This window comes from Oncorhynchus masou, unplaced genomic scaffold, assembly GCF_036934945.1.
Source record: "Oncorhynchus masou masou isolate Uvic2021 unplaced genomic scaffold, UVic_Omas_1.1 unplaced_scaffold_2788, whole genome shotgun sequence".
NCBI classification, from domain to species: Eukaryota; Metazoa; Chordata; class Actinopteri; order Salmoniformes; family Salmonidae; genus Oncorhynchus; species Oncorhynchus masou.
Window position 1 is genome coordinate 1 of NW_027009216.1, and position 50,604 is coordinate 50,604.

At 44.3% G+C, this 50,604-nt stretch overlaps 1 pseudogene; it reads right to left on the reverse strand.

Moving 5' to 3' along the window:
* Positions 1-22,878: 22,878 nt before the first annotated feature.
* On the reverse strand, positions 22,879-28,569 carry LOC135533901 (tropomodulin-3-like; annotated as a pseudogene).
* Positions 28,570-50,604: the final 22,035 nt, after the last annotated feature.

A 50,604-nucleotide genomic window follows, 5' to 3' on the forward strand; every position in this document is an offset into this window, starting at 1 on the left:
TTAAACATTTTTATTTCAACTTTATTTAACCAGGTAGGCCAGTTGAGAACAAGTTCTCTTTAACAACTGCGACCTGGCCAAGATAAAGCAAAGCAATGCGACAAAACAACAACAAACGTACAGTCAATAACACAAAAGAAAAGAAAAATAGAACAAAATTTGATTTGATTTGATTTGAAATGTAGAAGATTAGAGAAATCAAATCAAATCAAATTGTATTTGTCACATACACATGGTTAGCAGATGTTAATGCGAGTGTAGCGAAATGCTTGTGCTTCTAGTTCCGACAATGCAGTAATAACCAACAAGTAATCTAACTAACAATTCCAAAACTACTGTCTTATACACAAGTGTAAGGGGATAAAGAATATGTACATAAAGATTTATGAACGAGTGATGGTACAGAGCAGCATAGGCAAGATACAATAGATGGTATCGAGTACAGTATATACATATGAGATGAGTATGTAAACAAAGTGGCATAGTTAAAGTGGCTAGTGATACATGTATTACATAAGGATGCAGTAGATGATATAGAGTACAGTATATACGTATACATATGAGATGAATAATGTCGGGTATGTAAACATTATATTAGGTAGCATTGTTTAAAGTGGCTAGTGATATATTTTACATAATTTCCCATCAAATTTCCCCACAATTCCCATTATTAAAGTGGCTGGAGTAGGCAATAAATAGGCCCTAGAGGCGAAGATAATTACAATTTAGCATTAATACTGGAGTGATGCAGTTGAAGTCGGAAGTTTACATACACCTTAGCCAAATACATTTTAACTCAGTTTTTCACAATTACTGACATTTAATCCTATTAAGAAATTCCCTGTCTTAGGTCACTTAGGATCACCACTTGATTTTAAGAATGTGAAATGTCAGATTAATAGTAGAGAGAATGATTTATTTAATATTTTATTTCTTTCATCACATTCCCAGTGGGTCAGAAGTTCACATACACTCAATTAGTATTTGGTAGCTTTGCCTTTAAATTGTTTAACTTGGGTCAAACGTTTCGGGTAGCCTTCCACAAGCTACCCACAATAAGTTGGGTGAATTTTGACCCATTCCTCCTGACAGAGCTGGTGTAACTGAGTCAGGTTTGTAGGCCTCCTTGCTCACACACGCTTTTTCAGTTCTGCCCACAAAAATTTCGATTGGAATTGAGGTCAGGGCTTTGTGATGGCCACTCCAATACCTTGACTTTGTTGTCCTTAAGCCATTTTGCCACAAATTTGGAAGTATGCTTTGGGTCATTGTCCATTTGGAAGACCCATTTGAGACCAAGCTTTAACTTTTACTGATGTCTTGAGATGTTGCTTCAATATATAAACACAATTTTCCTTCCTCATGATGCCATCCATTTTGTGAAGTGCACCAGTCCCTCCTGCAGCAAAGCACCCCCACAACATGATGCTGCCACCCCCGTGCTTCACGGTTGGGATGGTGTTCTTCAGCTTGCAAGCCTCCCCCTTTTTCCTCCAAACATAACGATGGTCATTATGGCCAAACAGTTCTATTTTTGTTTCATCAGACCAGAGGACATATCTCCAAAAAGTATGATCTTTGTCCCCATGTGCAGTTGCAAACCGTAGTCTGGCTTATTTATGGCGGTTTTGGAGCAGTGGCTTCTGTCCTTGCTGAGCAGCCTTTCAGGTTATGTCGATATAGACTCGTTTTACTGTGGATATAGATACTTTTGTACCTGTTTCTCCTAGCATCTTCACAAGGTCCTTTGATGTTGTTCCTGAATTGATTTGGTACTTTTCGCACCAAAGTACATTCATCTCTAGGGAGACAGAACACGGCCCCTGCTCCTGAGTGTATGATGGCGTTGGTCCCATGGTGTGTTTATACTTGCGCATCTATTGTTTGTAGCAGATGAATGGTTCCTTCAGGCGTTTGAAATTGCTCCAAGGATGAACCAGACTTATGGAGGTCTACAATTTGTTTTCTGAGGTCCTAACTGATTTCTTTTGAGTTTCCCATGATGTCAAGCAAAGAGGCACTGAGTTTGAAGGTAGGCCTTGAAATACATCCACAAGTCCACCTCCAATTGACTCAGAAGCTTCTAAAGCCATGACATAATTTTCTGAATTTTCCAATCTGTTTAAAAGGCACAGTCAACTTAATGTATGTAAACTTCTGACCCACTGGAATTGTGATACAGTGAATTCTAAGTGAAATAATTTGTCTGCAAACAATTGTTGGAAAAAATGACTTGTGTCATGAACAAAGTAGATGCACCCCCATAGAGACTGCCAGTGGTCCGGACAGCAGGCCCTCCGATTTGACACACTGAACTCTATCTGAGAAGTAGTTGGTGAACCAGGCGAGGCAGTCATTTGAGAAGATGGAGAGGAAAGCACTCTTGAAGAGCAACCAGGCATCCTCTACTGACAGGATGAGGTCAATATCCTTCCATGATACCCGGGCCAGGTCGATTAGAAAGGCCTGCTCGCTGAAGTGTTTTAGGGAGCGTTTGACAGCGATGTGGGCTGGTCATTTTGACCATGGACCCAGTACTCACGCAGGCAATGAGAAAGTGAACACTAAGATCCTGGTTGAAGACAGCAGAGGTGTATTTAGAGGGCAGGTATGGGGGAGAGAGAGAGATTTAGCAAATTGGCTTTTTACCAAGTGACCATACGACAGACCACATATTCACACTGCACACCCTAATTGACAAACAAAACAACCAGAACAAAGGCAAAGTCTTCTCATGCTGTCAAAAAACTATTTTGACATGTGTGTCTGCTACACAAAGTGATGGAAAGAGGTGTTGGGGGAAAACATACATTATAAAATCCATGTACACAAACAGCAAGTGTGAGGTTAAAATTGGCAAAAAAACACACTTCTTTCCACAGGGCCGTGGGGTGAGACAGGGATGCAGCTTAAGCCCCACCCTCTTCAACATATATATCAATGAATTGGTGAGGGCACTAGAACAGTCTGCAGCACCCAGGCCTCACCCTACTGGAATCTGAAGTTAAATGTCTGCTGTTTGCTGATGATCTGGTGCTTCTGTCCCCAACCAAGGAGGGCTTACAGCAGCACTGAGATATTCTGCACAAATTCTGCCAGACCTGGACCCTGACAGTAAATCTCAGTAAGACAAAAATACGGGTGTTTCCCAAAAGGTCCAGTTGCCAGAACCACAAATTCCATCTAGACACCGTTGTCAGAGCACACAAAAAACTATACATACCTCGACCTAAACATCAGCACCACAGGCAACTTCCACAAAGCCTTACCAATTAGGATCTGGCTAAAATTACTTGAATGAGTTATAGAACCCATTGCCCTTTTATGGTTGTGAGGTCTGGGGTCCGCTCACCAACCAAGAATTCACAAAATGGGACAAACACCTCCAAAAATATCCTCCATGTACAACGTAGAACACCAAATAATGCATGCAGAGCAGAATTAGACCAATACCTGCTAATGATCAAAATCCAGAAAAGAGCCATTCAATTCTACAACCACCTAAAGGAAGTGATTCCCTAAACCTTCCATAACAAAGCCATCACCTACAGAGATGAGCTTGGAGAAGAGTCCCCTAAGCAAGCTGGTCCTGGGGCTCTGTTCACTAACACAAACAGACCCCCAGAACAGCAACACAATTACACCCAACTAAATCATGAGAAAACAAAAACTTGACACATTGGAAAGAATTAACAAAAAAACAGAGCAAACTAGAATGCTATTTGGCCCTAAACAGAGAGTACACAGTGGCAGAATACCTGACCAAGCTTTGACTATGTATAGATTCAGTGAGCATTTGCTACTGATAAAGGTCGCTGTAGGCAGACATGGCTCTCAAGAGAAGACAGGCTATGTGCTCCCTGCCCACAAAATGAGGTGGAAACTGAGCTCCACTTCCTAACCTCCTGCCAAATGTATGACCATATTAGAGACATGTATTTCCCTCCGATTACACAGATCCACAAAGAATTTGAAAATAAATACAATTTTGATAAACTATTGTGGTAAACCGTGGGGTGTTGGGTTGAGCGTGCAGAGATTAAACACAGAGACAGGGAGGTTAAAGTCAGAAAATGCAACTTTACTTGGCAATAAAATAAACATAACAACGACATCACGTAGGTTTGGCTCGGCCGTTCTGCTCAGCTTCTGCTCTGTGTTGGTGTCTCTCTGTTCTTTCTCACGGTGTGCCACAGTGCTCCTTTTTTCCACGTCTGGTTGGTACTTCCCTAATTACCTGTACTTGGAGCCATCTGTGTCGGGGTGCCCAGCCTCTCCCCGGCAGAGGGAGCCATCTGTGTCGGGGTGCCCAGCCTCCCCGGCAGAGGGAGCCATCCGTGTCGGGGGTGCCCAGCTTCTGGGCACCCCGACACAGAGAGAGAGAGAGAGAGGAGAGGAAAGAGAGAAAGGGAGGGGGAAGAGAACAAACTACCTGTGTGCTGCCAGGTGGGAGGGAGAGGAAAAGAGAGAGAGAGAGAGAGAGAGAGAGAGAGAGAGAGAGAGAGAGAGAGAGAGAAAACAAACTCCCTGTCTGCTGCCAGAAGAGAGAGGGGGAGTTGTACGGACATGCTCTATCACTCACATTGTGCTCTTAACTAACATGTCGACCAAGGGTGACTTTAAAATACACACACACACACACACACACACACACACACACACATGCACACATGCTTCACACCCGGAAACCAAACACTCTGCTGCCACGCCTGTGCGTGTTACATCATGCCTGTTCACCTTGACCCTGGATTCAGTCTGGTTGGTTTGTTTATTCTCAACATGTTCACAGCCCACACAGAGTCCTTATGTCCCACCCTCTAACCCAGCCCGTGATCCTGACAAAACCACACACACTCAGTAATGATGGTCACATTTAATAACACAAACATCTATGTGTTTAATGAATAAGGAAATCATAAGAAGGAATAGAACGCATCAATAGGAATATTAAATGAATAGAAAAATACTTAACTAATGTCACGTTGTGAGAAATGTACTGGACTGGTGTATTTGAGAAGACCATTGAACTGAGTCCAGAGCAGCTATTTCCTCAAGGAAGTAGAAGCTGTCCCTAACCACTGATCTAGGGTCAGAGTTCCTAACCACTGATCTAGTGTCAGATCGGTCCCTAACCACTGATCTAGGGTCAGAGGTCACTGGATCTAGGGTCAGATCAGAGCTGTCCCAACCACTGATCCAGGGTCAGAGCTGTCCCTAACCACTGATCTAGCAGAGCTGTCCCTAGCCACTGATCTAGGGTCAGAGCTGTCCCTAACCACTGCTAGGGTCAGAGCTGTTTTCCTAACCACTGATCTAGGGTCAGGTCCCTAACCACTGATCTAGGGTCAGAGCTGTTCCTAACCACTGATCTAGTGTCAGATCTGTCCCTAACCACTGATCTAGGGTCAGAGCCGTCCCTAGCCACTGATCTAGGGTCGGAGCTGTCCCTAACCACTGATCTAGGGTCAGATCTGTTCCTAACCACTGATCTAGGGTCAGATCTGTTCCTAACCACTGATCTAGGGTCAGATCTGTCCCTAACCACTGATCTAGGGGTCAGAGCTGTTCCTAACCACTGATCTAGGGTCAGATCTGTCCCTAACCACTGATCTAGGAGTCAGAGCTGTTCCTAACCACTGATCTAGTGTCAGATCTGTCCCTAACCACTGATCAGGGTCAGATCTGTCCTAACCACTGATCTAGGGTCAGGCTGTTCCTAACCACTGATCTAGGGTCAGATCTGTCCTAACCACTGATCTAGGGTCAGAGCTGTAACCACTGATCTAGTGTCAGATCTGTCCCTAACCACTGATCTAGGGTCAGAGCCGTCCCTAGCCACTGATCTAGGGTCAGAGCTGTCCCTAACCACTGATGTAGGGTCAGATCTGTTCCTAACCACTGATCTAGGGTCAGGTCTGTTCCTAACCACTGATCTCGGGTCAGATCTGTCCCAGCCACTGATCCAGGGTCAGAGCTGTCCCTAACCACTGATCTAGGGTCAGAGCTGTCCCTAGCCACTGGTCTAGGGTCAGTTCTACAGTTTTCCATCCCCTAATGGTTAGGACTGGAGAGTGAAGTCATCTGGTCCTAGATCTGTGATTAGGGCGACTTCTACCACTGCAGTAAACCCTATCAGGCCTGATCTGGCAAAGCTTCTCATTAGAACTGATTTCAGACGACAGAACTATAAATCTCATAATCTCATCTGAACTCCAGCTTGCCTGACCTCACTTCACAGGCAAAAACTGATCCAAGTCTTACTGGCTTCAGCTGCGTTCACTTACTGCCTGTGAGAAGGGCTTCTCTGCATATCTCTATATCTCTAGGCATATATCTCTGATATCTCTAGGCCCATATCTCCATATCTCTGATATCTCTAGGCCCATATTTCTATATCTCTGATATCTCTAGGCCTATATCTCTATATATGTCTGATATCTCTAGGCCCATATCTCTATAATTCTGATATCTCTAGGCCCATATCTCTATATCTCTAGGCCCATATCTCTATATTTCTGATATCTCTAGGCCTATATCTCTATATTTCTGATATCTCTTGGCCCACATCTCTATATCTCTGATATCTCTAGGCCTATATCTCTATATATGTCTGATATCTCTAGGCCCATATCTCTATAATTCTGATATCTCTAGGCCCATATCTCTATATCTCTAGGCCCATATCTCTATATTTCTGATATCTCTAGGCCTATATCTCTATATTTCTGATATCTCTTGGCCCACATCTCTATATCTCTGATATCTCTAGGCCTATATCTCTATATATGTCTGATATCTCTAGGCCCATATCTCTATAATTCTGATATCTCTAGGCCCATATCTCTATATCTCTAGGCCCATATCTCTATATTTCTGATATCTCTAGGCCTATATCTCTATATTTCTGATATCTCTTGGCCCACATCTCTATATCTCTGACATCTCTAGGCCCATATCTCTGATATCTCTAGGCCTATATCTATGATATCTCTAGGCCCATATCTCTATATCTCTGATATCTCTAGGCCCATATCTCTATATCTCTGATATCTCTAGGCCCATATATCTCTGACATCTGTCTTTGTGATATTCTAATGTTTGATTATGATGTTGGGTATGATACTGGGTGGACAATAACTTGTCCATTTCTATTATCAGTTTCTATTATATTCTGTGGATCGTCGAGAGAGCTTGTCTGGTAACCATGGTTACACCACAACTGCTGCTTCAGTGTTCTCTATTACAGTACAGACCTCTGCTGTGATAACACCCCATACATGAGAGAGAGAGAGGGAGAGAGAGAGAGAGGGAGAGAGAGAGAGAGAGGGAGAGAGAGAGAGAGAGAGAGAGAGAGAGAGAGAGGGAGAGAGAGATGGAAACTGTTCTCATGATCTGTTCTCCATTCTTCTCTCTCCCTCTTTCTTTCTCTCTCTGTCTTCTCGGGGAGTGGAAACTCATGACTCATTCATTTCCCCTCTGGCCAGAGTCCCACAGAGGTCCACTACGGCAACCAGATCCAACACTACACACACACATGATGAAAGTGGGATCCAACCCCCCCTCACACACTAGGGCAGTGAGATCCAACACTCCACTCTGCCACAGTTAACCCAGAGAGGAATGTAGTCACTCATGACATCATCCTGCAAGCATGTGCAAACAATCACAGAAACTGGATCTAATTAGAGGACGTCTCTCTCACACACACACACACACACACACACACACACACACACACACACACACACACACACACACACACACACTCTCTCTCTCCTGTAGAATCCTTCCAACTGCACTGAACAAAAATATAAATGCAACATAAATCATCCCAGAAAATTTCCATTTACAAAAACCCTATTTCTCTCAAATGTTGTGCACAAATTTGTTTCCATCCATGTTAGTGAGCATCGTGTGGCATATCAAGATGCTGATTAAAGAGCATGATCATCACATCCCTGGGTCGCTCCTCTTTCAGTTCGCTGCAGCTAGCGACTGGAACGAGCTGCAACAAACACTTAAACTGGACAGTTTTATCTCCATCTCTTCATTCAAAGACTCAATCATGGACACTTACTGACAGTTGTGGCTGCTTCGTGTGATGTATTGTTGTCTCTACCTTTGTGCTGTGGTCTGTGCCCAATAATGTTGGTACCATGTTTTGTTCTGCTACCATGTTGTGTTGTCATGTGTTGCTGCCTTGCTATGTTGTTGTCTTTAGGTCCCTCTTTATGTAGTGTTGTGTTATCTGTCTTGTTGTGATGTGTGTTTTGTCCTATATTTATATTTTATTTATGTTTGATCACAGCCCCCGTCCCCACAGGAGGCCTTTTGGTAGGCCGTCATTGTAAATCAGAATTTGTTCTTAACTGACTTGCCTAGTTAAATAAAGGTTACATTTTACATTTTAAATTAAAAAGTCTATCTGCCCGGTAGAGTTGAAACCGGGATTTATCAGAGAAGAGCACACTTCTCCAGCGTGCCAGTGGCCATCAAAGGTGAGTATTTACCCACTGATGGTTTGCGGCTGTCGGGTTATGGTGTGGGCAGGCATAAGCTACGAATAAATGTGCCTTTTATTGGTGGCAATTTGAATGCGCAGAAATAACCTGAAACAGAATCTGAGGTTCGTTGTTGTGCCGTTCATTCACCTCCATCACCTTACGTTTCAGCAAGATAACGCACGGCCTCATGTCGCAAGGATCTGGACACAATTCCTGGAAGCTGAAAATGTCCCAGTTCTTCCATGGCCTGCATTCTCACCAGACATGTCACCCATTGAGCATGTTTGGGATGCTCTGGATCAACGTATAGAACAACGTGTTCCAGTTCCCAGCCAATATCCAGCAACTTCACACAGCCATTGAAGAGGAGTGGGACAACGTTCCACAGGCCACAATCAGCAGCCTGATCAACTCTATGTGAAGGAGATGTGTCACGCTGCATGAGGCAAATGGTGGTCACACCAGATACTGACTGGTTTTCTTTATCTAAGGTATCTGTGACCAACAGATGCATATCTGTATTCCCAGTCATGTCAAATCCATAGATTAGAGCCTAATGCATTTTTCAATTGACAGATGTTCCTTATATGAAATGTAACTCAGTAAAACCTTTGAAAATACTTCATGTTGCGTTTATATTTTTGTTCAGTGTATATAACGACCTGCCCGTATCACTATCGCTAAGGGAATGCCCTTTGAACCCAAGGTGAATTCCCAAAGGGAATCACACAACTGTGATCTGGATTCACTTCCACTAGAACAGAGTACATTACAACTCTGTACTTGTTGAACAGCCAGTGTGATGTCCTGCGTTGTTTTTGGGTTCTGATAAATGCATGATGTTGAGACAGATTGCTCTTCTTGGAACAAAGACATTCATTACAACACCATATAAAAGTTCACCTGGGGAACAATAAAAAAAAATAGTTATTGAATTGAATTCAGTAGCACTATAAAGATACTGCACATGAACCACATGGATGAAACGTGAAGACAACAGAGAGGGACAAGTATGTAAAAACATTTATTGGTTGAGGACGTATTATAGTTGACATGGCCTTTCTACCAGGCCTGGTGGTTAATATTAACAGTACAGCTCCCTACTTCCGCTACTCTTTCGTCCAGACATGGAGCTTCACCATTCAACAAAAAAAAAAACAATTCAAAATAATCTTTACATTTACTTGATAGACACAGGTGGGTGTGTGACGGTGTGGAATGTGTGGGAGGGTTAAACATTATGAGATAGTCAACTATAACAATATACATGATTAAGATCAGATTATGGACAGAGCAGAGCACAGAGCCAGGTTACTATAGCCTGGGTTACACCCTATGGGCCCTGGTCAACAGGAAGCACACCATATAAGGAACAGGGAACCATTTGGGATTCAGACATTATAGTTAAGCAGACAGCATCACTCCAAACAACCTTAGTCAGCCAATCACATCGCTCTATCCCACCCACAGAATCAAGGCTGACTAACTGGCTGGTTCACCAGATGTGATTAAGAAACTAAACATGAGCATCGTATTGGTCCAGACAAACCACATGATCTCAACACGAGGACTTCCTACTCCAGATTACCACATTAACAACACATAGGACCAGTTTCCGGGACACAGATTCAGCAGTTTTGGTCCAGTAGGATTCATGAGTCCAGGAGGCCAGCCTGTAATTAAGCAATAAGGCACAGGGGGGTGTGGTATTTGTAAGTCGCTCTGGATAAGAGCGTCTGCCAAATGACTTAAATGTAATGTAAATGGTATAGTGCCAATATACCACAGCTAAGGGTTGTTCTTAGGCACGACGCAGCGTGGAGTGCCTGGACACAGCCCTTTACATTTGCCATATAAACCCCCAAGGTGCCTTATTTCTATTAGAAACTGGTTACCAACGTAATTAGAGCAGTAAAATTTTTATATTTTGTCATACCCGTGGTATACGGTCTGATGTACCACGGCTGTCAGCCAATCAGCATTCAGGGCTTGAACCACCCAGATTGTAATTCTCTATAAACGGTGAGTGTCAACATCAGGCTGTATGTTGTCTGTTTTACAGCAGGCTGGTGTTCTCAGGAGAATCCTGCTGAGTTTAACACAGCGTGTTGTTTTCCTACATAGTGAGTAGCATGCCAGGGCTAGGAGACCACTCAGTGTGTGGTGTGTTGCTCTCTCCTGCGTCTCTCTCATTACCATGACATTCCTTCACACAGACACTGCTCCACTGATGGCCATCTTTGCTTGTTCCATCGCCATAAGCAACAACAGCCCAGCAGAGAGGAGGAACACAGTGCACATCAAAATGACGGCATTGTACACGACACTGTGCACATCAAATAAAAAAAACAAGTGTAATGAACCCAGATGTTTTCTGTCTAATCCAACCTACTCTCTGACAGGATGTGTGTAATCTAAAGAGAATATAGTGACGTGGAGTTGCATCTCCTCCAGTATGTATGTAAGCGCTGCATATTAGTCTTTGGCATGGTTCAGTATCGGAGAAGCCCATTGGTTGAGCTGACGTTCACGCCAGACCAATAACAGGAGAGCAGAAGATCAGGTCAATGCTTCATCGTCGTGGATTTAAAAACCTCGTATTTACTTGGTTAAATAACATCCACATACGTTTCCCAGTGACACAGAGGGAAATAGAATAAACCCATTAAATCGGAGTCTGAATCGATTTAAAAAGAGATTGTTGAGATTGAAAGAGATCCACCGTATTATAAATGTTAAGACTTTAATTCTTTAAGACTTTAAATTCTTTACGACAGTATTAAGACATCTATAAACGTTCTTCAGGGCTTGAGACTTTTCAGAGAGAGGCAGCTGTTCTCATACACTCCTCAGAGTCCACTACAGCTGCACCAACCCACCACACCCACCCCGGGAGGTTAAACAGACAGCCCTACCAGAACAACCCACCCCCCAGGAGGTCAAACAGACGGCCCTACCAGGACAACCCACCCCAGGAGGTTAAACAGACAGCCCTACCAGGACAACCCACCCCAGGAGGTTAAACAGACGGCCCTACCAGGACAACCCACCCCAGGAGGTCAAACAGACGGCCCTACCAGGACAACCCACCCCAGGAGGTCAAACAGACGGCCCTACCAGGACAACCCACCCCAGGAGGTTAAACAGACAGCCCTACCAGGACAACCCACCCCAGGAGGTTAACAGACGGCCCTACCAGGACAACCCACCCCAGGAGGTTAAACAGACAGCCCTACCAGGACAACCCACCCCAGGAGGTTAACAGACGGCCCTACCAGGACAACCCACCACACCCACCCCAGGAGGTTAACAGACAGCCCTACCAGGACAACCCACCCCAGGAGGTTAACAGACAGCCCTACCAGGACAACCCACCCCAGGAGGTTAAACAGACAGCCCTACCAGGACAACCCACCACACCCACCCCAGGAGGTTAAACAGACAGCCCTACCAGGACAACCCACCACACCCACCCCAGGAGGTTAAACAGACAGCCCTACCAGGACAACCCACCCCAGGAGGTTAAACAGACAGCCCTACCAGGACAACCCACCACACCCACCCCAGGAGGTTAAACAGACAGCCCTACCAGGACAACCCACCCCAGGAGGTTAAACAGACAGCCCTACCAGGACAACCCACCCCAGGAGGTTAACAGACAGCCCTACCAGGACAACCCACCCCAGGAGGTTAACAGACAGCCCTACCAGGACAACCCACACACCCACCCCAGGAGGTTAAACAGACAGCCCTACCAGGACAACCCACCCCAGGAGGTTAAACAGACAGCCCTACCAGGACAACCCACCCCAGGAGGTTAACAGACAGCCCTACCAGGACAACCCACCACACCCACCCCAGGAGGTTAAACAGACGGCCCTACCAGGACAACCCACCCCAGGAGGTTAACAGACAGCCCTACCAGGACAACCCACCCCAGGAGGTTAACAGACAGCCCTACCAGGACAACCCACCCCAGGAGGTTAAACAGACAGCCCTACCAGAACAACCCACCCCAGGAGGTTAAACAGACGGCCCTACCAGGACAACCCACCCCAGGAGGTTAAACAGACGGCCCTACCAGGACAACCCACCCCAGGAGGTTAAACAGACGGCCCTACCAGGACAACCCACCCCAGGAGGTTAAACAGACGGCCCTACCAGGACAACCCACCCCAGGAGGTTAACAGACAGCCCTACCAGGACATCCACCTCTCTCTTCCCCCTGTGAGGTTAAGCACAGCTTTCAGAACCAAGAGATACAGCAGTCTAGCTAGGACTGTCCCGTACCACTGTAGGGGTTGGAGGTCAGCCCTAGGACAACCCACCCCAGGGTTAGAGGTCAGAGGTTAGGATAGAATGTTTAAAACCATGGTAACTTACCAGGACATTACCCCAGGTACTGTTCATGTTGCTCTAAACACAGTAAAAAAAACAGAGGCAATCATTCAGAGAAAAATAAAACAACCTCCAAATGAACTGAAAAAACTAAACAATAAGATGTACAGCTGTAGTTCTAACAATAGTATAATAAACAATAATAACAACAACAACATGTGTGTATAGATATGTAGGTACTACCAGGGCTAACCCAGTTATTTCTCTTCTCCTCAGATAGATGATGATGATAGCTGCGTCTCCAAATGGAACCCTATTCTCTATAGACAGCACGATCAACAGCCCCTAGGGCTCTGATCAAAAGTACCAGGCCCTACGTAGGGAACAAGGGTGCCATTTGGGACAACCTTTGATCCCTGTCTGGTTGAGACGGCCCTACTCAGGGTTTTGGCACAAGACTTAACGTCACGGTGAGATGAGACCCACCCCGGATTGGCTGAAAATGTATTCCATACCAGGACGAGACCCACCACGACGGGACAGGAGGGAACATGACAGGCTCCAGGACAACCCACTGGTCCCCCTCCAGGAGCCTCAGCGGACTGGGAGAAGACAGGAAGAGGACAAGGAGAAGAGGACAAGGAGAATTGTACAGTGAGATAAATTTGACAGCCCTCAAAACCCACAGCAAACAACGTGGTGATCAAACAATCCCAAAACAGTCCTGTGCCGGTCAGAAAGACAGAAGAGTCCAACCTTATGGCTTTACAGTGACAACCCACCCCAGGACGTCAGAGTCCAACCCCAGGACAACCCACAGTGCAAACAGACAGCCCACGTCAGGACAACCCTATGACTTTACAGTGCATACAAGCCCACGTCAGAACCCACCCTTATGACTTTACAGTGCCTACCAGGACAACGTCAGACACCAACCCTATGACTTTACAGTGCATACAAGCCCACCCCAGGAGGTTAAACCCTAGCTTTACCAGTGCAACCCACCACACCCACGTCAGAGTCCAGCCCCTACCATGACTTTACAGTGCATACAGAGCCCACGTCAGGACAGCCCTCATGGGTTAAACAGTGCCTACAAGCCCACGTCACACCCACCTATGACTTTACAGTGCATACAAGCCCGTCAGGAGGTTCAAACCAGCCTTACCAGGATAGTCAACCCACCCCACCCAGCTAACGGAGGTCAAACCAGCCTTACGCTAACAGGATAGTCAAACCAGCCACACGCAACAGGATAGTCAAACCAGCCCTACGCAAACGGATAGTCAAACCAGCCTTACGCTAAGGATAGTCAAACCAGCCTTACGCTAACGGATAGTCAAACCAGCCGGCGCTAACAGGATAGTCAAACCAGCCCCTTACGCTAACGGATAGTCAAACCAGCCTTACGCAACCCACCCCAGGAGGTCAAACCAGCCGGCGCTAACGGATAGTCAAACCAGGGAGGTTAACGGATAGTCAAACCAGCCTTACGCTAACGGATAGTCAAACCAGCCTTAGGACAACCCACCCCAGGAGGTCAAACCAGCCCTACGCTAAGGATAGTCAAACCAGCCTTACGCTAACGGATAGTCAAACCAGCCTTACGCTAACGGATAATCAAACCAGCCTTACCAGGCTAACGGATAGTCAAACCAGCCTTAAACCTTATGCTAACGGATAGTCAAACCAGCCTTACGCAAACAGGATAGTCAAACCAGCCTTACCATAACGGATAGTCAAACCAGCCTCCCACGCTAACGGATAGTCAAACCAGCCTTATGCTAACGGATAGTCAAACCAGCCTTACCCTAACGGATAGTCAAACCAGCCTTACGCTAACGGATAGTCCACCCGCCCCCCACCCTAACGGATAGTCAAACCCGCCTTACGCTAACGGATAGTCAAACCAGCCTTACGCTAACGGATAGTCAAACCAGCCTTATGCTAATGAAGGATAGAAATCACATTTAGATTAAGGTAATACATAGGTAATACGATCCCGGATCCGGGATGGGGAGTTCCAAGAGGTTAATTAACAGAACATGCAAGTCGAGGACACATCGACGTGAGGTTAAACTGAATTCTGATGTGCACTTTAACATGTTAGAATAATTGTCCACATTTACTTTTCCTCGGGTCATCAAAGACGAGTAACGAACAGCTAAATCACTAGCCTATGTCAATATACTATAGTAGAAAAGTTTACCTATTCTATTGGTCAGGTTGTTGAGAAATAAATAGCCCTATTTACAAAACAGACTCAGGACAGTTGTGTGACGATAGATCCCAGATTCATACACCCACCAGTAAAGGCCTGGGATACATAAAACACACCATGTTAAACAGCAAATGAGTCTGATGCAACAGATCAGACGTTCAGCTTAAAATGTTGATCAATTATTATTTCTTCACATTATAAGGCGCAGCAATGCGCACAAGGCACCAGACCACACAAGGCACCCCAGGCCGCACAAGGAGCAGGCCGCACCAGGCAACAGGCCGCACAAGGTTAACAGACAGGCCGCACAAGGCACCCAGGCCCCACAAGGTAAAACAGGCCCCACAAGGCACCCCAGGCCGCACAAGGCAGCAGGCCCACAAGGCAACCCAGGCCGCAGGCACACAAACAGCAGGCCGCACCAGGCAGCAGGCCGCACAAGGTTAAACAGCAGCCGCACAAGGCAGCAGGCCGCACAGGAGGCAGCAGGCCGCACAGGACAACAGGCCGCACAAGGCAGCAGGCCGCACAAGGCAGCAGGCCAAGGCAGCAGGCCGCACAAGGCTATGTGCAAAAGTTTGTTCCATAATGTAATTAGCGGGAAAACACCTGTCAAAATCACACAGCACATCGGTTTCACGTGACAGAGATTAAAATATCAGTTAGAAATGTACACCCAAAGGTTAAAAGACCTAATATGCTACAACTACCCCGGGTCAGCTAATATGACCAGGATTATCAACACCTACCACACGGTAGCTAATATGACCAGGATTATCAACAACTACCAGGAGGTTAATATGACCAGGATTATCAACACCTACCCGCAAGGAAGCACAGCTAATATGACCAGGATTATCAACAACTACCACGGGTCATTAATATGACCAGGATTATCAACAACTACTGTAGGGTCGCTATATGACCAGGATTATCAACAACTACCATGGGTCGCTAATATGACCAGGATTATCAACAACTACCACAGAACATAAAGGACCAGGATTATCAACAGAGGACACGTCAAAACTGAAAATGCTTCTCAGACCTGTACTCAGTAGGTCAGACAGGACAGAGGGAGGAAACCTGTACTCCACTAGGTCAGATAGGACAGTAGGAAGGAGAGACCTGTACTCTTCTGGGTCAGACAGGACAGAGGGAGGAGAGACCTGTACTCCAGTAGGTCAGACAGGACAGAGGGGGAGGACCTGCTCCACTAGGTCAGACAGGACAGAGGGGATTTGGGGGACCTCACAGTCCCAGTAGGTCAGACAGGACAGAGGGAGGAGAGACCTGTAACTCCACTAGGTCAGACAGGACAGAGGAGGAGAGACCTGTACTCCACTAGGTCAGACAGGACAGAGGGGGAGGAGAGACCTGTACACCAGTAGGTCAGACAGGACAGGGGAGGAGAGACCTGTACTCCACTAGGTCAGACAGGACAGGGGAGGAAGACCTGTAGAAACTCCAGTAGGTCAGACAGGACAGGGGAGGAGAGACCTGTACTCCACTAGGTCAGACAGGACAGAGGGAGGAGGCCCTGGGCTTCAGACAGGACAGAGGGGAGAGGCCCTGGGCTTCAGACAGGACAGAGGGGGAGAGGCCCTGGGCTTCAGACAGGACAGAGGGGAGTCCAAGGCCCTGGGCTTCCAGACAGGACAGGAGAGAGAGGGAACAATGTCAAATGACAGGAAAGAAAGGAGAAAGAGCTCTTTCAACAGGACTAGAAGAAAAGACCATCTTCAAGAAGAAGCTAAATGTCATCCTCACCAAAGGCCTGGTATAAAACAACATGAACCAAGTCCACCCACCCTCTACGTCACCATGGAAACCACTGGAAATGTGTCTTTGAGATACAAGCCCAATTATGATATAACACTGTTATAGTAACCCTGTCAGTCTGACTGTAGTATAATATGGCTGTGTTACAGTCAGTCTGACTGTAGTAATAATATACTGTGTTATAGTCAGTCTGACGTCAGATCCAATATACTGTGTTACAGTCAGACTGACGTCAGATAATATACTGTGTTATAGTCAGTCTGACTGTAGTATAATATACTGTGTTATAGTAACCCTGTCAGTCTGACTGTAGTATAATATACTGTGTTATAGTAACCCTGTCAGTCTGACTGTAGTATAATATACTGTGTTATAGTCAGACTGACTGTAGTATAATATACTGTGTTACAGTCAGACTGACTGTAGTATAACGTACTGTGTTATAGTCAGTCTGACTGTAGTATAATGTACTGTGTTATAGTCAGTCTGACTGTAGTATAATATACTGTGTTACAGTCAGACTGACTGTAGTATAATATACTGTGTTACAGTCAGACTGACTGTAGTATAATATACTGTGTTACAGTCAGACTGACTGTAGTATAATATACTGTGTTACAGTCAGACTGACTGTAGTATAATATACTGTGTTACAGTCAGACTGACTGTAGCTAAATACTGTAGTCAAAGTCAGACTGACTGTAGTATAATATACTGTGTTATAGTCGGTCTGACTGTGGTATAATATACTGTGTTATAGTAACCTGTCAGACTGACTGTAGTATAATATACTGTGTTACAGTCAGACTGACTGTAGTATAATATACTGTGTTATAGTAACCCTGTCAGTCTGACTGTAGTATAATATCCTGTGTTATAGTCAGTCTGACTGTAGTATAATATACTGTGTTACAGTCAGACTAACGGATAGTATAACCATATGCTGAGTTATAGTAACCCTGTCAGTCTGACTGTAGTATAATATACTGTGTTACAGTCAGACTGACTGTAGTATAATATACTGTGTTAGTCAGTCTGACTGTAGTATAATATACTGTGTTACAGTCAGACTGACTGTAGTATAATATACTGTGTTATAGTCAGACTGACTGTAGTATAATATACTGTGTTACAGTCAGACTGACTGTAGTATAATATACTGTGTTACAGTCAGACTGACTGTACGTATAATATACTGTGTTACAGTCAGACTGACTGTAGTATAATATACTGTGTTACAGTCAGACTGACTGTAGTACCATATACTGTGTTACAGTCAGACTGACTGTGGGAGTATAATATACTGTGTTATAGTCAGACTGACTGTAGTATAATATACTGTGTTATAGTCAGACTGACTGTAGTATAATATACTGTGTTATAGTAACCCTGTCAGACTGACTTATATAATATACTGTGTTACAGTCAGTCTGACTGGCAGCAGGCCCCAATATACTGTGTTACAGTCAGTCTGATTGTAGTATAACATACTGTGTTACAGTCAGTCTGACTGTAGTATAATAGCACTGAGTTATAGTCAGTCTGACTGTAGTATAATATACTGTGTTACAAGTAACCCTGTCAGACTGACTGTAGTATAATATACTGTGTTACAGTCAGTCTGACTGTAGTATAATATACTGTGTTACAGTCAGTCTGACTGTAGTATAATATACTGAGTTATAGTCAGTCTGACTGTAGTATAATATACTGTGTTATAGTAACCCTGTCAGACTGACTGTAGTATAATATGCTGTGTTACAGTCAGTCTGACAAAAGTATAATATACTGTGTTACAGTCAGACTGACTGTAGTATAATATACTGTGTTACAGTCAGTCTGACTGTAGTATAATATACTGTGTTACAGTCAGACTGACTGTAGTATAATATACCTGTGTTACAGTCAGACTGACTGGGTATAATATACTGTGTTACAGTCAGACTGACTGTAGTATAATATACTGTGTTACAGTCAGACTGACTGTAGTATAATATACTGTGTTACAGTCAGACTGACTGGGTATAATATACTGTGTTACAGTCAGACTGACTGTAGTATAATATACTGTGTTACAGTCAGACTGACTGTAGTATAATATACTGTGTTACAGTCAGACTGACTGTGGTATAATATACTGTGTTATCAGTCAGTCTGACTGTAGTATAATATACTGTGATTATAGTCAGAGGACACGCTGACTGTAGTATAATATACTGTGTTACAGTCGGACTGACTGTAGTATAATATACTGTGTTATAGTCAGTCTGACTGTAGTATAATATACTGTGTTACAGTCAGACTGACTGTGGTATAATATACTGTGTTATAGTAACCCTGTCAGTCTGATTGTAGTATAATATACTGTGTTACAGTCAGACTGACTGTGGTATAATATACTGTGTTATAGTCAGACTGACTGTGGTATAATATACTGTGTTACAGTCAGTCTGACTGTGGTATAATATACTGTGTTACAGTCAGACTGACTGTAGTATAATATACTGTGTTACAGTCAGACTGACTGTAGTATAATATACTGTGTTACAGTCAGACTGACTGTAGTATAATATACTGTGTTACAGTCAGACTGACTGTAGTATAATATACTGTGTTATAGTAACCCTGTCAGTCTGACTGTAGTATAATATACTGTGTTATAGTCAGTCTGACTGTAGTATAATATACTGTGTTACAGTCAGACTGGAGAGTATAATATACTGTGTTACAGTCAGACTGACTGTAGTATAATATACTGTGTTATAGTAACCCTGTCAGTCTGATTGTAGTATAATATACTGTGTTATAGTCAGTCTGACTGTAGTATAATATACTGTGTTATAGTCAGACTGACTGTAGTATAATATACTGAGTTATAGTCAGTCTGACTGTAGTATAACATACTGAGTTACAGTCAGACTGACTGTAGTATAATATACTGTGTTACAGTCAGACTGACTGTAGTATAATATACTGTGTTACAGTCAGACTGACTGTAGTATAATATACTGTGTTACAGTCAGACTGACTGTAGTATAATATACTGTGTTACAGTCAGTCTGATTGTAGTATAATATACTGTGTTACAGTCAGTCTGCCTGTAGTATAATATACTGAGTTATAGTCAGTCTGACTGTAGTATAATATACTGTGTTATAGTAACCCTGTCAGACTGACTGTAGTATAATATACTGTGTTACAGTCAGTCTGACTGTAGTATAATATACTGTGTTACAGTCAGTCTGACTGTAGTATAATATACTGTGTTACAGTCAGACTGACTGTAGTATAATATACTGTGTTACAGTCAGACTGACTGTAGTATAATATACTGTGTTACAGTCAGTCTGACTGTAGTATAATATACTGTGTTACAGTCAGACTGACTGTAGTATAATATACTGTGTTACAGTCAGACTGACTGTAGTATAATATACTGTGTTACAGTCAGACTGACTGTAGTATAATATACTGTGTTACAGTCAGACTGACTGTAGTATAATATACTGTGTTACAGTCAGACTGACTGTAGTATAATATACTGTGTTACAGTCAGTCTGACTGTAGTATAATATACTGTGTTATAGTCAGACTGACTGTAGTATAATATACTGTGTTACAGTCAGTCTGATTGTAGTATAACATACTGTGTTACAGTCAGACTGACTGTAGTATAATATACTGTGTTACAGTCAGACTGACTGTAGTATAATATACTGTGTTACAGTCAGACTGACTGTAGTATAATATACTGTGTTACAGTCAGACTGACTGTAGTATAATATACTGTGTTACAGTCAGACTGACTGTAGTATAATATACTGTGTTACAGTCAGACTGACTGTAGTATAATATACTGTGTTACAGTCAGTCTGACTGTAGTATAATATACTGTGTTATAGTCAGACTGACTGTAGTATAATATACTGTGTTACAGTCAGTCTGATTGTAGTATAACATACTGTGTTACAGTCAGACTGACTGTAGTATAATATACTGTGTTACAGTCAGACTGACTGTAGTATAATATACTGTGTTACAGTCAGTCTGATTGTAGTATAATATACTGTGTTACAGTCAGTCTGACTGTAGTATAATATACTGTGTTATAGTCAGTCTGACTGTAGTATAATATACTGTGTTATAGTAACCCTGTCAGACTGACTGTAGTATAATATACTGTGTTACAGTCAGTCTGACTGTAGTATAATATACTGTGTTACAGTCAGTCTGACTGTAGTATAATATACTGTGTTACAGTCAGACTGACTGTAGTATAATATACTGTGTTACAGTCAGTCTGACTGTAGTATAATATACTGAGTTACAGTCAGACTGACTGTAGTATAATATACTGTGTTACAGTCAGACTGACTGTAGTATAATGTACTGTGTTACAGTCAGACTGACTGTAGTATAATATACTGTGTTACAGTCAGACTGACTGTAGTATAATATACTGTGTTACAGTCAGACTGACTGTAGTATAATATACTGTGTTACAGTCAGACTGACTGTAGTATAATATACTGTGTTACAGTCAGACTGACTGTAGTATAATATACTGTGTTACAGTCAGACTGACTGTAGTATAATATACTGTGTTACAGTCAGACTGACTGTAGTATAATATACTGTGTTACAGTCAGACTGACTGTGGTATAATATACTGTGTTACAGTCAGTCTGACTGTAGTATAATATACTGTGTTATAGTCAGACTGACTGTAGTATAATATACTGTGTTACAGTCAGACTGACTGTAGTATAATATACTGTGTTATAGTCAGTCTGACTGTAGTATAATATACTGTGTTACAGTCAGTCTGACTGTAGTATAATATACTGTGTTACAGTCAGTCTGACTGTAGTATAATATACTGTGTTACAGTCGGACTGACTGTAGTATAATATACTGTGTTATAGTCAGTCTGACTGTAGTATAATATACTGTGTTACAGTCAGACTGACTGTGGTATAATATACTGTGTTATAGTAACCCTGTCAGACTGACTGTAGTATAATATACTGTGTTACAGTCAGACTGACTGTGGTATAATATACTGTGTTATAGTCAGACTGACTGTGGTATAATATACTGTGTTACAGTCAGTCTGACTGTGGTATAATATACTGTGTTACAGTCAGACTGACTGTAGTATAATATACTGTGTTACAGTCAGACTGACTGTGGTATAATATACTGTGTTATAGTCAGACTGACTGTGGTATAATATACTGTGTTACAGTCAGTCTGACTGTGGTATAATATACTGTGTTATAGTCAGACTAACTGTAGTATAATATACTGTGTTACAGTCAGACTGACTGTAGTATAATATACTGTGTTACAGTCAGACTGACTGTAGTATAATATACTGTGTTACAGTCAGACTGACTGTGGTATAATATACTGTGTTACAGTCAGACTGACTGTGGTATAATATACTGTGTTACAGTCAGTCTGACTGTAGTATAATATACTGTGTTACAGTCAGTCTGACTGTAGTATAATATACTGTGTTACAGTCAGTCTGACTGTAGTATAATATACTGTGTTACAGTCAGACTGACTGTAGTATAATATACTGTGTTACAGTCAGACTGACTGTAGTATAACATATTGTGTTACAGTCAGACTGACTGTAGTATAATATACTGTGTTACAGTCAGACTGACTGTAGTATAATATACTGTGTTACAGTCAGACTGACTGTAGTATAATATACTGTGTTACAGTCAGACTGACTGTAGTATAATATACTGTGTTACAGTCAGACTGACTGTAGTATAATATACTGTGTTACAGTCAGTCTGACTGTAGTATAATATACTGTGTTACAGTCAGTCTGACTGTAGTATAATATACTGTGTTATAGTCAGACTGACTGTAGTATAATATACTGTGTTATAGTCAGACTGACTGTAGTATAATATACTGAGTTATAGTAACCCTGTCAGACTGACTGTAGTATAATATACTGTATTACTGTATTATCAGTCTGACTGATATGACATCATAAAGGAGTACATATCATACCCTGAACCCAAAAGAGGCCAATCCTAAAAGCTGAGTGTGTGTGTGTGTGTGTGTGTGTGTGTTCTTACTCAGGTCATTGTTCTTGGTGATAGCAGCAGCAGCTCTAGCCCGTGGGCCTTGCTGACAGAAGTGGTAGCCAAACTTCACTATGCTGTTGTTGTCCTCCAGCATCTTAGCCATCTCCATCTCTACTGAAGTCCCCAGCTGCTGCCTCTGTAGAGACACACACACATATCAAGTACCACACACACACATCAAGAACCACACACACACACATCAAGAACCACACACACACACATCAAGAACCACACACACACACATCAAGAACCACACAGAACATTTGAATTCCACACATTTTGCCATGTGGCTGAGAGAACATTTGAATTCCACACATTTTGCCATGGCTGAGAGAACATTTGAATTCTACACATTTGCCATGTGGCTGAGAGAACATTTGTATTCCACACATTTTGCCATGTGGCTGAGAGAACATTTGAATCCTACACCATTTTGCCATGTGGCTGAGAGAACATTTGAATCCTACACCATTTTGCCATGTGGCTGAGAGAACATTTGAATCCTACACCATTTTGCCATGTGGCTGAGAGAACATTTGAATCCTACACCATTTTGCCATGTGGCTGAGAGAACATTTCAATCCTACACCATTTTGCCATGTGGCTGAGAGAACATTTCAATCCTACACCATTTTGCCATGTCTTAAGCAATCTGAGTGACTCAAACGTTGTAACTAAATGAACCCTTGGGCCCCACATCACGACAAATGTTTTTGAATTCTAGATTCTCCCTGACGTCCTAAATGTTCGCTGACTGTTAGATGACCTTTCTCTGTTTAGATTTTCTACTTTAGATCTGGTTTTAAGTTCCAGCTGAAAACATTTTTACCATCCTGAACAATTGGACAAAAACCCCTGTGGTGAGTGAGTGTGTGTATAGTTAGTGTGATCATGTATGTGTGTATAGTTAGTGTGATCATGTATGTGTGTATAGTTAGTGTGATCATGCATGTGTGTATAGTTAGTGTGATCATGCATGTGTGTATAGTTAGTGTGATCATGCATGTGTGTGTAGTTAGTGTGATCATGCATGTGTGTGTAGTTAGTGTGATCATGCATGTGTGTGTAGTTAGGGTGATCATGCATGTGTGTGTAGTTAGGGTGATCATGCATGTGTGTATAGTTAGTGTGATCATGCATGTGTGTATAGTTAGTGTGATCATGTATGTGTGTATAGTTAGTGTGATCATGTATGTGTGTATAGTTAGTGTGATCATGTATGTGTGTATAGTTAGTGTGATCATGTATGTGTGTATAGTTAGTGTGATCATGTATGTGTGTATAGTTAGTGTGATCATGTATGTGTGTATAGTTAGTGTGATCATGTATGTGTGTATAGTTAGTGTGATCATGTATGTGTGTATAGTTAGTGTGATGTGTGTTTATATTTAGTGTGTGTGTTACCTGGTTGTCTATCTTGATCTCAGTCAGTGTGTGTGTGTGTGTGTGTGTGTGTGTTACCTGGTTGTCTATCTTGATCTCAGTCAGTGTGTGTGTGTTACCTGGCTGTCTATCTTGATCTCAGTCAGTGTGTGTGTTACCCTGGCTGTCTATCTTGATCTCAGTCAGTGTGTGTGTGTTACCTGGCTGTCTATCTTGATCTCAGTCAGTGTGTGTGTGTGTGTGTGTGTGTGTGTGTGTGTGTGTGTGTGTGTGTGTGTGTGTGTGTTACCTAGTTGTCTATCTTGATCTCAGTCAGTGTGTGTGTGTGTTACCTGGTTGTCTATCTTGATCTCAGTCAGTGTGTGTGTGTGTGTGTGTGTGTGTGTGTGTGTGTGTGTGTGTGTGTTACCTGGTTGTCTATCTTGATCTCAGTTAGTGTGTCGTTGTCTCGGAGAGCGTCCACCAGAGCAGCAGCACCAGCGCTGGTGATGAAGTTAGACTCCAGGTTGAGACTATAGTTAGTGTGACTTGTTCTCCTTCAGCATCTCACTCATCGCCTGGGAGGGGGGTAGTTAGGAGTGGGTTGGAGCATAAACCTGCACACACTTCTTCCCTACCCACAGACAGACACCCAGACCAGACATACAGACACCCAGGCAGACATACAGACACCCAGGCAGACATACAGACACCCAGGCAGACAGACAGACACCAAGACAGACAGACACCCAGACAGACAGACATAGACAAACACCCAGACAGACACCCAGACAGACAGACAGACAGACATAGACACCAAGACAGACAGACATCGACAGACACCCAGACAGACACCCAGACAGACATAGACACCAAGACAGACAGACATCGACAGACACCCAGACAGACACCCAGGCAGACATACAGACACCCAGACAGACAGACACCAAGACAGACAGACACCAAGACAGACAGACATCGACAGACACCCAGACAGACACCCAGACAGACAGACAGACAGACATAGAAACCCAGACAGACAGACATAGACACCCAGACAGACAGACAGACACCAAGACAGACAGACATCGACAGACACCCAGACAGACACCCAGACAGACAGACAGACAGACATAGAAACCCAGACAGACAGACATAGACACCCAGACAGACAGACAGACACCAAGACAGACAGACATCGACAGACACCCAGACAGACACCCAGACAGACACAGACACCCAGACAGACATACAGACAGACACCCAGACAGACATACAGACAGACACCCAGGCAGACAGACACCCAGGCAGACAGACACCCAGGCAGACAGGCAGACAGACAGACATAGACACCCAGACAGACACCCAGACAGACATACAGACAGACACCCAGACAGACATACAGACAGACACCCAGGCAGACAGACACCCAGGCAGACAGACACCCAGGCAGACAGACACCCAGGCAGACAGACACCCAGGCAGAAAGACACACAGACAGACACCCAGGCAGACAGACAGACACCCAGACAGACAGACACCCAGACAGACAGACAGACACCCAGACAGACAGACAGACAGACAGACACCCAGACAGACAGACACCCAGACAGACAGACACCCAGACAGACACCCAGACAGACACCCAGACAGACAGACACCCAGACAGACACCCAGACAGACACAGACACCCAGACAGACAGACACCCAGACAGACACCCAGGCAGACAGACAGACAGACAGACACCCAGACAGACAGACAGACAGAGAGACACCTACAGACAGGCAGACAGACAGACAGACAGACAGACAGACAGACACCCACCACAGCGATGGGGTCGTTGCTCGTGTGGCGGCGAGGCTGAACTTCTTGACGTGTGTGTTCCTCTCCATGGCCTTGGCAAACTCCTTCAGCGTGGGAATGGGAATGTTCTGGAACACCAGGAAAATACAGGAGAATCACATCTTGTCTCATTGTGTGTGTGTCAGTGAGTTTCATATATATATATATATATATATATATATATATATATATATATATATATATATATATATAAAAATAAATAAACAATGTGTGTGTTTCTGTGTGTCTGCAAGCGTGTGTGTGTCTGTGTCTGCGTGTCTGTGTGTGTCTGCGTGTGCGTGTGTGTCTGCGTATGTGTGTGCGTGTGTGTGTGTCTGCGTATGCGTGTGTGTGTCTGCGTATGCGTGTGCGTGTCTGCGTATGCGTGTCTGCGTGCGTGCGTGTGTCTGCGTGTGTGTCTGCGTATGCGTATGTGTGTCTGCGTGTGTGTGTGTGTGTGTCTGCGTGTGTGTGTGCGTGTCTGCGTGTGTGCGTGTCTGCGTATGTGTGTGTCTGCGTGTGTGTGTGTCTGCGTATGTGTGTCTGCGTGTGTGCGTGTGTGTCTGCGTGTGTGCGTGTGTGTCTGCGTGTGTGCGTGTCTGCGTATGTGTGTGTCTGCGTGTGTGTGCGTGTGCATGTCTGCTTATGTGTGTGTCTGCGTGTGTGTGTGTGTACCTTGATGTTGTTGAGGTTAACCTCCGTCAGCGCAGCGTCGTTGTTTCTTATCCTCTGCAGAGTGTCGTCTACGTTAGTGGGGTTGGGAGGCTCATCAAACACGGGGTTCATCTTCTCCCCCTTCACCACGTCTGAAATAGATCCATCTGTATCCATCACACCTCATTTATATAGGAGGACTGGTCACCAAACAACCAGGTGGAACCCAGAGCAAATATAACCCTGGTTATGTTGGGGTTAGTAGTGTAGGGGTTGCATGGAGGTAACTGTGTTTAGGTTGGGTTGCATGGAGGTAACTGTGTTTAGGTTGGGGTTGCATGGAGGTAACTGTGTTTAGGTTGTGGTTACATTGCGGTTGCGTTGTGGTTACATTGCGGTTGCGTTGTGGTTGCGTTGCGGTTACATTGCGGTTGCGTTGTGGTTACATTGCGGTTGCGTTGTGGTTACATTGCGGTTGCGTTGTGGTTACATTGCGGTTGCGTTGTGGTTACATTGCGGTTGAGTTATTTATGGTTACATTGCGGTTGAGTTATTTATGGTTACATTGCGGTTGAGTTGTGGTTACATTGCGGTTGTGTTGTGGTTACATTGCGGTTGCGTTGTGGTTACATTGCGGTTGCGTTGTGGTTACATTGCGGTTGCGTTGTGGTTACATTGCGGTTGAGTTGTGGTTACATTGCGGTTGCGTTGTGGTTACATTGCGGTTGCTGCGTTGTGGTTACATTGCGGTTGAGTTGTGGTTACATTGCGGTTGCGTTGTGGTTACATTGCGGTTGCGTTGTGGTTACATTGCGGTTGCGTTGTGGTTACATTGCGGTTGCGTTGTGGTTACATTGCGGTTGCGTTGTGGTTACATTGCGGTTGCGTTGTGGTTACATTGCGGTGGCGTTGTGGTTACATTGCGGTGGCGTTGTGGTTACATTGCGGTGGCGTTGTGGTTACATTGCGGTTGCGTTGTGGTTACATTGCGGTTGCGTTGTGGTTACATTGCGGTTGAGTTGTGGTTACATTGCGGTTGAGTTGTGGTTACATTGCGGTTGAGTTATGGTTACATTGCGGTTGAGTTATGGTTACATTGCGGTTGAGTTATGGTTACATTGCGGTTGAGTTATGGTTACATTGCGGTTGTGTTATGGTTACATTGCGGTTGTGTTATGGTTACATTGTGGTTGTGTTGTGGTTACATTGTGGTTGTGTAATGGTTACATTGTGGTTGTGTAATGGTTACATTGTGGTTGTGTACTCACTGTTGTATCCTCCGTCTTTACTGCTGGTTCCATCGTAGCTCTGGGTGCTGGTCACCAGGGTATGGACACCTAGGATGGCTGTGGACAAACACACAACAGGCTTAGTGTGTGTGTACCATGGGACAAGCCTGGCTGACAGTGTGTATGAAAGACTCCTGTATTTAGCTGTTCTTGGAGAGACTGGAGACAGTAAGATACACAGATCTTTTGAATGCAGAGAGAGCGAGAGAGGCTGTGTGTGTCTCTGTCCCTAAGAAGACAGCCTACCTGCCCCCTCCCCCTTACCTGCCAGGTCACAGAGTTCAGTGTCGGTAGCACTGGACAGGGCCTCTTCTAGTTCCGGGTCAAGGGTCGTTACATCTTCCTGACGAGACTCGATGGGCCGCTGCTTGGGAACAAATGCCTTGCCTACAGAGAGAGGCAGAGCGAGAGGGAAGATATGGGAGAGAGATGGGAGAGGGGGAAAGGGGGAGGAGATGGGAGAGAGGGAAAGGGAGAGAGAGGAGATGGGAGAGAGGGAATGGAGAGAGAGAGGGAAAGGGAGAGAGAGAGGAGATGGGAGAGAGGGAAAGCGAGAGAGAGAGAGGGAAAGGGAGAGAGGAGAGAGGGAAAGGGAGAGAGAGAGAGAGAAGAGAGGGAAAGGAGAGAGAGAGAGGAAATGGGAGAGAGAGAGAAAGGGAGAGAGAGAGAGGAGATGGGAGAGAGGGAAAGGGAGAGAGAGAGAGGAGATGGGCGAGAGGGAAAGGGAGAGAGAAAGAGGGAGAGAGAGGGAAAGGGAGAGAGGGAAAGGGAGAGAAGAGTGAGAACCTGACTAGGCAGATGTATCCAACTTCCTGTTGACCCTCTGGTCTCTACTGTACAGGTCATTCCCCAGCTGACACAGGAAGGACCACAATGCATTGCAGAAGTGAAGGCGGTCAGCCAGAGAACCACTGTTTATTTTTCATATCCAGAGAGACAGAGAAACAATCACCCCTGCTAATAAACTCATCAATATAGTCAATACTGCACATGAAACAACAACCAATAAGTTAGTAGTAGCTGGAGTTGAAAGGGAGTCTGATGAACTCACTAACATCATTTTTATGTCTCCGCCGTGCAGTTTGAAGGAAGGTGCTAACTAGCGTTAGCACAATGACTGGGAGTCTATGGGTATCAGCCGCTGGTTAGCTCAAACTTCCTTCATACTGGACACGGAGACATAAAAATGGTATCCGCTAGTTAATGGGACCCTGGGGTCGTAGAAAAAAGGGCCTCGTTGTTAAAATCCCCAAGTTGCCCTTTAACTTGGAGATCGTTTTCTCCTCCCATCCTCAGTGGTTCAAAAACTACTTGGGATGTTAAAACGCTTTCAGGGTAAACTAAAACTACTAAACCAAATACAAAATGGAGATATATTGAACCCAGGGGATGATACAGGATATTGAGGTTATGGTTTATATATATCCTGTATCTCCCCTGGGTTCAACACTAGCAGGGTCCTGTATCTCCCCTGGGTTCAACACTAGCAGGGTCCTGTATCTCCCCTGGGTTCAACACTAGCAGGGTCCTGTATCTCCCCTGGGTTCAACACTAGCAGGGTCCTGTATCTCCCTGGGTTCAACACTAGCAGGGTCCTGTATCTCCCTGGGTTCAACACTAGCAGGGTCCTGTATCTCCCTGGGTTCAACACTAGCAGGGTCCTGTATCTCCCCTGGGTTCAACACTAGCAGGGTCCTGTATATATATATATGTATATAAAATCATATGTATGTATGTATATAAAATAATATGTATGTATGTATGTATGTATGTATGTATGTATGTATGTATGTATGTATGTATGTATGTATGTATATAAAATAATATGTATGTATGTATGTATGTATGTATGTATGTATGTATGTATGTATGTATGTATGTATGTATGTATGTATATATATAAAATCATATGTATGTATGTATGTATATAAAATCATATGTATGTATGTATGTATATAAAATCATATGTATGTATGTATGTATGTATGTATATAAAATAATATGTATGTATGTATGTATGTATGTATGTATGTATGTATGTATGTATGTATGTATGTATGTATGTATGTATGTATGTATGTATGTATGTATGTATGTATATAAAATCATATGTATGTATGTATGTATATAAAATCATATGTATGTATGTATGTATATAAAATCATATGTATGTATGTATGTATGTATGTATATAAAATAATATGTATGTATGTATGTATGTATGTATGTATGTATGTATGTATGTATGTATGTATGTATGTATGTATGTATGTATGTATATAAAATAATATGTATGTATGTATGTATGTATGTATGTATGTATGTATGTATATAAAATAATATGTATGTATGTATGTATGTATGTATGTATATATTTTAAATAGCCTATAATGAGGACTTCCAATTACCAAAATAAACGCTAGACAATCAGACCGTCATTGATTTTGTTAATATGTTTGAAGCATAAGAACACAACATTAGCCATGTCAAAATGCGTAGAATTGTAGGAAATTAGCTTTAAAACCACTAACTGGATGTCATAAGGTGAATTCACCAATTTGTAAGTCGCTCTGGATAAGAGTGTCTGCCAAATGACTTAAATGTAAATGTAAATGTTTTCTTGACCTGCAAAGATGGGGGCCTCAAATTTTCTTGCCCAGGGCCGCGGACAGATCTCAGCTGTACAGACACCCCCCCTTTTTTTTCTCCTCTCTCTCTCTCTCGTTCTAATACCCTCTCTCACCCCAATTTCATCATATCCAATTCCCGATCTTGTCTCATTGCAACTTCCCAACTGGCTCGGGAAAGGCAAAGGTTGATTCATGCGTCCTCAGAAACATGACTTGCCAAAATGAGCTTCCTAACACCTGTCAGCTTAACCCAGCCGCACCAATGTGTCGGAGGAGACACCATTCAACTGACAATCGAAGTCCGCCTGCAGGTGCCCGGCCCGCCATAAGGAGTCGCTAGTGCACGATAAGCCAACTAAAGGCCCCCCCCGGCTAAACCCTCCCCTAACGACGCTGGGCCAATTGTGCGCCGCCCTATGGGACTCCTGGTCACGGTCAGTTGTGTGACACAGCCTGGGATCAAACCCGGGTCTGTAGTGACACCTCAAACATTCCCTTAGACCACTACACCACTCGGGAGCCCCCAAGACCCGTTTTGCTCCAGAAACAAACTCTGCATTGTTACAAATAATGTCATAATAACACTCAATGTATAAAGAAATGGTCCCAATGGCCCATTCTCAAATCTACATTCAGTTCGATGTTTTGAAGAAGGGTTTAATTGATCTATTTTCTACTTAATCTTTCGTCTGTGTATATTCTTTCACCACATCTAGTCATAGGATGAAGGGGCAATGTTTGTGGTCTCTAATATGATATCTGAGTGAGACGAACTACCAAAAATCTAAAATGGCACAGCGTGTCCTCCGGCCGGGAGTCAACCATGATAACAAGTTTAGATAGCTGCCCGCAAAACTAACTGAGCAGCCTAAACATGTGTGTTTGCTGACATGGGCTAATTGACTGACTATCAGTGAATGACATAAGCAGGAAAAACTGCTTATGCACAACCAAAATTTAGAAATGGCAACTTGTGTATTCTACTTATCTAACTGTCAACAGCAAGTTGAGACCCCGACAGGGGGGAGGGGTGGGGGATTGATCTGCCAGTTGCCCGTCCCTGCTTTAGAGTCTAGAGTTGCGAAACCCGAGTAACTTTCCCAAAATCCCATTTAAAAGATTCCAGGATTCAGGACCCATCTAGTGTTGAACCCAGGGGAGATACAGGACCCATCTAGTGTTGAACCCAGGGGAGATACAGGACCCTGCTAGTGTTGAACCCAGGGGAGGTACAGGACCCATCTAGTGTTGAACCCAGGGGAGATACAGGACCCATCTAGTGTTGAACCCAGGGGAGATACAGGACCCATCTAGTGTTGAACCCAGGGGAGGTACAGGACCCATCTAGTGTTGAACCCAGGGGAGATACAGGACCCATCTAGTGTTGAACCCAGGGGAGATACAGGACCCATCTAGTGTTGAACCCAGGGGAGGTACAGGACCCTGCTAGTGTTGAACCCAGGGGAGATACAGGACCCTGCTAGTGTTGAACCCAGGGGAGATACAGGACCCTGCTAGTGTTGAACCCAGGGGAGATACAGGACCCTACTGGTGTTGAACCCAGGGGAGATACAGGACCCTACTGGTGTTGAACCCAGGGGGGAGACAGGACCCATCTAGTGATTAACCCAGGGGAGATACAGGACTCATCTAGTGTTGAACCCAGGGGAGATACAGGACCCTACTGGTGTTGAACCCAGGGGAGATACAGGACCCTGCTAGTGTTGAACCCAGGGGAGATACAAGACCCTGCTAGTGTTGAACCCAGGGGAGATACAGGACCCTACTGGTGTTGAACCCAGGGGAGATACAGGACCGATCTAGTGTTGAACCCAGGGGAGATACAGGACCCTGCTGGTGTTGAACCCAGGGGAGATACAGGACCCATCTAGTGTTGAACCCAGGGGAGATACAGGACCCTGCTAGTGTTGAACCCAGGGGAGATACAGGACCCATCTAGTGTTGAACCCAGGGGAGATACAGGACCCATCTAGTGATTAACCCAGGGGAGATACAGGACCCTGCTAGTGTTGAACCCAGGGGAGATACAGGACCCATCTAGTGTTGAACCCAGGGGAGATACAGGACCCTACTGGTGTTGAATCCCCGGGGACTGCATTCGGTCTTCAACAAGGTCCGTAGGGCCGCAATGAAAATTGGTTATATTTCCTTACCATCAAAATTGGCAACAAAAAAAAAAGATCATTTTGGGGAATTTGATGCTCCTTGACTGTCTCATTCTGGTGTTTATCAGAGCTGGACACAGTCAAACTGTATGACTCTATGTCCATTATTAGTTGTACAGGTTCGATTTGGTTTGAGTCATTTTAAAGTATATTGAGTTTGTTTCCCCAACAAAAACAACATTTTGTGTATTTATTGTGTTGTACTCAAACCCACGCCGAGGGACGGATTGGACGGATCCAGCCCGCGGGTCGTATGTTTGACACCCCTGCTCCAACCCTTCCTATCTGGACGGGTTATATTGTTCCTCTAGGAAGCACATCGACTGCTTAGCCCTGACTGTCCGCGCGTGTGTGTGTGTGTTCCAGTCTGTAATTGTATAATACAGCTATCATTATTCTCAATTATGTCTATTTGAACTAACACTACATTAGTCAATGTTTCATGTCACACACACACACACACACACACACACACACACACACACACACACACACACACACACACACACACACACACACACACACACACACAGTATTCTATTTCCCATTACACACATTTTCCGTGCTCTCACTCTCTCTGCCTGCATATCTATACACCAGTCTGTAATTACTGTACCTAGGAATGACATCACCACCAGCGAACCAGAGAACACGCCCCAGAACCCATATCTTACCGATGACACACACAAGACATTTCCATTACTCATGTACTTGTCTTGGTTAGTTCATTTCTCTGAGCTGTGTTGAGATTGATGTCATGATGTTTCTGCTCTGGGGTCTCTAGAGGTTGTTTTATCCATAACGCTAACTCCTAGTGGCTAAAGTATATTAGCTGCTCCAACTCAATCGGAGGTCATTTTATCCATAACGCTAACTCCTAGTGGCTAAAGTATATTAGCTGCTCCAACGCAATCGGAGGTCATTTTATCCATAACGCTAACTCCTAGTGGCTAAAGTATATTAGCTGCTCCAACTCAATCGGAGGTCATTTTATCCATAACGCTAACTCCTAGCGGCTAATGTATATTAGCTGCTCCAACTCAATCGGAGGTCATTTTATCTATAACGCTAACTCCTAGTGGCTAAAGTATATTAGCTGCTCCAATTCAATCGGAGGTCATTTTATCCATAACGCTAACTCCTAGTGGCTAAAGTATATTAGCTGCTCCAACTCAATCGGAGGTCATTTTATCCATAACGCTAACTCCTAGCGGCTAAAGTATATTAGCTGCTCCAACTCAATCGGAGGTCATTTTATCCATAACGCTAACTCCTAGCGGCTAAAGTATATTAGCTGCTCCAACTCAATCGGAGGTCATTTTATCCATAACGGTAACTCCTAGTGGCTAAAGTATATTAGCTGCTCCAACTCGTTCGGAGGTTTTTTTTTTTTATCCATAACGCTAACTCCTAGTGGCTAAAGTATATTAGCTGCTCCAACTCAATCGGAGGTTGTTTTACCCATAACGCTAACTCCTAGCGGCTAATGTATATTAGCTGCTCCAACTCAACCGGAGGTTGTTTTACCCATAACGCTAACTCCTAGCGGCTAATGTATATTAGCTGCTCCAACTCATTCGGAGGTCATTTTATCCATAACGCTAACTCCTAGCGGCTAATGTGTGTCTACTACAGCGGTCTTTAGAGAACACATCAACAGAGCCAGAGACAAGACACACAGAGAGAGAGTAGAGGGCTAGAGAGAGAGAAGGAGGGGCTAGAGAGAGCAAAGGAAGGGGCTAGAGAGAGAGAGCGAGGGCTAGTACAATGTGTTCTACTGCAGGACGGACTGTATCTAAGTGGTACAGTGTGTTCTACTGCAGGATGGACTGTATCTAACTGTGTTCTACTGCAGGATGGACTGTATCTAAGTGGTACAGTGTGTTCTACTGCAGGATGGACTGTATCTAAGTGTGTTCTACTGTAGAATGGACTGTATCTAAGTGGTACATTGTGTTCTACTGCAGGATGGACTGTATCTAAGTGGTACAGTGTGTTCTACTGCAGGATGGACTGTATCTAAGTAGTACAGTGTGTTCTACTGCAGGATGGACTGTATCTAAGTGGTACATTGTGTTCTACTGCAGGATGGACTGTATCTAAGTGGTACAGTGTGTTCTACTGCAGGATGGACTGTATCTAAGTGGTACAGTGTGTTCTACTGCAGGATGGACTGTATCTAAGTGGTACAGTGTGTTCTACTGCAGGATGGACTGTATCTAAGTGGTACAGTGTGTTCTACTGCAGGATGGACTGTATCTAAGCGGTACAGTGTGTTCTACTGCAGGATGGACTGTATCTAACTGTGTTCTACTGCAGGATGGACTGTATCTAAGTGGTACAGTGTGTTCTACTGCAGGACAGACGGACTGTATCTAAGTGGTACAGTGTGTTCTACAGCAGGATGGACTGTATCTAAGTGGTACAGTGTGTTCTACTGCAGGATGGACTGTATCTAAGTGGTACAGTGTGTTCTACTGCAGGATGGACTGTATCTAAGTGGTACAGTGTGTTCTACTGCAGGATGGACTGTATCTAACTGTGTTCTACTGCAGGATGGACTGTATCTAAGTGGTACAGTGTGTTCTACTGCAGGATGGACTGTATCTAAGTGGTACAATGTGTTCTACTGCAGGACGGACTGTATCTAAGTGGTACAGTGTGTTCTACTGCAGGATGGACTGTATCTAACTGTGTTCTACTGCAGGATGGACTGTATCTAAGTGGTACAGTGTGTTCTACTGCAGGATGGACTGTATCTAAGTGGTACAGTGTGTTCTACTGCAGGATGGACTGTATCTAACTGTGTTCTACTGCAGGATGGACTGTATCTAAGTGGTATAGTGTGTTCTACTGCAGGACGGACTGTATCTAAGTGGTACAGTGTGTTCTACTGCAGGATGGACTGTATCTAAGCGGTACAGTGTGTTCTACTGCAGGACGGACTGTATCTAAGTGGTACAGTGTGTTCTACTGCAGGATGGACTGTATCTAAGTGGTACAGTGTGTTCTACTGCAGGATGGACTGTATCTAACTGTGTTCTACTGCAGGATGGACTGTATCTAAAGCGGTACAGTGTGTTCTACTGCAGGATGGACTGTATCTAAGTGGTATAGTGTGTTCTACTGCAGGACGGACTGTATCTAGGCGGTACAGTGTGTTCTACTGCAGGATGGACTGTATCTAAGTGGTACAGTGTGTTCTACTGCAGGATGGACTGTATCTAAGTGGTACAGTGTGTTCTACTGCAGGATGGACTGTATCTAAGTGGTACAGTGTGTTCTACTGCAGGATGGACTGTATCTAAGCGGTACAGTGTGTTCTACTGCAGGATGGACTGTATCTAAGTGGTACAGTGTGTTCTACTGCAGGATGGACTGTATCTAAGTGGTACAGTGTGTTCTACTGCAGGATGGACTGTATCTAACTGTGTTCTACTGCAGGATGGACTGTATCTAAGCGGTACAGTGTGTTCTACTGCAGGATGGACTGTATCTAAGTGGTAATGTGTGTTCTACTGCAGGATGGACTGTATCTAGGCGGTACAGTGTGTTCTACTGCAGGATGGACTGTATCTAAGTGGTACAGTGTGTTCTACTGCAGGATGGACTGTATCTAAGTGGTACAGTGTGTTCTACTGCAGGATGGACTGTATCTAAGCGGTACAGTGTGTTCTACTGCAGGATGGACTGTATCTAACTGTGTTCTACTGCAGGATGGACTGTATCTAAGTGGTACAGTGTGTTCTACTGCAGGATGGACTGTATCTAAGTGGTACAGTGTGTTCTACTGCAGGATGGACTGTATCTAACTGTGTTCTACTGCAGGATGGACTGTATCTAAGTGGTACAGTGTGTTCTACTGCAGGATGGACTGTATCTAAGTGGTACAATGTGTTCTACTGCAGGACGGACTGTATCTAAGTGGTACAGTGTGTTCTACTGCAGGATGGACTGTATCTAACTGTGTTCTACTGCAGGATGGACTGTATCTAAGTGGTACAGTGTGTTCTACTGCAGAATGGACTGTATCTAAGTGGTACAGTGTGTTCTACTGCAGGATGGACTGTATCTAACTGTGTTCTACTGCAGGATGGACTGTATCTAAGTGGTATAGTGTGTTCTACTGCAGGACGGACTGTATCTAAGTGGTACAGTGTGTTCTACTGCAGGATGGACTGTATCTAAGCGGTACAGTGTGTTCTACTGCAGGATGGACTGTATCTAGTGGTACAGTGTGTTCTACTGCAGGATGGACTGTATCTAAGTGGTACAGTGTGTTCTACTGCAGGATGGACTGTATCTAACTGTGTTCTACTGCAGGATGGACTGTATCTAAGCGGTACAGTGTGTTCTACTGCAGGATGGACTGTATCTAAGTGGTATAGTGTGTTCTACTGCAGGACGGACTGTATCTAAGCGGTACAGTGTGTTCTACTGCAGGATGGACTGTATCTAAGCGGTACAGTGTGTTCTACTGCAGGACAGACGGACTGTATCTAAGTGGTACAGTGTGTTCTACTGCAGGATGGACTGTATCTAACTGTGTTCTACTGCAGGATGGACTGTATCTAAGTGGTACAGTGTGTTCTACTGCAGGACAGACGGACTGTATCTAAGTGGTACAGTGTGTTCTACTGCAGGATGGACTGTATCTAAGTGGTACAGTGTGTTCTACTGCAGGATGGACTGTATCTAAGTGGTACAGTGTGTTCTACTGCAGGATGGACTGTATCTAAGTGGTACAGTGTGTTCTACTGCAGGATGGACTGTATCTAAGTGGTACAGTGTGTTCTACTGCAGGATGGACTGTATCTAAGTGGTACAGTGTGTTCTACTGCAGGATGGACTGTATCTAACTGTGTTCTACTGCAGGATGGACTGTATCTAAGTGGTACAGTGTGTTCTACTGCAGGATGGACTGTATCTAAGTGGTACAATGTGTTCTACTGCAGGACGGACTGTATCTAAGTGGTACAGTGTGTTCTACTGCAGGATGGACTGTATCTAACTGTGTTCTACTGCAGGATGGACTGTATCTAAGTGGTACAGTGTGTTCTACTGCAGGACAGACGGACTGTATCTAAGTGGTACAGTGTGTTCTACTGCAGGATGGACTGTATCTAACTGTGTTCTACTGCAGGATGGACTGTATCTAAGTGGTACAGTGTGTTCTACTGCAGGACAGACGGACTGTATCTAAGTGGTACAGTGTGTTCTACTGCAGGATGGACTGTATCTAAGTGGTACAGTGTGTTCTACTGCAGGATGGACTGTATCTAAGTGGTACAGTGTGTTCTACTGCAGGATGGACTGTATCTAAGTGGTACAGTGTGTTCTACTGCAGGATGGACTGTATCTAAGTGGTACAGTGTGTTCTACTGCAGGATGGACTGTATCTAACTGTGTTCTACTGCAGGATGGACTGTATCTAAGTGGTACAGTGTGTTCTACTGCAGGATGGACTGTATCTAAGTGGTACAGTGTGTTCTACTGCAGGACGGACTGTATCTAAGTGGTACAGTGTGTTCTACTGCAGGATGGACTGTATCTAACTGTGTTCTACTGCAGGATGGACTGTATCTAAGTGGTACAGTGTGTTCTACTGCAGGATGGACTGTATCTAAGTGGTACAGTGTGTTCTACTGCAGGATGGACTGTATCTAACTGTGTTCTACTGCAGGATGGACTGTATCTAAGTGGTATAGTGTGTTCTACTGCAGGACGGACTGTATCTAAGTGGTACAGTGTGTTCTACTGCAGGATGGACTGTATCTAAGCGGTACAGTGTGTTCTACTGCAGGATGGACTGTATCTAAGTGGTACAGTGTGTTCTACTGCAGGATGGACTGTATCTAACTGTGTTCTACTGCAGGATGGACTGTATCTAAAGCGGTACAGTGTGTTCTACTGCAGGATGGACTGTATCTAAGTGGTATAGTGTGTTCTACTGCAGGATGGACCGTATCTAAAGCGGTACAGTGTGTTCTACTGCAGGATGGACTGTATCTAACTGTGTTCTACTGCAGGATGGACTGTATCTAAGTGGTACAGTGTGTTCTACTGCAGGATGGACTGTATCTAAGTGGTACAGTGTGTTCTACTGCAGGATGGACTGTATCTAACTGTGTTCTACTGCAGGATGGACTGTATCTAAGTGGTATAGTGTGTTCTACTGCAGGACGGACTGTATCTAAGTGGTACAGTGTGTTCTACTGCAGGATGGACTGTATCTAAGCGGTACAGTGTGTTCTACTGCAGGATGGACTGTATCTAAGTGGTACAGTGTGTTCTACTGCAGGATGGACTGTATCTAACTGTGTTCTACTGCAGGATGGACTGTATCTAAGCGGTACAGTGTGTTCTACTGCAGGATGGACTGTATCTAAGTGGTATAGTGTGTTCTACTGCAGGACGGACTGTATCTAAGCGGTACAGTGTGTTCTCTGCAGGATGGACTGTATCTAACTGTGTTCTACTGCAGGATGGACTGTATCTAAGTGGTACAGTGTGTTCTACTGCAGGATGGACTGTATCTAAGTGGTACAGTGTGTTCTACTGCAGGATGGACTGTATCTAACTGTGTTCTACTGCAGGATGGACTGTATCTAAGTGGTATAGTGTGTTCTACTGCAGGACGGACTGTATCTAAGTGGTACAGTGTGTTCTACTGCAGGATGGACTGTATCTAAGCGGTACAGTGTGTTCTACTGCAGGACGGACTGTATCTAAGTGGTACAGAGTGTTCTACTGCAGGATGGACTGTATCTAAGTGGTACAGTGTTCTACTGCAGGATGGACTGTATCTAAGTGGTACAGTGTGTTCTACTGCAGGATGGACTGTATCTAACTGTGTTCTACTGCAGGATGGACTGTATCTAAGCGGTACAGTGTGTTCTACTGCAGGATGGACTGTATCTAAGAGGTATAGTGTGTTCTACTGCAGGACGGACTGTATCTAAAGCGGTACAGTGTGTTCTACTGCAGGATGGACTGTATCTAAGCGGTACAGTGTGTTCTACTGCAGGACAGACGGACTGTATCTAAGTGGTACAGTGTGTTCTACAGCAGGATGGACTGTATCTAAGTGGTACAGTGTGTTCTACTGCAGGATGGACTGTATCTAAGTGGTACAGTGTGTTCTACTGCAGGATGGACTGTATCTAAAGCGGTACAGTGTGTTCTACTGCAGGATGGACTGTATCTAACTGTGTTCTACTGCAGGATGGACTGTATCTAAGTGGTACAGTGTGTTCTACTGCAGGACAGACGGACTGTATCTAAGTGGTACAGTGTGTTCTACTGCAGGATGGACTGTATCTAAGTGGTATAGTGTGTTCTACTGCAGGATGGACTGTATCTAAGTGGTACAGTGTGTTCTACTGCAGGATGGACTGTATCTAAGTGGTACAGTGTGTTCTACTGCAGGATGGACTGTATCTAACTGTGTTCTACTGCAGGATGGACTGTATCTAAGCGGTACAGTGTGTTCTACTGCAGGATGGACTGTATCTAAGTGGTATAGTGTGTTCTACTGCAGGACGGACTGTATCTAAGCGGTACAGTGTGTTCTACTGCAGGATGGACTGTATCTAAAGCGGTACAGTGTGTTCTACTGCAGGACAGACGGACTGTATCTAAGTGGTACAGTGTGTTCTACAGCAGGATGGACTGTATCTAAGTGGTACAGTGTGTTCTACTGCAGGATGGACTGTATCTAAGTGGTACAGTGTGTTCTACTGCAGGATGGACTGTATCTAAGCGGTACAGTGTGTTCTACTGCAGGATGGACTGTATCTAACTGTGTTCTACTGCAGGATGGACTGTATCTAAGTGGTACAGTGTGTTCTACTGCAGGACAGACGGACTGTATCTAAGTGGTACAGTGTGTTCTACTGCAGGATGGACTGTATCTAAGTGGTATAGTGTGTTCTACTGCAGGATGGACTGTATCTAAGTGGTACAGTGTGTTCTACTGCAGGACGGACTGTATCTAAGCTGTACAGTGTGTTCTACTGCAGGATGGACTGTATCTAAAGCGGTACAGTGTGTTCTACTGCAGGACGGACTGTATCTAAGCGGTACAGTGTGTTCTACTGCAGGATGGACTGTATCTAAGTGGTACAGTGTGTTCTACTGCAGGACAGACGGACTGTATCTAAGTGGTACAGTGTGTTCTACAGCAGGATGGACTGTATCTAAGTGGTACAGTGTGTTCTACTGCAGGATGGACTGTATCTAAGTGGTACAGTGTGTTCTACTGCAGGATGGACTGTATCTAAGTGGTACAGTGTGTTCTACTGCAGGATGGACTGTATCTAACTGTGTTCTACTGCAGGATGGACTGTATCTAAGTGGTACAGTGTGTTCTACTGCAGGATGGACTGTATCTAACTGTGTTCTACTGCAGGATGGACTGTATCTAAGTGGTACAGTGTGTTCTACTGCAGGATGGACTGTATCTAAGTGGTACAGTGTGTTCTACTGCAGGATGGATTGTATCTAAGTGGTACAGTGTGTTCTACTGCAGGATGGACTGTATCTAAGTGGTACAGTGTGTTCTACTGCAGGACGGACTGTATCTAAGTGGTACAGTGTGTTCTACTGCAGGATGGACTGTATCTAACTGTGTTCTACTGCAGGATGGACTGTATCTAAGTGGTACAGTGTGTTCTACTGCAGGATGGACTGTATCTAAGTGGTACAGTGTGTTCTACTGCAGGATGGACTGTATCTAAGTGGTACAGTGTGTTCTACTGCAGGATGGACTGTATCTAAGTGGTACAGTGTGTTCTACTGCAGGATGGACTGTATCTAACTGTGTTCTACTGCAGGATGGACTGTATCTAAGTGGTACAGTGTGTTCTACTGCAGGATGGACTGTATCTAAGTGGTACAGTGTGTTCTACTGCAGGATGGATTGTATCTAAGTGGTACAGTGTGTTCTACTGCAGGACAGACGGACTGTATCTAAGTGGTACAGTGTGTTCTACTGCAGGATGGACTGTATCTCGTGGTACAGTGTGTTCTACTGCAGGATGGACTGTATCTAAGTGGTACAGTGTGTTCTAATGCAGGATGGACTGTATCTAAGTGGTACAGTGTGTTATACTGCAGGATGGACTGTATCTAAGTGGTACAGTGTGTTCTACTGCAGGATGGACTGTATCTAAGTGGTACAGTGTGTTCTACTGCAGGATGGACTGTATCTAAGTGGTACAGTGTGTTCTAATGCAGGATGGACTGTATCTAAGTGGTACAGTGTGTTCTACTGCAGGATGGACTGTATCTAAGTGGTACAGTGTGTTCTACTGCAGGATGGACTGTATCTAAGTGGTACAGTGTGTTCTACTGCAGGATGGACTGTATCTAAGTGGTACAGTGTGTTCTACTGCAGGATGGACTGTATCTAACTGTGTTCTACTGCAGGATGGACTGTATCTAAGTGGTACAGTGTGTTCTACTGCAGGATGGACTGTATCTAAGTGGTACAGTGTGTTCTACTGCAGGATGGATTGTATCTAAGTGGTACAGTGTGTTCTACTGCAGGACAGACGGACTGTATCTAAGTGGTACAGTGTGTTCTACTGCAGGATGGACTGTATCTACGTGGTACAGTGTGTTCTACTGCAGGATGGACTGTATCTAAGTGGTACAGTGTGTTCTAATGCAGGATGGACTGTATCTAAGTGGTACAGTGTGTTCTCTGCAGGATGGACTGTATCTAAGTGGTACAGTGTGTTCTACTGCAGGATGGACTGTATCTAAGTGGTACAGTGTGTTCTACTGCAGGATGGACTGTATCTAAGTGGTACAGTGTGTTCTAATGCAGGATGGACTGTATCTAAGTGGTACAGTGTGTTCTACTGCAGGATGGACTGTATCTAAGTGGTACAGTGTGTTCTACTGCAGGATGGACTGTATCTAAGTGGTACAGTGTGTTCTACTGCAGGATGGACTGTATCTAAGTGGTACAGTGTGTTCTACTGCAGGATGGACTGTATCTAAGTGGTACAGTGTGTTATACAGCAGGATGGACTGTATCTAAGTGGTACAGTGTGTTCTACTGCAGGATGGACTGTATCTAAGTGGTACAGTGTGTTCTACTCTGCTCTGTCTGGTTGCTGCTATTTCAGTCTGTCCTGTGTACCGTCTACCCATGAACCCTTCTGCTTTGTCTGTGTGTGTGTGTGTGTGTGTGTGTGTGTGTGTGTGTGTGTGTGTGTGTGTGTGTGTGTGTGTGTGTGTGTGTGTGTGTGTGTGTAGAGAGAGACAGAGAGCAGACATCTTTACATAACACAGCTGGAGATCTTCATCAGACTGAGGAGGCAAGACCGTCTGCATCTCTCGCTCGTCTCGCTCTCTTTTCTCCCTCCCTCCCCGTCTCTCTCCCTCCTTCAGTCGGGCCCGGAGGCATTGCCATGGAAACCAGCAGCAGCAGAAGGAAAGAGACAGGAAGTCACGGAACAGAGAGTAAAGTCTAAACTCCTCTATGCTGCTGCTGGGGCAACTAACTTGTTGGCCAGACGTTACAACACACAGCTACATACAGAGGCTGCTATTCTCCCCAACCCCATCAGCACGTAACCCTTTAACATCGTTATTACACTTCCACTCCTATTTCATATACAGTTACCAGTCAACAGTCACCAGTCAACAGTCACCAGTCAACAGTCACCAGTCAAGTTATCAGTCAACAGTCAACAGTTATCCAGTCAACAGTTACCAGTCAAGTTACCAGTCAACAGTCAACAGTCACCAGTCAGTCAACAGTCACCAGTCAGTCAACAGTCAGTTACCAGTCAACAGTCACCAGTCAACAGTCACCAGTCAGTCAACAGTCACCAGTCAGTCAACAGTCAGTTACCAGTCAACAGTCACCAGTCAGTCAACAGTCACCAGTCAGTCAACAGTCAGTTACCAGTCAACAGTCACCAGTCAGTCAACAGTCACCAGTCAGTCAACAGTCAGTTACCAGTCAACAGTTACCAGTCAAGTTACCAGTCAACAGTCAACAGTCACCAGTCAGTCAACAGTCACCAGTCAGTCAACAGTCAGTTACCAGTCAACAGTCACCAGTCAACAGTCACCAGTCAGTCAACAGTCACCAGTCAGTCAACAGTCACCAGTCAGTCAACAGTCAGTTACAAGTCAACAGTCACCAGTCAGTCAACAGTCACCAGTCAACAGTCACCAGTCAACAGTCACCAGTCAACAGTCACCAGTCAACAGTCACCACTCAACAGTCACCACTCAACAGTCAGTCAACAGTTACTAGTCAGTCAACAGTCACCAGTCAGTCAACAGTCACCAGTCAGTCAACAGGACCAGTCAACAGTCACCAGTCAGTCAACAGTCACCAGTCAGTCAACAGGACCAGTCAACAGTCACCAGTCAGTCAACAGGACCAGTCAACAGTCAGTCAACAGTTACCAGTCAACAGTTACCAGTCAACAGTTACCAGTCAACAGTAACCAGTCAACAGTTTGGACACACCTCCTCATTCAAGGGTTTTTCTATATATTTGTTACTGTTTTCTACATTGTAGAATAATAGTGAAGACATCAAAACTATGAAATAACACATATGGAATCATGTAGTAACCAACAACAGTGGTAAACAATAATAACAACAATATTTTATATTTTGTGTTATTTCATAATTTATGTCTTCACTGTTATTCTACAATGTAGAAAACAGTCAAAATAAAGAAAAACCTTTAAATGAGTAGTGGTGTCCATACGTTTGACTGGTACTGTATATGAAATACTGTATATGAAATACAGTACAAGACAACCACATCAGTGACCCCCCCCCACACACACACACTCTAAAAAATATATACAGTAGCCTTTTCCTTCAGTAGCCCCTCTCCCTCTTCTCCTGCCACACAACTCCCTCAAGGAGAATAACCTCTGTGCCTCTGTGCCCCCAACACCCTCACTTTAAAAACAGGAAGTGATAGTGACCCTTTCCTTCATGGGAATGTATTCCCTCACTACTAGAAGTGGCTCTGAATAACAGTGTCTGCTAAATGACTCAAACTTAAATCTAATTGTCCCTCGGTCCTCCCCGCCGCCCCTCCGACAGAACACCCTCCGTGCCCCCCTACACTCCAGTCTAAAAGGCGGTCTAGTCTCGAGGGGGCCTTGGCACTTCCTGAAAAGCCTCTAAACAGTAAATACAGCCATTACCCACAACACCCCACTTCCTGTGTCAGGCCCTCTGGAGAAGAGTCAGCTAACAGTTAGTCTACAATCCCCAGCACTTACAGCCACAGTCACAGCCTTCTGGTTAACACACAGTGGTTCAACTGTCTCTGCATGACCTTCTCCTTTCCCTACAGGTGATATCCTACATGTCAAATATCTGCGAGGTTGTATGTACTACAGACACTCTAGGTGCAGCTTGGGTGCTTCTCTCTGTGTCTGTCTATAATGGGGGTAACTGAAACTGTTGTCCACAGGGACCGACACAGAATGGCCGTCTAAAGGCTCTTTCAGGAAGGGAAGTCAAGCCAGAGAGAATGAGTGAGACAGAAACACACAGAGACAAAGTGAGAGAGAGAGAGAGAGAGAGAGAGAGAGAGAGAGAGAGAGAGAGAGAGAGAGAGGGAGAGACAAAGAGAGAGAGGAGAGAGAGAGAGAGAGAGAGAGAGAGAGAGAGGGAGAGAGAGAGAGAGACAAAGAGACAGAGACAAAGAGAGAGAGAAGAGAGAGAGAGAGAGAGAGAGAGAGACAAAGAGAGAAAAAGAGAGAGACAAAGAGAAAGAGAGAGAGAGACAAAAGAGAGAGAGAGAGACAGAGAGACAGAGAGACAAAGAGACAGAGAGAGACAAAGAGACAGAGAGAGAGAAAGAGGGAGAGAGAGAGAAAGAGAAAAGAGAGAAAGACAGAGAGAGAGAGAGAAAGAGGGAGAGACAGAGAGAAAGAGGGAGAGACAGAGAAAGAGGGAGAGAGAGAGAGAGAGAGAGAGAGAAAGAGAGAGAAAGAGAGAGAAAGAGAGAAAGAGAGAGAAAGAGAGAGAAAGAGAAAGAGAGAGAGAGAGAGAGAGAAAGAGAAAGAGGGAGAGAGAGAAAAGAGAAAGAGGGAGAGGGAGAGAGAGAAAAGAGAAAGAGGGAGAGACAGAGAGAGAGAAAGAGACAAAGAGAGAGAGAGGGAGACAAAGAGAGCGAGAGAGAGCGAGAGAGAGAGAGAGGGAGAGCCACAGAGAGTCCAGTCATAGCCACATCTCAAACCCTCTGCACTGTTTCTCAACCCTTTCCTGTAATTTCTCACCAGCTTACAGAATGGAGCCTCTCTACAGGCTGTTACAGAATGGAGTCTCTCTACAGGCCGTTACAGAATGGAGTCTCTCTACAGGCCGTTACAGAATGGAGCCTCTCTACAGGCTGTTACAGAATGGAGTCTCTCTACAGGCCGTTACAGAATGGAGCCTCTCTACAGGCCGTTACAGAATGGAGTCCTCTCTACAGGCTGTTACAGAATGGAGCCTCTCTACAGGCCGTTACAGAATGGAGCCTCTCTACAGCCGTTACAGAATGGAGCTCTCTACAGGCTGTTACAGAATGGAGTCTCTCTACAGGCTGTTACAGAATGGAGTCTCTCTACAGGCTGTTACAGAATGGAGTCTCTCTACAGGCTGTTACAGAATGGAGTCTCTCTACTACAGGCTGTTACAGAATGGAGCCTCTCTACAGGCTGTTACAGAATGGAGCCTCTCTACAGGCCGTTACAGAATGGAGCCTCTCTACAGGCCGTTACAGAATGGAGCCTCTCTACAGGCCGTTACAGAATGGAGCCTCTCTACAGGCTGTTACAGAATGGAGCCTCTCTACAGGCCGTTACAGAATGGAGCCTCTCTACAGGCTGTTACAGAATGGAGTCTCTCTACAGGCCGTTACAGAATGGAGCCTCTCTACAGGCTGTTACAGAATGGAGCCTCTCTACAGACGTTACAGAATGGAGTCTCTCTACAGGCTGTTACAGAATGGAGTCTCTCTTGGCACACTTTAGATTTAGTCTAGACTTAAGTCACATTTCAGTCCTTTGAATAATGATTTACTGTTGTTATTGTCAAAATGAAGAAGACATTGGGCCATTTTAGAGAGGAAAGAGAGAGGCACAACAACAATACAAGACATAGTGGTGGTGTTATGGGTAATATCTTTTGAACGGTAAGAGAATCAAGACGTTTTCTCTGAGGAAGTGGGAGTCTTGGCAACAGAACCTGGCTATGAAACGCAGTGGGGAAAGTGGGAGGGTTGAGTGAGACTACAACTGCACTTTTTTCTATACTAAAGGAGAGACAAACATAGACTATTTTACTATTAAACTCACTGCTGCTATTGTTTTCAATTTTTTTAAAGCAGCTTGTGTTTCATAAAGGGATACTTTGGGATTTTGGCAGTGAGGCCCTTCATCAACTTCCCCCAGAGTCAGATGAACTCACTGATACCATTTGTATGTCTCTGTGTCCAGTATGAAGGAAGTTGAGGTGGTTTTGCAAGCCAATGCTAACTAGCGTTCGCTCAATGATGAGGTCTAAGGGCCTCATTTGCCAAAAAAATCCTGAAGTATCCCTTCCTCCAGGCAAAGGGAAGCTAACCAGGCTGGTGGTGACTGGTTCGCTACGGGGAAGCCAGAGAGTCACCTGTGTGATGTGTATAATCAGAGCCTGTCTTCACACTCATCGCTGGCTCCCCTGCAGCTCACCAGCAGATGTAGGCTGTGTGTTCCGGGTGTGACGTGTTCCCACTGCTGAACAGAACTGGGCTGCACATCTGTGCTGCTAATATGAATTGTGCTCATCACTGAAAAGCTCTCAATCTCTCCAGAAACTCTTGTCCAGTCCACTTAGTCCGGTTTTGGTGCCCATGGTGTGTTTATACAACAAGTAAAACACAAATCTTTAAAGGTCTAATCGAATGTAAATTCCACGAGACTCATTAAATCAGCCCCTGCTGATAACAAGAGTTGTTGCTATGGTCTGTCACACACACACAGTGGGGTGAGGGAAGGAAAGTGGGGTGAGGGTGAGGGGGAAGTATATTCTCAGAGATCAGTGTGTGAGTAATTCCTGACAGACTTCCTCTCCAGAGATCAGGGGTCATGACATCATGGTTCTGGAATTCTACTGGAGGGGACAACCCTAACCCTGTTCTATATACATACTGGAGGTAACAACCCTCACCCTGTTCTATATACATACTGGAGGTAACAACCCTAACCCTGCTTACATACTGGGTAACAACCCTAACCCTGTTCTATATATACATACTGGAGGTAACAACCCTAACCTGTTCTATATACATACTGGAGGTAACAACCCTAACCCTGTTCTATATACATACTGGAGGTAACAACCTAACCCTGCTCTATAAACATACTGGAGGTAACAACCCTAACCCTGTTCTATATACATACTGGAGGTAACAACCCTAACCCTGCTCTATACTGGAGGTAACAACCCTAACCCTGTAACAGCCCCTATATACATACTGGAGGTAACAACCCTAACCCTGCTCTATATACATACTGGAGGTAACAACCCTAACCCTGCTCTATATACATACTGGAGGTAACAACCCTAACCCTGCTCTATATATACATACTGGAGGTAACAACCCTAACCCTGCTCTATATATACATAACTCTATTATACATAGGTAACCTAACCTGCTCTATATACATACTGGGTAACAACCCTAACCCTGCTCTATATACATACTGAGGTAACAACCCTAACCCTGCTCTATATACATACTGAGGTAACAACCCTAACCCTGCTCTATACATACAGGTAACAACCCTAACCTGTATATACATATGATAACCCTAACCTGTTCTATATACATACTGAGGTAACAACTCTAACCCTGCTCTATATACATACTGGAGGTAACAACCCTAACCCTGCTCTATATACATACTGAGGAACAACTCTGACCCTGCTCTATATACATACTGGAGGCTCTAACAACCCTAACCCTGTTCTATATATACATACTGGAGGTAACAACCTAACCCTGTTCTATATACATACTGAGGTAACAACCCTAACCCTGTTCTAGCAACCCTAATACATACTGGAGGTAACAACCCTAACCCTGCTCTATATATACATCCTGGAGGTAACAACCCTAACCCTGTTCTATATACCTATAGCCTTTATATACATACTGGAGGTAACAACCCTAACCCTGTTCTATATACATACTGGAGGTAACAACCCTAACCCTGCTCTATATATACATACTGGAGGTAACAACCCTAACCCTGTTCTATATACATACTGAGGTAACAACCTAACCCTGTTCTATATACATACTGGGTAACAACCCTGTTCTATATACATACTGGAGGTAACAACCCTAACCCTGCTCTATATACATACTGGAGGTACCATCCCCTAACCCTGTTATATACATACTGGAGGTAACAACCCTAACCCTGCTCTATATACATACTGGAGGTAACAACCCTAACCCTGTTCTATATACATACTGAGGTACCAACCCTAACCCTGCTCTATATACATACTGGAGGTAACAACCCCTAACCCTGTTCTATATACATACTGGAGGTAACAACCCTAACCCTGTTCTATATACATACTGGAGGTAACAACCCTAACCCTGTTCTATATACATACTGGAGGTAACAGCCTCACCTGCTCTATACATACTGGAAGTATAACCCTGCTCTATATACATACTGGAGGTAACATCCCTAACCCTGTTCTATATACATACTGGAGGTAACAACCTAACCCTGCTCTATATATACATGGAGGTAAACCCTAACCTCCATGTGAGTACCAACCTAACCCTGCTCTATACATACTGGAGGTAACAACCCTAACCCTGCTCTATATACATACTGGAGGTAACAACCCTAACCCTGTTCTATACATACTGGAGGTAACAACCCTAACCCTGCTCTATATACATACTGGAGGTAACATCCCTAACCCTGTTCTATATACATACTGGAGGTAACAACCCTAACCCTGCTCTATATACATACTGGAGGTAGCCTAACCCTGCTCTATATACATGGGTAACAACCCTAACCCTGCTCTATATACATACTGAGGTAACAACCCTAACCCTATTTCTATACATACTGGAGGTAACAACCCTAACCCTGTTCTATATACATACTGGAGGTAACAACCCTAACCCTGCTCTATATACATACTGGAGGTAACAACCCTAACAACCCTATGCTCTATATACATACTGGAGGTAACAACCCTAACCTGTTCTCTATATAACCCTAACCCTGTTCTATATACATACTGGAGGTAACAACCCTAACCCTATTCTATATACATACTGAGGTAACAACCCTAACCCTGCTCTATATACATTAACAACCCTAACCCTGCTCTATATACATACTGGAGGTAACAACCCTAACCCTGCTCTCTCTATACATACTGGAGGTAACAACCCTAACCCTGTTCTATATACATACTGGAGGTAAATCAACCCTAACCCTGTTCTCTATATACATACCGGAGTGAACAACCCTAACCCTGCTCTATATACATACTGGAGGTAACAACCCTAACCCTGCTCTATATACATACTATACATACTGGAGGTAACAACCCTAACCCTGTTCTATATACATACTGGAGGTAACAACCCTAACCCTGCTCTATATACATACT